Genomic DNA, 54833 nt, shown 5'->3' on the forward strand with positions numbered 1-54833 from the left:
ATCTTAAGCAGACTACGATAAACAAATAAGTATGACATCTCATATTACTCAGTCTAGTCTCACTTAATCAAGTGGCCTAAGATATTACTCCCATTATGTAGGAGGGACTTATTCTATATCGACCAACCATATCCCTCTACATTGATTATGGTATATCCAACATCAGCCTTTATATAACAACCAGTTACGGTGTACGTTTGACTGTATCAAGATATACTACTCACGATGTTGGGATTATGATGATCTCAAGTCTGAGGATCATATACATATTAATCACTATGAGTAATGTCGTGACAATTACATAATAATCCAAGAAACATACTCATAATGGGTTAGTCCAATATGTTGTTCTCTAACACACATATTCATGCATCGATTCTGACATTCCATATCAATGACAACTCTTTCTCATCAGTCAACTGCATGTTAGTCTTAATGCCTTATCGTTGTCCTATCCAAAAATAATACTTGACTAAGGATCTTTTAAGAATAATCATATTATTCTCAGGACATTATTATAAAACAGTTTATTTATACACACAGAAAAGAAACTGAAATAATAATGGTAACGCCTTATATTAATAAACATGATAAATCAAGTATGTTATTACAACCATCTCATGATTGATCTTTGGGCATACTCTAACATCGATACTCGGATAAAGACTCTACCTACAAAAAACAAATATAGGGTTTAGGGTTGGTAACATTAGTCAATATACTATGACTACAAATAATGACAAGTTATATTTTATCACCTGTTCACTAGTGGATAAACATACGGTTGGTGACTAACCGATGCCAAAAATGGCATCCGATAGAGCGCCTAGGACTGCAGCAATGTGAGGCATGCGCCCATGTTTACAACATCCGGGTTTGTCCCCCGACAAAGCTCCCGATATAACACTCTAGAATGGCGGAGCCCCAACTATACGAGCGGACATTGGACAAATCAGCTAATAGGGGCAAGTACATCATATGCACCTTGTTGTTGTTTGCATCGGGCATTGGTACTCCCCTTATGATATGCATGATGCTCGCTCGAGCAGCGTACATCAGCTCGCCTTCAGTGACATTCGCTGATAACTGTCCAAAATTGGCTTTTAGCCATGTAAATTTTAGCTCGTAAATTTGACTCTTCGTCCTTTGGCGAGTCTCCAAGTAGCTGATAACAAAGTGCAGCTGGATCGGTAAATGAAATACTCCCGTTACGGGAGTCCCGTGGATGAGAGCCCAAGCTGCATCGCAACATCCTCCAAGGTCACCTTGCACTCCCCACACGAAAAATGAAAAGTGTGGGTCTCTGGGCGCCACCGCTCCACTAGCTCAGATAATAAATCATAGCGCAAGTTGAAGGTCCGGATCGATGCTGCTGACCCAAATTCGGCTTGCTCCAAGTACGGCATCGGAGCTTTCTTTAAACCATTCACACGACCCCTTATTACTCGGTACGAGTCCTGATAGTAAGGGTGAGCAAAACTCGATTCGACTCGAAAAAATCGAAAAAAAATTTGAATTTCGAGTTAAACGAATCGAGTTATTCGAGTTAATCGAGTTATCGAATCAACTCGAATATTTTTTTCGAATTTCGAGTTCGAATCGAGTTGAGTTTTCGAATTCGAATAACTCGAATAATTCGAATATCAAACTATAATATTTTACATTTTTACCCCAAACTCCCAAACATTTTTACTTTTCCCTCAAAACTTACTCCTTCCCACTTTCCCCCAAAACTTTTACTCCCCTCCCCTCCCCTCCCAACCCCCAATCTACACAAAATCTATTTCCCACCAAAATTTTACTCTCCTATTTATTTTTTCTCAAAATTTTACTCCTAAAAACTCTCAAAACCTTTTATTTTCCCCCAAATTTTTACTCCCTCCCACTTTTCCCCTAAAACTTTTATTCCCTTCCCATCCCACCTCCCATTTATCCCAAACCCTCCCCCCTCCAATTTTTTTAAATATTTTCCCTCCAAAATTTTACTCCCCCTATTTTATTTCCCTCAAACTTTTATTCCCCAAAACTTTTTATTTTTCCCCTAAACTTTTACTTCTCACCCTTTACTCTCAAATAAAAAATCAAAATTATCCAAAAAAATCACTAAACATAAATAGTAATAATTTTATTTATATCTACTATTTATATTATTAAATTAAATTTCACATTTTATATTATTTATATTATTGAATTGTTTAGTCATTGAATATTTATATTAAAATTGAATTATTAATTATGCCATAAAATATTCGTGTTAAAATTTTATATTGTTATCAATTTCACATTTTATTTTTAAAATAACTTTTATTAAAAAAATCATATTTTTACATTTAATATATTTTTTAATTCTAAAATACATAGTGACAAGAATCTGAAGATAATTGAAACAACTAAGCAAGCAAAGAAGCTAACCAATATATAAAAATTAATAAATAAATTATGAAGTGATGAAAGTTAATAAAAATTTTGATTAAGGTGGACAAATTTTATTACGATGGGTGACAATGGTTATAAGGACCCAAAATTATTTTTTAAAATTTAACTCGAACAAATATATTCGATTCGATTCGATTCGAATTCCATCTCACTCGGCTCGATTCGAGAAACTTCAAATAAAGTTAGGATGATAAAATGAGATTCGAAAACTCGATTAACTCGAAAATTTTCGATTCGATTCGATCGAATGCTCACCCCTACCTGATAGTGTTAAATCATAGAAAAAAATATTATGATAACATGATTTATTTCTATATATTACGTATATCATTTTTAAATAGAACCCGTGATTAACAAATAATAAATCATACCGCGTTATTAGCCGCATCAGGTATGTGTCTACCCTTTTGAATCAATGGAGCCATTGCCATGCCTGTAAGTTAAAAAAAATAGTAAAAAACTCTCATTTCGGCCATTTATTCGTATTATTTTCTCGAATTTTATTATTTTAAATAAAAATATATTATTTTCGTATTTTATTATTTTACATTATTTTAGTAAATTATGTTTGCAGTGTATTAATTATTTCTTTTTTCTAAAAAAAGTTAGTAAAAAACCTTATTTCGGCCATTTGTTCGTATTTTTTTCCCTAATTTTATTACTTTCAATAAAAATATATTATTTCTGTATTTTTAAAAATTATTTCTGAATTTTATTACTTTCAATATAAATTTTTAAAAATTTAGTGTAAAAAAACCCTTATTTCTGTCTTTTGCTCGTATAATTTTCCCGAATTTTATTACTTTTAATAAAAATATATTATTTTCGTATTTTATTATTTTATATTATTTCAGTACATTTTTTTTGAAATATTTGTATTCATTATTTCTGAATTTTTAAAAAATTTAGTAAAAGACTCTTACTTCGGCCCTTTGTTCGTATTTTTTTCTCCGCATTTTATTACTTTAAAAATATCATAATTTCTAATTTTATAATTTTACATTATTTCAGTGCATTATGTTTGAAATTTATTAATTTAGTGTGTTTTTTAAATTAATTTAGTGTAAAAAACCTTTATTCCTGCCCTTTGCTCGTATTATTTTCTCAAATTTTATTACTTTCAATAAAAATATATTATTTTCGTATATTATTATTTTATATTATTTCAGTATATTTTGTTTGAAATATTTGTATTCATTATTTCTGAATTTTTAAAAAATTTAGTAAAATACTCTTACTTCGGCCCTTTGTTCATATTTTTTCTCCGCATTTTATTACTTTAAAAAATATCATAATTTCTAATTTTATAATTTTACATTATTTCAGTGCATTATGTTTAAAATTTATTAATTTAGTGTATTTTTTAAATTAATTTAGTGTAAAAAAATCTTTATTCCTGCCCTTTACTCGTATTATTTTCCCGAATTTTATTACTTTTAATAAAAATATATTATTTTCGTATTTTATTATTTTATATTATTTCAGTACATTTTGTTTGAAATATTTGTATTAATTATTTCTAAATTTTAAAAAAAATTAGTAAAACACTCTTACTTCGGCCATTTGTTCGTATTTTTTTCTCCGCATTTTATTACTTTAAAAATACCGTAATTTTTAATTTTATTATTTTACATTGTTTTAGTACATTATGTTTGAAATTTATTAATTTAGTGTGTTTTTTAAATATACCATTTTTTCGGATTTTATTACTTTCGGTGAATATACAATTTCCGTTTTTTTCTTTTTGTATTTTATGTTTTCTTAAACATATTTTTTTATCAATTTATTTTAATGCTACTTTTCTAAAAAACTAAATACAACATCCTAAATAAATTTTCATAAAAAAATTCCTAATCAACATACAATGTACATAATATGAATTTTTCATGCTAAATAAATTTCATAATATATATATGCTAAATAGAATAATATAACACATACAATGTAAATAACATAAATTTTTTACACAAATATTACAAAAAATTTAAATTAATAAAACAAAAATTACCTTTTTTTCTTTCTTTTCCTTCCCTCTTCTTCTTCTCCTTTCCTTTTCTTTCATTCTTTTTCTTTCTTTTTTCTTCTCCTTTCATTTTCTTTCCTTCTTTTTCTTTCCTCCCTCTCCTTTCCTTTTCTTTCCTTTTCTTTCTTTATTTCTTCTCCTTTCCCTCTCCTTCTCTTCCCCCCACCACTAGCCGAATGGGGACCATTATAGGGCCAGTGCCGCCTCTGCCAGAGGCACAACCGGTACCGCCTCTGGCACCTCCTCCTCCGGTGTCCCGTCACATCAGTCGCAGCCTTTTTTTTATATTTTTTTGTATTATTTTGGTAAATAATAAAAATATATAATATTTTGATAATTTTTTATTTTTTATTTATAATATTTTAGTAAAAAACCCTTAAAAATTCATAGTCATGTAAGATTGAAAGACACCTTCCTTATATTACAAAAGTAAAAAGAGGTTTTTTTTTCAATTTTAAAATTAAATAAATTAATCCTTTTTGAATTTTTTTTGAAAGTGAACTCTATTTTTATTATATTTATCAATTTAATTGTTTTTATCATATTTTATGACAAAAACCAAAATTCTCAGATTTCTCCTACACTCTTACACTCTCATAGACATTCATCTTCATCTCCAATTAGGTAAGTTTATTATTTTCAATTTCTACTTATGTCTTCGGTTTATTGCATTGAGAGTTTTTTTTTCTTCAATATCTTAGGCTTCATGTTTGTTGATTGTTGTAGATTTTTTCAATTTATGTTGTAAGCTTCGTGTTTGTTGAGCTTTTGTGTTTTTGATTGTTATGGATTTTCTCAATTGTTATGAATCATTATTTAATTAATCAATGAGAGTATATTGAGAGATAGGTAGAAAGAGGAGACATTGTACAATGGCCACTAACGTCATCTCTTCCTCTGCGTTGTATTGTTTGTAAGTTTAAATTAGCTTTCAATTTTTAAATCTCAAATTTCTTTTTGTTATGAGTTTACTTTATTTTATCAAGAACAATTGCTAACACTTATTTAATTAATTTAATATTATTGTTATAGATTGATGTTTGAAGCTTATTTGTGTGTTGTTTGTGATTTAAATTGCCGTTTCGATAAAAAATTTCACTAAGGTTGTAACTTTTAATCAAAATTTTTTTTACTTTTATAGGATTTTATGGTTTTTTTTCGGCTAGTAGCATTATAAAATGATTGTAAATTTGGTGGACTAACTTGCTCTTTAGCATCCTCTCAATAGCCAACTTAATTATTTGGTTAATAGGTCCATATTTTATAACAATATAGTAAAATTTACTTTTAGGTAATCTTATACAATGCTTAGAACTAGTTGTAACCTTTATTGAACCTTTAAATAGGAAGATTTGTACTTTAACACGCTTGAACTCACATTTTCTTACTCTACTAATAACACTAATATCAAACTAAACTAAAACTCAATCTTCTTTAATAAAATTTAAAGTTAGTCGGGATTCTTTGTTGAGATCTAGATCCTACATTTTATCCATTTGAATAGCCAACCATTCATAATTGAATGAGATTGTATAATCAAATTCGAAATTGCAAGGGAATTAACAATTTTTGATATCATTGTAAGCGTAGCTAGAGGGGTAAGCATGCCATTGGTTCTCCTTAAAGTTAAGCCCTTTTAAAGTAATCTTTTTACCTTTAGCTTTCAGTAACAAATTTTTAATTTCGCCCTTGATTGTTACAAAAGCCAACCCATTTTATAGCAGTTTTAATTTTACAAAAATGGGTGTTGTTATACACTTGAAAATATATTTGAGATTTAGCTATAAAATATGATTAATTGGTTTTATGTAAAGTTTAAATAATTTATAGAGAACTAGAGTTTTGTAAATAGTGTATTCTATAATTTATGTATGTTGGTTTTATAGATGAAAATATGCTAGAGAGGGTAAAAAAGCCAAAGCTTGAAAAATCGGTTCCATAAAAAATCATTTGTTATAATAAAATAATGTTATAAATTGCGGTTATTATAGAAAAGGCTAATTGTGTAATAATGATTTTTTTGTCACTTAACTACGAAAAGTTACAAAATGATTATCCAACTACTTAATAATTTTTTTTGTCACAAATTGGCTAATGTAAAAATGAAAATACTTAGAAATCCAAGATAATCGTGATAAAAAAGACAAAATTGAGTAGTTGAGTGATAATTTTGTAACTTTTCATAATTAGGTTATCAAAAAATAGTTACTAATAATTGAGCGATCATTTTATAACTTTTCATAGTTAGACGACAAAAAGAAATTTACTAGATTAAGGAATTTCGTAATGGACACTATATTAATGGGCAAAACCATAACGGGCTTAACATTAATAATGGGCTTTCATCAAGTCTATTTTCAACTTCAATGGTAGCCCGGTCTGTGTTTTGATAACTAGGTCAAATCCTTTGGTTGGTCCCTGTATTACGTTGAAATTTTAGGTTTAATACTTATCCTTTAAATTGATAGTTTGTATTTTATATAAAATATTTTATTCATCTCCCTTAAGGAAGTTGGTGATAGTAAAAACCATTATTACAGATAAAACGAACTATGAAATCCATTCCATTTGAACTTAGATAAAAAATTTAATGGTTAATACATAATTTGGTACATGATTTTAACACTTCCTTAATGGGGTATTTGTATTATTTTTTAGTCTAATTCGATATTTATATTTTAAAAAAAATTATATATTTTTTTACCCAAAGGTAATGGTGTTAACTTTTTAGTGTTTAATTTGGATTTTAGAGTTGATTTGATTAAAGTTAATTTCTAATATTATCATGTTTGAAATTTTTAAAGCCATACTAAAAGTGGAATTAAATACTAAAAAGTTAACATGGTTACTTTTGGTATCAAAATATATAACTTTTATCAAATACAGGTACTAGATTGAATAAAAAAATAACATAGGTACCATATTAGAAAAAGATATCAAAATCAAGTACCAAATGATATTTAAGCCAAAGTAAAAACAAAAAGGCTTACGTGGGAACATCTGGCGGTAAGAGAGTATAAAGTAAAATAAAATCTCCAAATCTCACAGCTCGCTCGCTCTGCGTTTCTGTTTCTCTTTTCACTACGCAAACCGCTGCTGTGATTCATTGAACTTCTAAAACCAAAACAAAAAACAAAAACAATGGAGATTGAAAAAACACACCGGAGATCGATCACGGCGTGATTTCTCGTCACCGGAAAATTAACAGAATCAAACCTTCGGGAGCCAATGGGAGACACTCGTGGCGGATGCTGTCCCCCGATGGATCTGTTCCGTTCCGAGACAATGCAATTGGTTCAACTAATCATTCCGATGGAGTCCGCTCGTCTCACTGTATATTATCTCGGCAAACTCGGCCTCCTCCAATTCAAAGATGTATGCACACTGTCTTTTTTTATTTACTTGTGTGATCACTTGTGTTAACAATGCTGCTATTTTTTATGCTTTGTTTCTATCGGAAATTTGTTATCTCACGTTGTTGTACAATGTAATTTTACTTGAGTTATGGTGATTGAGTCTTGATCGTAGTTTATGAGAATCCCGGGCTGGATTCTGGAATTAAGTGCACGCTAGTGTTAGTAGTGGGGATCGATATCTCCTTTTTTTTTTCCTGTTCATTTGTTTTTGGTTATTGCAAGGGTTTTGGTTTTATCTATTAATATATATTTTATAGTTTTGCTTTATAAAATTCATGAAAAACTATTTTGTTAAAAAATTCTGTGAGTTGATGGATCACTTGGTGAAGATTTGAGACTGATGTGTGTGTTTGATGTCTTACAGCTGAATTCAGATAAAAGTCCATTTCAACGAACTTATGCTGGTCAGGTATTTTCTTCTGTGTTTTTTATTGATATATTCACGTTTGACATATGCCGAGTTCCTGCTTGTTTCTTATAATGACTGGAAACATTAACGATTTTTATGATGTTAAGTTTTGTTGCTGTAATTTGCTTTGAAGTATTATTTTTCTGATTTTGATTTTCGTTCATAGTCTATTAACATCTCTTCCTCATGAAGATTAAAAAATGTGGAGAGATGGCACGCACTTTGCGGTTTTTCAAGGAGCAAATGCTAAAAGCAGGCGTTTCCCCTTCAGCGAAATCTGTGGAAGAAACTGAGATAGATGTGGATGACCTAGAGGTACATCATCTGTTGCCAAGAAATGTTTTATACTATTATTGAACTAAATTTTTTTTTCTTTGTGACATGCCAGGTGAAACTAGCAGAACTTGAGGCTGAGCTAACTGAAATGAATGCAAATGGTGAAAAATTGCAACGCAGTTATAATGAGCTGGTTGAGTATAAGATTGTTTTGAGGAAGGTATGGGTTTTTCTTCGCCGCCCTAATTAAGCTGGCTATGCTTGTCTTTCTAGTTCCTATGGATATTTTTGCATCATGAGAAACAGTAACACAAAAATATTTCCACTTAAATTGCTAATTCTTCCAATGAAAGGTTATGTATGTATATTTGGAAGAGTAAAATATCCAAAGTTGAACACTGAGCTGTGAACTGGATAGGAGTTGATAGACATTGTTCAATCAGATAAAGACTTAAGTTAGTATTAATATCATATTATATTCTTGTTTTTTATAAAATATATTCTTAGTGGATTTCAATTCAGATATTAACTTGCTCTTTGTTTGTACATCTTCTTCTTCTTCTTCTTCTTCTTTTTAAATTCTGTCACTCTATCTACTGTTAGGTGGTTATCTCTTTCATTTCCTTCCCGCTCAAAATGCTTTATAATAATTGCATAAAATGATACTTTATTTTCCTGTTTAGGCTGGTGACTTTTTTCCTTCAGCACAACACAGTGCTACAGCTCGGCAAAGGGAAATGGAATTAAATCAAATGGTTGAAGAATCCATAGAAACTCCATTGTTACAGGAGCAAGTATGGCAACATCTTTCTTTTAGTGTACTGTACTAATTAGATATAATGTATACTTCTGCTCATAGAATCCCTCACTATCTACGTAGGCAACCTCGACAGATTTATCAAAGCAAGTGAAGCTGGGGTTTGTTACTGGCCTTGTTTCTAGGGGGAAGTCTATGGCATTTGAGAGGATTTTATTTCGTGCAACTAGGGGAAATGTGTTCCTCAAACAGGTTCCTATAGAGGCACCTATCACTGACCCTGTTTCTGGAGAGAAGGTGATTGTTTTTACCAGTTTTGTTCCTATTCTTTTGATATTTTGAGAAAGAAGAGAGACACAAACTCAATTAACAATGGCAAAAATTGTACTTGCATCACAAAATGCAGATAGATATACATACACATGCACATGAAAGAACGTTTCTTATGTAACTTTATGTTAATGAGACATGCACTGGCTTTATCATATGTGTACATTCATGGACATGATCGTATGGAAATAGCGAACCCTTCATGGGAGTTAGAATGTTATAATTGAGCTAGATTTTAAGTTTTTGAGAGAAATGGGACTCTTGGTGTAGGGTTTATTATGGTATTGAACTATTGACCATGCTTATGTTTGTTGTTAGCTTGTATAGTTTTCTGAAGCTTGTGATTACAAGGAGAAGATACTTGTCTAATATTGTACCAAGTTTTGTTTGGCTTTGATTAGGAAATATTGATGTGCAGATGGAGAAAAATGTATTTATGGTTTTCTATTCTGGAGAAAGAGTAAAAAACAAAATTCTCAAGATCTGTGATGCTTTTGGAGCTAATCGTTATCCTTTTGCTGAGGACTGTGGCAAACAGGCTCTGATGATTTCTGAGGTATAGATCATTTCTTTTTCTTCTTTAAACTGTCATTTCTGTATGCTTTTCTTAAGGGTTTGGTAAACTGGTTCTTCATTGTTTCTCAACACCATATGTTTGTTTCTCTGACATTTCAGGCCTTCCAATTCTCTTTTAGTTAGATTGTCTGAGTATGCATGTATATATTTTCTTGTACAGATTACTCCCTCAATTTTACTTCTTGATGAGGAACACCCCTTGCCCTTGTTGCAATTATTTTCAGGCCTCCCTTATCAAAGCTTTAATCTTTCTGCTATTTGTTTGTGATTTTTGGGATTTTTTTACCTTACCGATTCTCTATGATCACTATAAATTTCAGGTATCAGGAAAAATTTCAGAGCTAAAAAGTACCATAGATGCTGGATTGCTTCACCGGGACCATTTGTTGCGGACTATTGGTGACCAGTTTGAGCAATGGAACCTTAAGGTCTGTTTTTTTGTTTGTCGAAACCTTAAGGACTGTTTGAACTTTAAATTATGTTACCTGTAGATCATCTTTCACATGTGGCATGTGCTTATATTTTCCTATTGCACATCAAATGATAATGCTTTGCTGCAGTCATAAACTAGTGGACTAAATCATTTGGATCAAGTTTAGCGATTAACTATATTTTCTTTAACTTCTGAAGGTCAAGAAGGAGAAATCAATCCATCACACTCTGAATATGCTTAGTCTTGATGTAACAAAGAAATGTCTTGTGGCTGAGGCATGGAGCCCTGTTTTTGCCACAAAACAGGTATTAATTTTCTGCCCTTTTTGCTTTTACATATTCTTTTGTCCTTGCTTGAAAATTTTGAATTCTTGACATCATGCTCTTCTTGAATTGTGGTTTGCTTGTACAACCTTATAGAGATTTCTTTTTGTAGATTATTTATGTATGAGTTTGAACATTTTTTATGCAGATTCAGGATGTACTGCAGCGGGCTTCAGTTGACTCCAACTCTCAAGTTGGAGCCATTTTCCAGGTCTTGCATACAAGAGAGTCACCACCAACCTACTTTCGCACAAACAAATTTACTTCTGCTTTTCAGGAAATTGTTGATGCATATGGGTAAGTTCACAAAAACACTTTGTATGATACTGCTTTGTTTATAAATAAAAAAGAGAAACAATATCTGCCAAAAGTGATACCCGTGAATGCTGATTGTGTGAGTATATCCTAATTGATATGTCTAATTTGTAACATGCACATGCATTTTAGGCATTTCCTGCATATTGACGTGGACTTATGATTACCTGCTTATATATAGCATATTATGTTCAAATTAATAAAGATATTGACCTCCTTTGGACTCGGGAATTAGGTGTATACATTCTGTCTCTTCCTTTCTGCCGTAATTTAATGCAATATTGGAAGGGATAAGAGCTATAATAAAACCTGTTCATATTAGAGAGATAACTCTAAAGGTACAAGTATCATGGAGTCCCTTGTTCTAAGAGTCGGATTGCATTTTTCCCCTCTACTAAAAAAAAAGCAAATTATTTTTTGTATGTTAAATTAAAGAGCAAATTGGTCTTTCTGTTAAATATTTCATTCATTTTTACTATTTAAAACTAGTTCCTATGCATTAGCATGAGGTACACATGGCAAGTCATGTGCTACTGTCCAGTTATTCTGTTAACCACGCCATATTTTAATTGTATAAATGGATGAAAATTTTAACAGAAAGAACCAATTTACTCTTTAATCTAATGTATAGGGACTACTTTGCCCATCTTTTGAGTAGAGCGGGCAAAATGCAATCTAACCCCTAGTACAGGGGCAACCATGATACTTTTACCTAATTCTAATTGGTAGCTTAATAAATTATCCAACTGCCAAACGGACTAGGATCAGAAAATGGTAAATTCTCCATTTCACCTTTTTACATTTAATTGCAGGGTGGCAAAGTATCAGGAAGCAAATCCAGGTGTATACACTATTGTTACCTTCCCTTTCCTTTTTGCCGTCATGTTTGGTGATTGGGGGCATGGAATATGCTTGTTACTTGCAACATTATTTTTTATTATCCGGGAAAAGAAATTGTCGAGTCAGGTAATCTCTTCTGATGATATAATCAACTTCTCAATATATATAACCCTACAGCTTTTACATTGGCATGCAGAACTCTCAGTGTGTGTTTTCTCTTCTTTGCTTGCTGTTTATTTGCTGCTTCTTTGTGGGTCTCATCAATGATTAAACTGCTGAAAAAATAAGATTCCCTGATGTTTTAATTGTGCCAGAAAAGTTATTAATACTTTCTCAACTTTTCATATTAATTTCGCTCACATGGTAAAATGGATGTGAGTGTGACATGAGATTATTCTACAAAGACATTTTTGTTTTATTTTTGTAAACAGCAAAGGTAGGGGCCACATTAATGCGTACTATGAACATGTCATGGATTTTACGGAAACATAACTTTGCCATGGCTTTAGTTTTGGTTTGACGGGTTCCTTTACAAAGTAGATATACCCGTTAGCTTTCTCCATTTGTGATATTTATCTTAGTTCCTTCTTAGTCTAGTCTCTATTGATGGAAGCTAACTTATATTTCTTGGAAACTGCAGAAGCTTGGAGATATAACAGAAATGACATTTGGTGGCCGTTATGTTATTATGATGATGTCACTCTTCTCAATTTATACCGGGTTTATTTATAATGAGTGTTTCTCTGTGGCTTTTGATTTATTTGCTCCCTCGGCTTATGCTTGTCGTGATCTCTCTTGCCGGTATTTCACTTGCACTTTTGTGATGATATCAAATGTTGTATAATCGTCGTTTTTATGTATAATCCTTTATGGCTTTTCGACTTCCCTTTTGTAGGGATGCAGATTCTATTGGTTTGATTAAGGTGCGTGACACTTACCCATTCGGGGTGGATCCTGCGTGGCATGGTACCCGTAGTGAGCTGCCATTCCTAAACTCTCTGAAAATGAAAATGTCAATCCTTCTTGGGGTGGCTCAGATGAACCTCGGAATTCTTATAAGTTATAGCAATGCAACATTCTTTGGTAAGAGTCTGAACATCTGGTAAGTTGATATGCCAATTGAGATCTTAGCTTTGCTTACATATTCCAGGTTTTTATCCAACTGCTAAATACGATTGCCTTTGCTCATGCATTACTCAGGTTTCAATTTATCCCCCAGATGATATTTTTGAACAGCCTATTTGGTTATCTATCACTCCTTATCATCGTGAAATGGTGCACGGGTTCGCAAGCTGATTTGTACCACATAATGATATATATGTTCCTGAGCCCTACTGATGAATTGGGTGACAATCAGCTTTTTCCGTATCAAAAGACAGTTCAGGTTATTTCTCTTTCTTTTTTCTTTTAATTATTCTAAAATTTATATGTACATCCAACTTAACTTTCATCCGCATTTCTTTCCAGCTCGTGCTATTATTACTTGCTTTGGTTTCCGTGCCATGGATGCTATTACCGAAGCCATTTCTTTTAAAGAAACAACATGAAAATGTATGTTATACTGTTCTTTCTTGATTTCTTACTGAACATGTTTTCAACATTACTTCCATCCTCTTTCCGTCACTTATTATATCCACCTTTGTTTTAGAGGCATCAAGGCCAATCATACACACAAGTTCAAAGCACGGATGACGCTCTCTCAGAGGCGAATCATGATTCCCATGGTCATGGTCACGAGGAATTTGAGTTCAGTGAAGTCTTTGTGCATCAACTCATACATACCATAGAGTTTGTGCTCGGTGCCGTTTCAAATACAGCCTCATACCTTCGATTATGGGCCCTAAGGTATGCCGTTGGTAATCAAAATTATGCTTAGGCTCAACTTTACTTTTACTGAAATAACTTGTTGAAAATATGCGAGCTAACAGGTGGATTGTTCTTTGATGCCCGATTTTCATAAAGAAATTGCTTTTTCTTTCCTACATGTGTTCCCCATAATTATTTACGCACTTAGACATGTGTTTGTTCTTTTGTACAAATGGTATCGGATTTTACGAAAGCCTAACAGCAAATTCATCATGTTTGTCCTTCTTGTCCCGCAGTCTTGCTCACTCACAATTGTCAATTGTGTTCTACGAGAAGGTTCTTCTCCTTGCTTGGGGGTACGTCTTTCACATTATCTTACGCTTATATGTTGCACTTTTTATCTCTTATGATATTGCTTTTATGACGTATTTTATAGACTTTTTCATATATTTGGTGGATTATACTTTATACCAATGTCCTAATCTATGTCGGACATGGATAATTCAAGAAATATTAGGAGTTCATCATACATCTAACGTACACACGGATATGCAAATGATAATGATGTGCGTTTTGCTCGCTACAGATACAACAATATGGTCATCCTCGTTGTTGGCATCATCATCTTCATTTTTGCAACTGTCGGTGTATTGCTTATTATGGAAACCTTAAGCGCTTTCCTACATGCATTGAGACTTCATTGGGTCGAATTCCAGAACAAATTCTACGAGGGAGACGGTTACAAGTTCTATCCATTTTCATTCATCTTGATCGATGATGAAGACCATTGAAGCAACAAAGAATCGAATAAAAACGATGTCGGCGGAGTTGAATTTTGATAGAGGTAACGAGTTTTTCTTGAAATTTTTTTAAATTCGAAAATCAGATTTTAATGCATTCCCTGTAAGGGGGAGTTGAAACTTTCAACAGCCCCAACACTGCTTTTTTCCCTTCCGATTGGTGATTTTTTTTTTTCTGTTAGCAGTTATTTAATAATGTTTTGATATATATATTTTTTTCTATCTAAATAAAAGAACTCAAAATTGTTTAGTTGTTGTGGTTGTCTTTGTATGGCAAGTCTAATTCATGAATATTTGTTGGGTGAAAGTATCACGGAAGTTTTTATTTTAAGAGTTGATTATATTTTGCCCTATAAAGGTTTCCATGATGTTTTTATCATATTCCTATAGTTTATATGATATAATATTTGTAAGATCATATTATATTTTTGTTGAGGGATTTTTTACTCCTTTAGAGAAATTTACATTAATGTTTTTTGTTTAGTGCCGTGAATTCTTTAACAAGTCCTGTATTATTCTCTACGGAAGATTTTGTAAAAAATCTGAGCGTCTAAAATGAGTTCATAGAGTAAGAGCATTGAACAAACGAATTTGAACGAGTTTTAATTTAATTTTTAATTCAATTTTAAAATAAAATTTAGACAAGGTAAAACTAAAATTCAAATGGGTAAATTGCACTAAATTTTTTTATCATCAATTATGAAAAATTACAAAATGATCACTAAACTATTAGTAAATTTCCTTTTTGATCACCTAACGCTATTTAATTTTGTCTTTTTTTGTCATTAGTTGGCTAACAATGTTATCTTTTAAAATTAACATAATAACCATTTTAACCATCAACATTTATAAATTATGTCAAATGATCTTAATTTAAAAAAAATTAACCCTCAACATTTACACATTGTGTAATTTAGTCTTTTTGTTGCGATTTTGCTTTTATTTATGACATTGATGGTAGATTTTAAAAGAATGAGAAAAATGAAAATTATTATCTTGGATTTTTGAGTATTTTCAATTTTTGTACTTTTTAAATCAAAATTAATTGATAAATTTTTTAGGTAAAAAAAGATTAAATTGACATAATGTATAAATATTGCGAGTTAAAGTTGTTATTATGTCAATTTTAAAAGTTGCCACCATCATCTTGATGACAAAAAAGATAAAATTAAATAGTTAAATGATTATTTTATAATTTTTTATAATTAAGTGACAAAAAATACTAATAGTTGAATCATATTATAACTTTTTATAATACCATTACGTATTGATTTTAATTCATTCAGGAACATTGGAAAGTTAAAGCCCTCGTGATTTGCGTACAAATTTTTTATTGACTATGTTTGATGGAGAATAACTTAGAGGGCAAATTACTAATAAAAGTCTTTTTTTTTTTAAATTATCGAAATGGGCCTATTTTTTTTTTATTTATCGGAATGGTCCTTTTCCGCGAAATCACGTCCACGTCAGCACGATGTCAGGGTATGCGCCAGGAAATCGCGTTCACGTCAGTGCGAGTTGCTGACATGGCAACAAATCACTCCCTCAAGGACGCGATTTGCTGCCACGTCAGCAACTCGCGCTGGCGTGGACGCGATTTCGCGAAAAATGGACTATTCTGGTAAAAATAATAAAATAATGAGCCCATTTCAATAATTTTTTAAAAAAAAGGGCGTTTATTGGTAAATTGTCCTAACTTAGATGCTGAAATTTCGTTATTAATCTCTATACTAGGCATACATTTTTTATTTAGTTGTATTTTAATTTGATTTATTTGAATTTATTAATTTTAGTTCTTATACTATGCCTTATCAATTTGGTTTTATTTTACTTTGATCAATTTTAATTTTTGTATTTATTAATTTTAATTTTTATATTTTTAATATTAAAATTTTATTTATGAATTAAATAATAACTATTAAATCTATTAAGTAAAATAATATAGATTTTCATAGAAGTTAACGTGGCATTACACAGTAATTTATTTACTGAATAAAATTTTAAAATAATAAAATTTAATTTAATAAATTTAATATTTTAAAAATTGAAAAGTATTAAGGATTAGAAATATACGTAGAGCTAATGTACATATAAAGTTAAAAAAAGGGAGCGAAGTGGGTAGTTTTTTAATGGGGGCGGGTAAAGGGCAAACTAGTAAAAAAGCTTAACTTCCTTGGTTTCTCTCAGTTTCATTTTGATTTTGGATTGATTTGATTTTCAGATCCAATTCCAAATTTCAAAGCATTAATTTCAGTTTTCCACGTCACAAAGCGCCAAAAAGGTCTTCGCTTATTGTGTTTTGATTTTTGAGTATATACGTATATACTCCTTATCCCCCAGCTTAAACCCGAAGGCAGAGAACGGTCTTTGATGAAGCGGCGTCAGCAAGTTTAATAGAATGGCGGAAGTTACGAGCATGAACAACTGCTCCAAAGACGGCGGAGCCACCGAAGCTGTGACTAATAACGGCTGTACTATCAACGGTACCGGTAAGGATATGATTAAAGTCACTGTAAAGAAAGCGAATGTGAAAGATCCGGAAATTTTCAGTTGCTTGGTTCAGCCGGCGAGTTCCGATTCAGATCTCGATTCAGTCGGTGTTCGGCGATTTCTACTCGCTCGCAAAGCTGAGTCCGGTGTTCATCGCCGACTTGTAAGCTTTTATTTGTAGGTTTTACCTGCGGATCTGAGTTTTGAATTGTTGACTAGTATGATTTTGAGCTAGTTTTAGGGGAATTATGGAGCCAATAATGCGGGTTCAGTATTCTACTTGTTTGTATTGGAACGGAAGGTTTTAGGTTCATTTCTTTGTTGAAACACAAAGCAAAACAAGTTGTTTTTTCTAATTTCATTTTGCATTCACCGATTTTCCATGTTTTCACTTCATTCTAGGGTTTATTAACCTTCCATTTCATTTACAAAGAAGCGGTAAGCAAGAGTTTGTAGCTTTTATTTATGTTTTGTTTAAATTTATCTTTATTCGTTGATTGATGTGAAGGATTGGAGATGTAATGGAAAAGGTTATGTGGCCTATCGAAATTACATTCGTAGGCCAAGAAACTGGGAAAATTCACAAATACCAAGCTATCCAAGCACTCCTGGAAACAGGTACCTTAATTATCCAGAACTTGCATTATTTTTAACATTTGTTTATGGAGTTATATTTGATGCACTAACTGCATGTAATATATGCAGATCATAAAAAAATTTAAAATTAAATTCACTTATTTTTATTTCTAATTATGTGGAATCTTCTGGTTTACTGATAGTATATAGAATTATACACAATCAGTTCATCAAATATTACCCCCATGATTATTTGCTTCACGAAATGAGGCTATGAAAGTACCAATCGCAGTTGCATTTGTTAGATTGGATGAATGGTTAGGGTTAAAGATGTTTTATGAACAATCAACTGCTAATTTTGTGAGTTCTATTTTAAAGTTTTATGTTTTTATACAATTCTGACATCAGGGTAATTTACTGGTTGATGCATCAGTGGGCGATGGATGTTAACTTCAAGTCCACTCTCGCGTTTGTCCGAGGTGGAAAGCTGGAGCTCAAGCAAGGTAGGTACAACATTTGTTACGCAATTGGTACTTTCAATCAATTAGGGTATGTGATTATATTCTTAGTTTGCATTGCGCATTGCTGTCTGAATTCATTGAATAGTTCCTGTTCATTTTCTAATTGTTTTGATCACTTTCCAAGACAACTTATTCATCATGTTCTTGATGATGAAATGAAAGAACAGAATATTTTCTTTCCCATTATAAAGGGATTTCCTGCAGGCCAAGAGCTTGAAACTTGTATGTTCTAATCTTGCAGTTAATATAAGACTTCAACCTTGATATATACAGGCTTTTAAAAGACATAGAAGAGTTTAATACTTTTCCTTGCAGGATTTACGGAGTGGTACTCTGGCTTCAAACCATAGAACAAGTTTCAGCTCTAGCATTAGTGATAGTGATCACCCACGTGGACAAGGAGTTGAACCTGCATATTCTTTTGTAGGAATGCACTGCATCTTTGATCAGTGCAAATCAGCTGGTACCTTTATTGTAAATCTTGAATGCAATCTACAGTAGTTTCTTCTCTGTCATGCTATTTTGAGCAGTGAATTTCATTCTTTTAAAACTGAAGCGATCACGGGTCTTATATGTAGTTACGGTTTTGAAGTTCGGGCACATGAGTTCTGATCTACTTGCATATGGGGCTTCAGATGGGACTTTAACAGTTTGCAATGTCTCTGACCCCCCTACAGTTATCAATCAATTAAAAGGGCATTCAAAAGATGTCACAGGTTGGATTTACTGGTACTGTATCTGTAGTCTTTCTTATAACTTAGACTAAAGTATATGTATCTGTGCTGCCTGCTAATGTCTTTCATTTACTGAGATCATGGTCAACTTCATGTGTGGGTTACTTGCTCCATTTGACTTCCTTTATTTTATTTTTGGAGTTTCTTTGGAAATTGAACTAGATCGGCATGATTTTAGGTATAGATATTCACTTGATAGAAAATGAATGCTAGTTTGCACTCATTAATACTTGTTTGATTACTCGTGTAATAACATAAGGAAAAAACTTTACATACATAACTTTTTTTATTTAAAATGGATGCTAATTTGCATACTACATTATTGTTATTCGTATTAAATTTCTAGATATCAGTAACTAGGATTGAATTTTATTTTGATAACGATGATTTGTATCTAGTTTTTATTAATTATGTTTCTGATTTGCAACCGCATTCTCAGATTTTGACTTCTCGTCAAACAATCAATATATTGCATCATCATCAGCAGATAAGACTGTGCGAGTATGGGAATTATCAAAAGGCTTTTGCATACGAGTAATATATGGAGTCTCTCCACAATTGTGTATTCGCTTTCATCCTGTGAGTACATATCATCAGCATTAATAAGTCGTCTCATTCAGGCCAAGGAAATTTTATATGGTTATTTATTCTGCATTTTCTTTTTATCTGCCATAATCTTGAAACAAATTCTATTCCAACCTAATTTTAATTGAGGCCGCAACGAAATCGTTCTGTCTAATGTAACTATAATGTGTATCTGTAAGTTTAGTTCGGGTTTAACTGTCTACTAAATTGTTTTTATATTTTCATTTCTTGGCCACAGGTAAATAACAACTTCCTTTCAGTTGGCAATGCAAATAAAGAGATTACTGTAAGTACTGCAAGTCTTTGCTTTCTCAATTTATAGCTCTTGACAACAAAGTGGAAAATAACCCGTTGATAATCTCAAGTCAACTTAATGAGCAATTACTGCAGTTGATTTAATATGTTAAATTGTGAAGATTATAATCATCACATTCAGAGTCTAGATATGTTAGCAAAATGCATTGCTTCTTTCTCACTGATTTGTTTTGTGAATTTTGATGTTTAGCTTGTGGTACGAGACAGGCCTCTGCCTGTTTAAAAATCCATGATGAAATAGCCAGTTGGCTGCTTCCATATATTTTAATCTTCATTCACTTCGTACTTAGGTGTACATCTGTATGTGTTTGAATTTTCTAAGCTCTCGTATTTACGCTTTCAAAAATTAGGAATCTAAACTTCTGTCAGTTGTCCACAGCAACTAAAACTGCATATACTTATCTACTTCAATCGGTTCCATCATTTAATTGATAGCTTCCTTTTTTTTCTGTACACCAGGTGTTCAATTTCAGCACGGGGAGAGTTATTGCCAAATCCATCTTCGATAGTGAGGTTACCTCAATGGACCATGATCATACGGGTCATCTCATTTTCTGTGGTGATGCACAGGTATCTTTCCATGTGTCCATATCGTAATCGGAGAATCAAAGAAATTTGTTAATAGTCTTTACAGGAAGTTTCTAACGAGATAACATTTGTAGGGATGTATATACTCTGTAACTATGGACTCCCACACAGGTGCGTTATCCCGTTCTCATCGTTATAGAAGTAGCAGTAAACAGAAATTTCCGATCACAACTGTGCAGTACCGAAGTTTCTCGTTACTGGCTGGTGGCCCAGTGTTGCTGACATGTACTAAAGATGGAAGTCTTTCTTTCTTTAGGTTCGTTAAGAACACCATGCCTTCTACTTCCAGTCTTTATGTCATGTAACTGAAATAGTATGCTCGCGTTGCAGTGTTGCTTTGGAAGTACAAGGTTATTTGACCCTGCGTTGCTCACTTAAATTAACTCCGAGAATACACAGTATTCGAGCATCCTTCTGCCCTTTGCTTTCCCTCAATAAGGGAGAATATATAGGTTTGTATCTCCCAACTTAATTGCCACTTACAAGTACGGATGTAAATGAAATACTGGTGCTCGCAAACTATTCGAGTTTGACTCGAAATTTTTTTTAACTCTATTCGGTACTTATCAAGTGAGCTCAAGCTATCAGTCGAGCCGAATTCGAGCTTAATAATACTTGACTTGAACGGCTCGCAAGCCTTATCGAGCTTGTTATATTACCCTTAATGCATATCATTAACTTTAAGCTTAGTTATCGAGCTGAGCTCAAGCTTGAGTACAAAAATTGGTAAACGTGCTTAATTGAGCTCGAGCTTAAAAGTAGATGTTCAATTGAGCTCGGCCCGAGTATCGAGCTTGAGCTGGACAATATTCGGGCTCGGCTCAATTACACCCCTACTTACAATACGACTTCATTCTCAAATCATGTATATCATTTCTGACATTATGTTGTTTCGTGCTGTGAAGTTGCTGGGAGCGAGGATTCAAATGTCTATTTCTATGATTTAACTCGACCGAAACATACATGTGTAAATAAGCTACAGGTTATACTCTCTCGAGTACTAGTGGATAACTTGTTCGAAACTTCTTTGCTAATGTACTGTTAACAATTTGAGTAATTGATGTCCGCAGGGTCATCGTTTTCCGGTTTTAGTAGTAGCTTGGAATCACGGGGAGAACTTTTTGGCTTCAGCAGACCTGTACGGCGTCGTTATAGTATGGAAGAGAGCAAAAACAAGTTATAAAGGCAATATATAAACATTATACAACGATATAAGGTAAAAAAAACTCTCAAACACATACATCATATAGATGCATTAAATTGAACAAGGAAAATTGGCTTTATTCGCTCAGTTTGATCATTCTTTGTTTATTTCATTTGAGTATTGAATTGTTCCTATGTTTCATTGTCTGCCATTGATGAGTAAGCCGTGTGATCATTGTTCGACTCAAATTTTTAGTTCATTATATTTTTCTTTTAATTACATGTTGAGGAAATTTAGGGGGGAGAAAGGCCCAATTGCTACAAACTTGGGGTAGACCAGATGGAGGGGGGGATGAAAAGCATGTAGATTAGTTTATGCTCTGCTTCTTTCTGTAATTTTAGCCACCGCGCCAAAAATTGTAGAATTACATTGTTATGAATTTGATTTCTTTTTATTATTTGTGATTGATTGTGGGTCCAAAAACAGTCATTAGTTATTCATTCGTTTATCGCGTACTATGTTTGTTGTGCTTAGGTGTATCTTAAGAGGTAATATGGTAGTTACTCTTATCGTCTTATATTAATCGTTGGGCTCAGGTGTTAATGAAACAAGTTTAGACTAATTCAACAAGTGATATAAAAATTTAGATAAATGTTGATGGGAGGTGTACTCCTTTCCGGTAAGTCTTCAACCTGTCATTCGTCGGGGATCCCCAGTGCCTATAATGGCAGATTTAGTAAAGTGGGAGTGCCTTGTCAAGATGGACCGTGTGATCACTTACCAAGGGAATGTGAACATTCACGCTAGGTAGCATTTAAATCCATGCTTTTAAACAACATCAATGGGCATCTATCCTACGGTTTGATTAACCTAATTTCTTGATGCATTTTGATTCTTTTTGGAGAAGTTTTCAAACTGATGAATCCCTTAACAAATCAGTATTATTCTTACTCTCAACTTTGTGAAAAGTTGAGTTATTGAGGTGACAAGTTCGATAAAATGAAAGCACCTCTTTGAAATATATCGTGCATGTACATATTTGAATTATTCATGGATCTAGTTTAGGGTTTAGTGTTCATATTTCAAGTCGAGTCGGACTTAGGCAAATATAAAATATGTTAATATTATACTTAGGTTTAGCTCGACTTGCCCATGAGCACCTTTAATTTGAATACATTACATCAATGGGCATCTATATCATCGCTTGATTAACTATATTAAAACCAACCCATTAAAATTCAAAAATTATAATATTATAAAATATAAAATTTTAGGTATTGCATTTAATTTTAATTTATTTAAAAAAATCACTTTGTATTTTTCTTCTCTCTCCTCAGATGTTAAATCCTTACCTCGGTATAGAATGCGAAATTTGAATTTCGACATATAATCACTGCACGTCTGCACCAAAGGTAGAAACGGTGAAGTTTTATGTTACATACAATACAACCTTAATTTACAAACCAGATACATACATATGGCATATAAAAAAAAAAAAAACCATTGAGGTTTTCAAACCGGCTAAGTCAGTCTCAAACTCAACCATCGTGGTAAAAATTAAAACTATCGTATCTCAACTAAAACACTAGGTTTATGTACTTTCTTTTTCACCTCCGTCGTCGTTTTTTTGCATCCACCTAAGTCACAATGTTGATGTTTAAAGGGTTAATAACAAATACGTAGTAACTAAATAATCTACTAATACTAAAATCATTTCATGTAGATCTGCAGGTATAATTAAGTTAAACCGAGCTCAAATATTGGTAAACTCAATCTCGAAATTTAGAGTTAGATACTTAAGCTTAATTGAACATCTATTTTTAAGCTCTAACTCAACTCAAGATATAATCAAGTTACTTGAGCTTGAGTTTTACTAGGCTCATTTTTCAATTTTCATATTTAACCTCAAAACTCAAGCTCAATTAAGTTTGTATATATTCAAGCTCGGGCTCAACTCGATAATAAGCTTAAGGTTAATAACATATATTAAGGCCAATAATGCAATTTGATAATATAAAATTATTAAAAATGAAAATAAGGCTCGTGAACCGTCAAAAGTAAGTATTATTGAACTTTAATCCAACTCAATGATGAGTTCAAAGAGGTATCTATTTAATAGAGTTTGATTTTTTTTTTTAAAGTCAAATTTAAATACCTTACCAGCATCAATATCTCATTTAAATCTCTAAATTACCTATCCATTAGGTCTAAAACTAGTCAATTCATGTTTCGAAACATTTTATTTTGGATTGATATCATTAGGGCTTGAGGAGATGTTTCTAGGATGAGTCATTATGAGTTGGGATAAATTCAATTCAAGTTCAACTCATTGGGTTATTCTAGCTAGAATTTTTTCAAGTTTGGGTTGAACCCATATTCAAGCCGTTGACTTTTATGTTCAAATAGAATCAGAATCGATTTGGGTTCAAATTGATAAAGTTTGGTCGAAATTGTTAACCCTACAATCCCTAACAATGTTCAACGACATGATACATTCTCTTTATACACTCTTTCCCTTTGGTCTAGGTTAAGTGTAAGTATCGAAAGATCATATTTTTCACACTTACTAGACACGGTGTTTGAATCTGATACTTAAAAAAAGGAAATGGTTAAAATATGTCATAAGTCCACATAATCTTCACAAATTTGAAATTTAGTCCTTGTGCTTTTATTTCTAGACATTTAATTCCTCTACTTTTCAAATTTCAAAACTCAAGTCCAACCGTTAATACTACTTTTGTAATTACATGGCTATCATCAAAATGCAACACAGACAAATTTAACCGTGTTAACAGTTGGATTTAAATTTTGAAATATGAAAAGTAGGACTTAAATTTTAAACTTAAGGATTTATGGCATATTTTAACCAAATTTCAAAATAAGGATTTTAAATTTGTGAAGAGTAAAAGGACTTATGGGATACTTTAACCAAAAAAAATTATAAGACTAGAAGGAATTAGGAAATTGCTACCTTTGTATCCAAGTCTACGGAAGAGGCAAGGGAATTCTGCAACTTCTTCGGATCTTCGGATAAACAAGTTTCACAAAAATAGTGATCGAGTAATTTCACCTCTTCTGCTGTCATTTCTATACAAGCAGGGTGAAACCTGAATCAAAAGTGCATTCCCACATACTACATAAATTTAAGTGTTAATAAAGGAGCCTTTCAATTATAGTGTAGAATAAATAGGTGGAAATGTTGAGTAAACACAATGAAGCAATGATACTACATCGACGTATCATGTCCCGTAATTAAAATTATATGAAAATGTAACTAAATCATTAATACGTCACACAAGTAATTAAATTAAGAAAAATTATTTCAGCTACTAAATTTGGTTATTAATGTAATAACATGAGAAAAATACTAACACAATCAAAATCAAAATCCATTATAGTCATCTTGGAGAAGGAGCCGTTCAAAGCAGTGATATTGCGTCAGCATATATTATTTCCACTTAAATCATGTAATTAAAATTATATGAAAAGTCAACTGAATCATTAATAAATCACATTCGTAATTAAAAAGTATTCAGCCAAAGCATTTATGATTCGGCTAACTTTTCATACAGTTTTGATTATTTAATGTGATTTGAGTGAAAATAATATACGTAATGTAATAGTTCTATACAATCATTTCTAATGATCTTATTATTGCATAGAAGATAAATATTAAGGTTCATTTGGTTATTAGTATAATAACATAAGGAAAACGCTTATTTAATACACATGTATTAAAGTAGATAGACTTAAATTAAAAAATAATTATAATAAATTTAAATTTGAAATTAGAAGGATGAGTAAAAAATTTTATAAAAAATAAGACCACTTTAAGCAAAAAGTTTGCTTCCTTTTTACCAAAAGTAAATCATGAGAGTAGCTAAATATTACTAATTTAAATTAATTTATTACTTAATGAAAAATAATAATACTCAGAAAAAACGTAGCACAAACGAAGCAAAGAAATGCTAAATTGGATGAAAATTTTGAATTGGATTTTAATATTATGGAACCCGATGTTTTTCACAGCAGCCCAAAAATATTGGAGGGTAATATATTCATACTCGCAAGCATATTTTCTTACTCAAGTTTAGATATATTCAAATATTAATAAGAGAAATAAAAGCCAAAACTCTCTATATATATTTCAAATATTATGGAAATATTCCCAAGCATCCAACTTACCAGTCACTGCAACCTTCACACTGAACCATAAGATCATCAGGATTGTAAGGCATCTCACATTTGCAATAACTGCCCACATTAAGTTCAATTTTAATTTACATTTGCAATAACTGTGACATTTAAGTAGAACTTTTATTTTAACAACCTAACATATTTGAATTTAAAGAAAATAAATGTATATATTGAATGAACGACAATTAGCAAATTAATATTTAACATTCTCCCCAAACATCAAACTCGTAAGATCGTATCTAAATATGCATGCTAATGATCAACATTTTTTAAATTTTTTCTTGCCTAAACCTAAAAAACTGAAAGAAATCAGAACAAACGGAGCTCAAAATATAACCTATAACTGTTCTAAACATAAATTAACCAAAAAACTAAGCATAGAAAACTTTAATCATTTCCTTTTAGTCAATGTATGAACCTAATCTTAGTCGAGAGATTAAGTAATCAAAACATCATTAGACAAAATTCACCAAAAAATTATCATTAAGTCACTAGTTATAATGTGTGAAGCAAATTAATAAGTATCCACTCAGAAATCAGGTCATGAATTAGAAGTAAAAATTAATGGAAGAAGAAGAGAGGAACGTACACGGCGACGCGATCGGGGTTGAAAGCACCGGTGGCGGAATTGTATTCGAAACGACAGAAGAAATCGTCGTTTCCAACGGCGTCAAGCTTTGTATAGCTTTTGAAGCTATGGACCGTACACTTCGCTTCGATCGTATCAGCGCTTTGCACATCGTAATGATCAGACAAGAAAACCTCCTTAGAACCATGGAACTGTCTCCTCCCTCCGATCGACTCCTCCGGCCGATAATACCACCTCACGTGCACCTTCACGTTTCCACCACGTGCGTCCGCCTCGATCCGTTCGATTCTCGCCACGTATTGCGGTTTCGATCGCTCCGCCGGTCGCATCAACACACAATCTCCCGCTATCAATCACCGCCACAACTTTTAAAACACACACACAAAAAGGGGGGGAGGGGAATAAAAGCTCATCTTCTTAGTTCTTTAGTCTTACCTTTAATTGTTTTGTTGATGTTCCTGAGTGTATAAGAATCGAGAGTTCTCCTTGGAGCTTTGCCTTTGGCCATGGCGAAGCAATTTTCTTCAGATAAACAGAGATTTTAAAGTGACACAAAAAGAAAATTTTCAAAATATCATACTAATTATTTAAAATTTTTATTTACTTTCTGTTTTGGTGGGGAGTTTAGATTCAGTGTTTCTCGGAGGTATGGTGATACAGTGATTTTGGGGGTTTAATCTGCGTTGGATGGGTTTTTAAAGGGACAAAATTGGAATTAAGTAAAAGTTTGAAGGTTTTAAGGAAAGTAAAAAATGAAGGATAAGTGAGGATCCACGTCATCGGGTGATTAGATTTGGGAAGGAGCGTGTGGATGCGGTGACGTTTCACGTCATGCGGATATGGGAGTTTGAGATTTGGTGCAACCAGATTTATTTTTACAAAGTGCTGTTCTTCACTCTGTTGTTATATAGAAAATTCATTACAAGATTTTTTTTATATTTAAAGTTTAATGAGTATGTAAAAGGGCAATAAAAAAGGAAATTGATTTGATAGTGGTGATGTCGGTGTATCGTGTGGATGGGGTGATATACAAGTGTTGACTTTTGCACCAGATAAATTTGTTTTGACTTATTATTTTATTAAATTGAACTTTATTGCATCAAATTGATTCGAATATAAAAATTAAATCAGTTTTTGAGTAAATTATTTAAAAACAATATAAAATAAGAAATTGAAAAAAAAATCAACAATTCAATCAATTAAATTAATTTTCATAATTTTTAAAATTATTATTATTTTTATAAATTTTTACCATTTATTTAATTATTACTAAACCAATGATTAAAATTATTGAATCAAAAATTAATAATTTAATTGATTCAACCCTATTTCAATATTAAAACATTGGTCCAAAATTGACAAAAGATGAATAAAAACAAGAAACGGATTAAAAGTATTTTTTATAAAATAACAAATATTGTTTTAATTTTTTTTAGTATTTTAGTATAAAAACTTTAAAAAATTAATAAATGTTGAGTGTAGTAATAAAATACATTACATTTTTTAAGAGAAACACGTGTTCAAACCTTAAAATTAACATTATTGAAATAAACAATTGAATCTTAAATTTAAATCATAAATGGACCTAAAGAATGCTAAGGAAAACTTAAAATAAATTATTGTATAAAAGTTGCTAGCTTTTATAAAGTAAAACTATACTTTTTAAATCTAAAATTAATTTTTATGTATTTTTTACCTATTTATTTTGTAAATTTTATGTGAAGGATACCAAAAAAAATTAAAAACTTAAAATAAATTATTGTGCAAAAAACTGCTCCTTTGTAAAAAAGATTTTTTTTTGTTTTAAATCTACAATTCATTTATACATATATTCCTTTTACCAAATTCTTTTATAAATATAAATTTATAATTCACATATTGAATCACATAATTTAATATGAATAAAATCGAATAATATATAAGTGGTTAAAATATATCTATCAATTTTTACGCTTAAAATTGTGAGTCACATCCTATGGACTTGGGACTAATGTTGGTTTTTGTTGTTTAAGCAAGAGTTGATTTCTTAGTCGGTTTAATCGTGTTTTTTTTTAACATTAATTTCATTATAAATCTTTACAATATTTTTTTTCTTTTTGATACCATGTTTAAAATTTTTCATAACTCTTCTCTAACCCTTAAATAAGAGAATAATACATTTCAACACACTCGAACTCAAGTCCTTCTATACTGACAACAATATTAATACCAATCGAGTAATCTCATTATTTAAAATTAATACATTGATTTAAGGGTAGGTTTGGATAAGCAGTGCGTTTACCTACAGTTAGTATAAAAACAACGTTGGTAATGAGATTAGATACTATCGCGTGAGACAAAAAATAAGCTAAACGCACCTCACCGCTTATCGAAACCCACCTTAAAACAAATACGATTATTGTTAGCTTTGATTTATATTTTAAACTTCTGTTGTTGTATCACTCTTTCCTTATTTGACCTAAATAAAAATTACACTTAAAAAGCCTGAGATTTTATTCAATAAAAAAAAACTTAAGTTCATTAAAAATTTATTTTATTGTGATTTAATCCAATTTGAATTAAATAACGCTATTCATCCTATACCCGAATTTATAAGTTATGAAATAATTTAGTAAGCACATAAGTTAATACGAAATATTACTAATCGAATCAGCAATTCTTAAATTGCAATGAAAAACAAACCCTTAAAATCAGCACGTATATAACTAATGTACATAATCTGATAATAGTGTATATATATATACTTTTTATGTTATCCATGCTCGTGTTTAATATATATATTCCAGTATGAGTGTGTAAAAAATTAGATTATATTTAACCATAGTTCGAGAAACATAAATTAAATGCCGATGTAAGGTGAATTACAATGCGCTCTACTGGATACTCTTTGACATGGGTAAGGCATATAGTGATGGTGATGATGATGCATTTCCTTTGTTTTTGGATATTTCTTTCTTTTCTTAGCGTTGGGATGTTCTTGTTTTTTCAGATCCTCGACGTTACGAACATCTAAAATGCACGTAAATGATTGAGATTTTCCGGAATAATACATTGATAATCCTGGCCTGTTTAGAGTAGGGTTGAATCAAAATTACCGAATAAAAATATTCATAAAAAATAATAATTAGTTATAAAAAGAAAAAAGAAAAAAAAATTACTTTTGTGGAAGATTGTTCCTCAAAGATCCCATGTCAAAGTGCCTCTTTTCACTTTGATTCTCCATTATTTGAATGTATGAAAACCTCTATATGTTTCTGGGGATTTTATATGAAATTTTGTGTTTAGGAAATAGGTAACCTAAAAGGTTTTTTTATTAATGATTTATTTTTCTACAAATATGGATTGCTTTGAATTTTTCTTTTTGATTTTAGGGGGAAAAAGGAAAAAGATAAAAATTGACATCCCCATGATCGTCTAAACTCCCTCTTGTCCATTCAAGAGGTTAAATGAATTTCTCAAAGAAAAAAAAAACTTCCTAATTGATATAGCCTGTTTTTTTCAATTTATTAATAGGTCTAATTTGAATAGAAATTTATCGATTTGGTTCAAACAAACAATTGAATCAAATGAAAATAAGTTTATATTCATTTCAAATTAAGCTTAAATTTTAAAAAAATTTAAACTCAGATATTGCTAATTGATTTTTGACTCGAAATTGATGAGTTTCTCTAAACAAAGAGTTGGGGAGTTATAATGTGAAGTATTTCAAAATATTGAATTTATTACAATATTGTTATGTTTTTAATAAATTATTGAATTATATATATATTTTTCAACATTAATTTTATTATAAGTTCTAACATATATACTTTTTTTATATAATATCTAGAATTACCCGTAGTCTCTCAACAACTCTTAAATAAGAGGATAATGCGTTTCAACGCACTCAACTCACGACCTTCTACATTAACAACAATACTAATACCAATTAAATTAAAACGTAATTAACCTGAATTCCTTACCCTTTAAATTGCTAAATTTCTTACCGATAGCTCATGAAATGCTTATTTTAGAAAGCTATTTTATATAAATTTTTAATTGAGTTTCTAAAAAGGAAAATGCAGTATTATCAATTGGTCATCAGTTTGTTTGGGCTTTTGTGCAAATTTTGAAACTTTCAATCTATAAGAAGATTAAAATAGTATTTCTTCCGTTTGCTAACTACTTAGGTCACCAGAGTTAGCATGATTGTTTTTACTCGTGCGATGCATTAGTTGATTGTGTATATGTTAATTAAATATAGGGTAAACTATAAAAATAGTCAATTTTGTTTCTCTTAGGTTACATTTTAGTCATTTATGTTTGAAATGTTACGTTTTAGTCACTTACGTTAACGCGTTGTAACATTTTAGTCATTAAGCCGTAAATTTCCATTAACGATGTAACGGTAAACTGATGTGGCACTTTAAATCATCATTTCAAACAAAAATTTCAGGTTAAATTATACAATTGATCCCCAAATTTTTTCATTTTGAGTAAATTTTTTTTTCTTTTATGTTCTTTCAACTTTCCTTTTTTTTTTCTTCTCTGTTTTCTAGCCTTTTATGCTTCTCCCTCTATTTTCCTTCCTTTTCCATCTCTTTTAACATAAAAGAAAAAAAAATTGCTCAAAACGAAAAAAAATGGAGACCAATTGTATAATTTAACCTAAAATTTTTGTTTGAAATGATGATTTAACATGCCACACCAGCTTACCATTACATTATTAACAACAATTAATGGCTCAGTGACTAAAATGTTACAACACGTTAACATAAGTGATTAAAACGTAACATTTCAAACATAAGTGACTAAAATGTAACCTAAGGGAAACAAATGTGACTATTTTGGTAGTTTACTCTTAAATATATTATATTTATTAATTAAAATATAGTGAAATAGTGAAAAGCTTTATTTTTTATAATTACATTTTATTAAATTAGTTCATATATAGTTTTTAATTTTTTTTAGATTTCACAAATAATATATTTATGGAATTAAAATATAGTAATTAATAAAATAAAATTTTAAAAATAGTAATTGATATTACAACCATTTTAAAAATAACATTTGATAAATAATAGTATTGTTAATCTCACAAATTAAAGCATATTAATCTCATTATAGGGTTATATCATATCTGCTCTGTTTTCGATACTATGCCTAGAACTACTCATAGTCCCTTCCTTACCTTTAAATAGGCGAATAATGTACTTCAGCGCACTTGAACTCACGTCCTCCTACACTGGCAACAATATTAATGCCAATTGAACTTAAAACTCAATCAAACGTATAAATATTTTAAAATATTAATATTAGTTTATGCATTAAAAATAATACAAACTAATTATTAACGTGTGTAATAACTTAATTTCGAATGCAGTGACATTTGGTCGGAATTTGAAATTTATCAATATCGAAATTATATATTTCAACATAGTTTTATATTTGGAAAATGCATTAATGCAAAAAATGTGATTAAGTTTACATAATCTAAATTAGATTAAAATTTTATTGAAAGTATAAATTTAAATATTGATACGTTTTTTTTTAAATTTTATTTAAGTAAAAATTGAGTTCCATCTTTATAACACAATCATAAACTTTGCTTATCAATGAACTCTTTGTTTCAATAATTAAGATTTTAAATAATTTAAGATTATTTGAAAATTATTATTATTTATTAAATAATTTCATTATAGGTTCTGATCATGTTTGTTGCTTTTTACACAATATTCAGAACTACTCATAATCCTCAACCCATAAATAGGATGATAATACACTTTAGCGTATTCGAACCCACGTTTTCTTACACTGATAACAATATCTATATCAATCGAGCTAAGACTCGATCAATTTATTAAAGTTAAATTATATTTTAATAAAATATAATTCAATTTCTTATATACCCTTGATTTAAAATATATATCAAGAAGTCATAACTAAGTATGAAATGATTAACTAATATAAATAACAACGGGGATGAAATTGAACGGATTCAATTACAATTGGAGGCTAAATAGCATAATTTGCAAACTATGAAAGATAATATCTAAAAAGGCTTAATTGAGCAGGAGGTACCTAATTTATTGGGTTTATTTGAGTTATATACCTAAACTATTTTTTATCGATTCGAATACGTAAACTTTGATTGCGGTTAGTACCGTTAAAAAAAAGTAAACCAATCAAATTTTACCAGATAGTCACTCATTAAAATATAATTATAAAGTTGAGGGACTAAAGATTAATTAACCCAAATTGAAAAGATGGAATCACTTTTCCCTTCCCGACGCCTCGATGGTTCCAACTATAATCTTTTTCCGCATCTCAATTTATCATAATGTCTTTTTCACAATACTTTTGGAAATATTGAAACTCTAGCTTAATTAAATTAGGCATCATGGGTGGGTCGGGGTAAACTAGGGACCAAATCCACACGTTTTAACTTTATATATATAGGATTAGTATTTAATATTATAGAAAATTATAAATTTATAAGCACCATACGTTCTTTTTAAAACATTTTAAATTATCTAATAACATGTTAAAAAGGTATTTGTCACCAGTTTAACCTTTTTTGCAAAGTTTTTAAATAGTTAATGGAATAATTTTCGATACACAATAAACATAAAGATTGGATGTTTTTCCTTGTTTGATAGGGTTGGGTGCGTAAGATGCTTCAACATTGTCAAAGTAGTGAAAGCTACATTTGTTGGTAGTGATGGCATACCAAACATATCAAAACACTAAATCAATTTTTTTTGAATTTTGTGTATTGATTTGATAGTTAGTGTGTTCACTGTCTCAAGTATGATATAAGTTCGAATTATGCTAGTCGCATTACTGTTAGTATTTTGTCCTCCTCTTATAATTCATCAAAAAAATTACTTCACTTTTTTTCATTGAAATTATTTTTAAAATGATATAAAAATAAACAAAGTTTTGACTGAAATAGTGGAATTAATATATTAAGTGTATTTTTTTAATTTTTTACATAAAAAATATAGAAAATAAAATGTCGTCAAAGTAATATAATTTTATATGTAAATAATATTTTAGTCATTACTCAATTGAGTTAATGTCTTATTGGCTCATGACACCAACTCTATAAATGACTTAAAAATATATAGTATAGTTTAATGTGTCATAATCTAATTACATAAAAAAATTCTCAAAAAATTAGATTCAATGATTTTCTATATGATTTGAAATAGAAAAATTAAACTTATCAAAATTTATATAAGATAACATGCTAAAATTTAAATAATTATGACGCAAAAAATAATATAAAAGATCACTGATTAATACATTTATTGTTGTCAAGTTTAAAAAGGTTGGATATTGATAAATTTGACAAATGCTGGAAAAATAAATTTAAGGAAAAAAAATGTAATAAATGTACAATGAAATTGTTTTAGAGTTACAAACTTAATTTAGCTTTTTTTTTATAATAACACGTTTAATCTTCAATGTTTATATTTTTTATTAAATTGATCTTTATTCTTTTTTAGTTAAAGTTAGTCATTAACCTTTTAAAAAGAGTTAAATAGTTTTTTAAAACAGAAATATTGACTAAAATATTAAAATTTTAATGATGTTGATGTGGTAATCACGTGACAATCCACTCGTATTTCATGTTGATTTTGCATTTTATCTTATATGTTACGTCAAAAAATAATTTAAAAATTATAAAAAGTTCATAAAGGCTTAAAAAAATAGCATGAAATACATCTAAATTGTCATGTGCATTGTAATTTTTAAAATTTAACGATTTAGTCAGTAATTTCTTTAAAAAATAAATTGACTTTTTTTAAAATATTGAGAGTTAAATTTAACTAAAAATAAATAAGATTCAAATCAAGAAAATATGTAAAATTAAAAATTAAAAATTAAACATTATACTTTTATTTTTATTTTTATTTTTAAAATTTTAAATATATTTCAAAAATCAGTTTAGTAATTGATTTTGAATGTAATTTATTCACAGCCAGTTATCTGTAGAATAAAAAATCATTTTGGAGATGAGAGTCATGAGCGGCTGAGATTTCATTTCCAAAGCAAGCTACTGACTGACGACCGTATCTATAATCAAGCGATCAACGCCAGGTGGATGGTAAGGATTCGACAAACATCCAATGGAAGGACGACTGTGGCACACAATAATTGGCTGGTTCTTGATTTTCCCGCCTTCCAGCGTAGCACACAGGTTTGCTTTTCCTTGTACTCCTTTCTCAATAGCCGTTTCGTACAATTTTTGGTTTTAGAGTTAATTATTTTAAAAACTCAAATTACCTATTTACCACCAAGATAAAAAAATATTTTTTTTATTGTGATTTAGGCAATATTTAATTCAATAAATTTTAAATCTTATAAAAAAATTAAAAAAATTCCTTACTCCAATACATTAAACATATTCAAAATTAATGAATATATTTATATATATTAAAATTACAAAATAAACTTCAAAATTTATTTATCGACCTAAAAGATTTCATTAGACAATAATTTTTATTGGACATTAAGAGCGTAATGCTTACAACCTTTTTGTTTAGTAGCAAGAGTATTATATTGTAGATATGAGAGTTTAAGTTCGATTTCAGACAATTCTATTCTCCTCCTTTAGTTAAAAAAAAACATTCTTAGTAAAAAAATATACACATATTAAAATAATCTTTAAAAATATAATTAATGAAAAAATTAATTCAAGAAAAATATTACATTAGTTAAGTTAATGTCTATAAACCTTTATTTTTTAATAAACTACACTTAAAGTGATTATAATATTAGTATGCTTACTTTTTGGTTACTTAACTTCAAAAAGTTACAAAACGATTATTAAATTATTCAAAAGTTTTCATTTAAGTAAACTATTTGGAAATTTTCATTTAATTCACTAGGTTGTTAAGCTTTTGTTTTTGTTTTTTAAAGTTCGATTAGCAAGCTCCAAATGAAGATTCAACGATCGGTGCATTTCAACAAGTAGAATAACATACCTTAAATCCAAGCTGATCTAATGATTAGTGTCTAATACTAAAAAAGAAATCTGTTTGGATTTTGGTTCATAAATTATTGACGTTCAAAATTATTTCATGCAAAAAAAAAGAACTGTATAGGGAAAGGGAATGAGACTTTTCAATTGGCATAACCGATGCAAATAAAGAATGCCATACAACAACGATTTTAATAATTTAGTAACTTAAATGAAAATTTTGAATAAATTAACAATCATTTTATAACATTTTGAAGTTAAATGATCAAAACGTAAATCTACAAATAGTTTAATCACGCTTACATTTATTTATTTTTAGGTGTGATTGAAAAAGAAAAAAAAGGTTTTAATATTATCTAAAATTATCTTAAAATTGCAATGAACACATTAAAGTAAAATCAATACAATAGATTAGGTGTAAAATTATAAATGGAACATTAAAACGAATAAACATATTTGTATACAATCAAAAAGTAAATATAAATACATTTGTAATTAAACAAATAAATACATTAATGGCGAAAAGTAACAAAATATGAATTCATTATAAAAGTGGGGGTTTTTGTATTTGAAGAATAGTAAAAAATAATATTTTTTAAAGAGTTGGCATCTTTAATTTTAAACCTTATTTTAATTATATTTCTAAATCATTGATATTAAATCAATCAAGTCATTTCGTTATTAGAACAATTAATTTAATTGTTAAATGATGCTTCAAATCTTGAACAATTTTTTTTAAAAGATTTGAAAACCTCAAACTAAATTTTTTAAAACATTTATTTTTACGATATTCATTTTTCTTAAATTTTTTCATTTAAATTATGTGACATAAGATTTGACGTTTCATTTAATAGATAAACTAATGATTTTAGTAACAAAAAAAACTTGATTGATATAACATTGATAATTTAGAGATGTAATTAGAATGACATGAAGTTTGGGGATAAATTTAGAATAGGAGTCATAATTTAAGAATGTTTGGTGCAATTAACATTTTTTTAAAATATGGGTATTTTACAAGCTATTTGTGAAAATTAAACGTCGACAATGACAATGAATCACAAAGAAAGAGAGAAAATAGAATACACAAAATTTTACATAAAAATCCTTTTGGAAAAAATGTAGGAGAAAGAAGAAGAAAATTTACAATGTCGAATTCGAATGATACAGGATGAATAAAGACTATATATTTATATGTTTGTTACTTTATTTTTACTTATTTTTACATTCGAATTCACAAATCCCATCACAGTCCTGCACCCTCGATTGCAACCCCAAGTCTAATATTTTGTTTATTGGGGACCTGTGATGGCCCTCAACTTTTGCCCTTACATGTCCTCCTATATTTCCTCTTGTATTTCATTTTAATAGGAATTTAGGTCAAATAATTCTAAAATAAATTTTTTTTAAAGATTTTGATAAAAAAGACCCTGGCACTCGTGAGTGTGAAAGTCGATGTAAAATTTTGGCTACTCAGCCTCATGAGTAATTTATGAGAGCTGAGCTCTACTTATAAATGAAAGTATAAGCATAAAAAAAAAATCATAAAATGCTATATGTAATTGTTAAAAAATTTCAAAATTTCATTAATAAAGAAAAAAAAAAGATGAAAATTTAATTTTTCTTTAAATGAAAATATTTATTATCAAATAAAATTTTACAAAAAAGTAATATTATGATGGTATATTTATCTTTTCAAGAATGAATTTGTAATTTTTGTATTATTTTATTTAAAGATAATATAAAAGTGTAAAAAGATAAAAAAAATTATTATAATAATATTAATGGTAAATTGCAGTTTAGGTCACTAAACAATTACTAAATTTAGGTTTGAGTTACTTAGCTTTAAAAAGTTACAAAACGATCATTAAAACTATTCAAAAGTTTTCATTTAAGTAATTAAGCTATTAAAATTATTGTTATATAACCTTCTCTTTCACACCGTCATCAATGGAAAACTCTCATTCTCCTTTTCTTTCACACTTCATTTTTTTCATAAAATAATTTTAAATGTCATGAATATACGAACCAAAATTCAAATAGCTTTATTATTCGATGCACTATACCGATCATCAAATCGTCATTTGAAACTCTCTAGCCAAATTAAAAAAAACTAACTACCAAATGATTTAAATAAAAAACTTTAGAATAGTTCAATGATTTAAATGATTTTTTTTCTGAATAGTTTAGTAATTATTTTGTAATTATTTGAAGTTGAGTGATCAAAATGTAAACTCAATAATAGTTCAACAACTTAACTATCCTAACATTAATTATAATTTAAAAGAAAAATATTTTTATAAATTTATAACTGAATCCAATTAAAATTAATACCAACTCAATAAAATATTAAATATAAAATTAGGTGAGATAAAAAAAACACTAATTCATTTTTTTCTCAACCGATTTAGGGTGAGTTTAAATGGGCGGTGCGTTTACCTGCAGTTAGTGTAAAAGCAGCGGTGACGGTGATATTAAATACTGTAGTGATACTGTAACGTGAGATAAAAAGTAAACTAAACGCATCACACCGCACCCAATCACTCATCCAAACTCACTCTTAGTAATTTTATTAGTAATGATAGAAACTAAAATAAAAATAGGCGGCAACGACACTCCGCGTCAACTGTGCTTTTTGGATATTTGCCGTCTCTTTTTCTCTTTTACTTCCTCCCTTTTTTATATTTTTCGCTCTTCTTTTCAAACTCTCTCTCATCGATCCACTAAAATACTGATTCTCCACTCACATTTTATTTTCATTTCTCTATACTCAAAAAAACAAAATCCCTAATTTCTCTCCTTTTTTGAAAAAATTATTCTAATAATTTTATTCTTAGTTGTAGAAGAAGTAGCCACTAGCCAGAGCTTTTCACCGTTGCTGTTCGAACATTTTTGTGTTTCCTTCTCCGATCGGTCGGTACCTTATTCGCATTTCTCTCATTTTTTGTCTTGCTTTTTGAATTTTGTTTTAAACTTGGTTTTAGAGAGCTGGTTTGATTGTCTGGTTCCATAAAATTTTGGTACAAATAATTTTTTTAATATTTAAGAGAGTTGAATGTTTGGTAGAAGCGTGATTATTGATCAGTTATGTATGTTCGTTTTAATTTAATTTAATTTTACTTTTCCTTCGAATTTTTTCTGGAAAATCTCGTTTATTGTTTGTCATTTTTTTGTTAGGAATGTATAACAATTTCTTCTCTTATTTTTTATTGGGAAAAAAATCTCTGTTTTTTAAGATTTTCTTTTGACTTTCTCTCGCATGCATCGATAGTTCGATACCTTTTTAAGTTCTGAGATTAATTAAAAAATGGGTATTAAATTTTTGGCTTTTGAGAGGTTGAAATCTGAATTTTCGCGCTGATTTTAGTGACTGTTAAACGGGGTTGACCTTGATTAAAGTGTTGTTTTCATTTAGAAGGACTCTTTTTTTCCCATTAATTTCACTCATTTTTCTATTGGAATTCGGTTACTTTGAGTAAATGCTTGGTAGATTCCAATGCTAGGAAGGTTTAACTTACATGTTCTTTATGTTCAAAAAAAAAAAAAGAAGAAAACTTACATGTTCTTTATATTGAATTATGACTTCAGTCTGGTTTCTGTCGGACTCTATCGCACTTCCACAAAAAAAATTGGCTGATCGGTTTACGTTGCAAGCTTTGATCCTTGAGCTTCAGTTCGGCTTTTAGTTGAATTATGTCTGCTGATACCATGATGAATGTTCCTAATGGCAATGGTAATGGCAATGCACAGCCTGATCCGCAGCGAACTTATCAAGTTGTTGTGGCTGCGACCAAAGATATGGGTATCGGTAAGGATGGGAAGTTACCTTGGAACTTGCCTTCTGATCTCAAATTCTTCAAAGATATCACTCTGACTACATCAGATTCTGGGAAAAAGAATGCAGTCATAATGGGTAGGAAAACATGGGAAAGTATTCCCCTTAAGAATCGACCTCTTCCGGGTCGTCTTAATGTTGTTCTGACTCGGTCTGGAAGTTTCGATATTGCAACTGCTGAGAATGTTGTTATATGTGGAAGCATGACCTCTGCTTTGGAATTATTGGCTGCATCTCCTTATTGTCTTTCGATCGAGAAGGTCTTTGTTATAGGTGGAGGCCAGATACTTAGGTGCAGAAGCTATTTTTTAATTGTTTTGTTCTCCTTTTTTCTCTCCATCTCTTCTTACATGCAATATATTTCGATGCAGGGAATCCCTTAATGCAGCTGGTTGTGATGCTATTCACATAACTGAAATAGAGACAAACATTGAATGCGACACTTTTATGCCTGCCATTGATACCGCTGTATTTCAGCCTTGGTACTCATCATTTCCTATGGTGGAAAATGACATTCGGTATTGCTTCACAACTTATGTTCGTGTGAGAACCTCGACAATTGAGCACCTCTGCCAGAACTGTGATCTGGTCGTTGATAACAAACCAGATACTGGTAAGTTTGAGGTAAAGAAGTTCTCTTTCCTGCCCAAGATGATTTTCCGTAAACATGAGGAGTACTTGTACCTGAATATGATTCAAGACATCATCTCTGGGGGTAACCTTAAGGATGACAGAACTGGGACTGGTACTTTATCGATGTTTGGTTGCCAGGTAATGTCTAGCTCTTAGTTAAGTTCCTGCTGTTTTTTGTTTGAACTGTTAGGTTTCCATTGATCTTTATTGGTTTCAGCCTGCTGATTTGAATATATATTTTTTTGTCCATAGATGCGTTTCAATTTGCGAAAAACGTTTCCGCTTTTGACAACTAAGGCATGTATATTATCCTTGTGATGTAGTTATTTCTTCTGTATATTATTTTTAAGTATACAGAGAGTGATTTGCATTTGTGTTGCTTTGTCCGCAGAAAGTATTTTGGCGAGGTGTTGTCGAAGAGTTGCTTTGGTTCATCAGTGGTTCAACTAATGCCAAGGTGATAATTTATTGAGCAGCATACTCCTTTGCATTGCTAGACATTTTTATGCCCTGATGAGATGGAGTTGCTGGCTTCAGACTTCTTTTGTCTTCCAAATGAACTGTGATTTATGGGACGGTTGAATTAGCAACTGCAGATTTTGTTTTGATATATGAGAGCTGAGGGTTATGATTCGTTCTAAAATATTTGCATCACTGACAGGTCCTTCAAGAAAAGGGCATTCACATATGGGATGGTAATGCATCCAGGGACTTTCTTGATAGGTATTAGACTCTTTTGTTGTCGATTTCTTGTTGAACTAATTACTGTTTTCGTGTTGTTATTATAACTTGCGTTTGAGTTGCAATTTCAGCATTGGGTTGACTAGTAGGGAGGAGGGTGACTTGGGACCCGTATATGGGTTCCAATGGAGGCATTTTGGTGCTAGGTTGGTTTTTTTTTTCCCTTTTCTACTTTTACTACACTCCTGGTGATCGGTTCCGTATTTCTACTTGATGTTTTATTTAAGATGCCTCATATCTGATACTTTCCAGGTATACTGACATGCATGCTGACTACACTGGACAAGGATTTGATCAGTTGTTAGATGTTATCGACAAAATTAAGAACAATCTTAATGATGGAAGGATTATACTCTCCGCTTGGAATCCATCTGATCTCAAACTTATGGCACTTCCACCTTGCCACATGTTTGCTCAAGTTGGTATTAAATAGTGAACTTATGTCTCTCTTTATTTTGTACTTAAAAAAAATTAATACTTTTCAATATGAATGTTGCAGTTCTATGTTGCCAATGAGGAGTTATCTTGCCAAATGTATCAGCGTTCTGCTGATATGGGCTTGGGTGTGCCATTTAACATTGCATCTTATGCTCTCCTGACATGCATGATTGCTCATGTTTGTGGTATGTTGTCGTTGAGACCGATAACCTGTTTATGTTTAATTGATTGCTAGAATGATGAGTAACATTTGTGTAGGGTTGCAAACGAGACAACAATGAATAGAAAACAAAACTTGATGCTATAACTGCAGGATAGCTTCCTGCTCGACTCTAAAGATTAGATTAAATCGTTAATGGTTTCAATTTCTCCTAGACTGCAATCCTCTTGTAAGGATCTCTCTTAATTTCTTCTACTGTGTATAGATCTCATTCCTGGTGATTTCATCCATGTGCTCGGTGATACACATGTTTATAGCACTCATGTTAGGCCATTGCAGGAGCAGCTTCAGAAACTGCCGAAGCCTTTTCCAGTGAGTATAGTGAATTAATCTTTAAAAACCAGGGAAAGGTATTTTTGGTTCCCATCACCCTTCAACCTTATTTCTTCTGAAGCATTTTTCTTACCATATCGGAATGCAGATTTTGAAGATCAATCCTGAGAAAAAGAACATAGATTCCTTTGTGGCATCTGATTTCAAACTCATAGGTTACGATCCTCATGAGAAAATAGAGATGAAAATGGCTGTATAGAGCTTTGTTTCAGGTTCAGCAAACTCAGAGGCTCCGGTCTGATTCTAGGCAGCATCCACTCAGTTTTGAGGTAAAATTTCACTCGACTGGTATCTCTTGTGTCATGGTTAAGTGGTTTCTGGTTTGAGAGCTTGATGCTAGGAGTTGTATATAGTTGGTATAGATGCTCTTCTATGTTGCTCCAACATTTTCATTTTGCTTAAAGTACCCATGTCTGGTATCCATACCTGACGCATATTAAGAGATAGGTATTGGGAATATGACCAGCGACTCTCAAATACATGGAAATACCTGTGTTAGACACATTTTTATGACACTCACACCCGAGTGCTAGTAAAACATTAGTTTAATCTGCATTTTGACTTTGTTAGACTGAATGTTTTAGTGTAACATTTCAGGGCCATTTACCGGAGGCTTATGCTGATGCCGAGACATACTGATTACCGAGTTCAAAAATAAAAGGTTTGTTTTTTAGTTGGATACAGTTAGAAGGATGATATCATATGTAGTAAGTGAGAATCCTTTAGTTCCACATTATTATTCTTCAATGGTGGTTCTAAGGAGATTTAGGATTTTACTGTAATTTTCTTGAGCAATTTTACTTTCTGAATTGCCAAACATATTCTTGAAAAGAAAACTGGTTATTTGGAAGACCAAAAGTTCTTTCAGCTTTTATTTGGAGGGGTTATTATTTATTAAGGACTTAAAAAGAAATGATATAGTATTAATTATCAAATATCAGTCCATAAATCTGTTTCCTATAGCTATATTTTGTTTGTTGAATGGTGTAATAATGATGTTTGTTTTTCAATTTTTAAATTTATTATTTTCCTCTTAATAATACTCATAATGGATTCATAAGCTCACAATTTAATTTAATTTAATTTAATTTATTTTCGTAAATATTTTATATGTTATTAATTAGTAATTTTTTTTATAATTGGGGAGGTAAATCGAATTGCTTGGAATTAAATTTAAATTTTTATACCTCCAACATAATACTTTTTCATGGGTCAAGAGATTGTTGACATTATTAAGTAGTTTTAAATCATATATTATGTTATACTTTTAAACCATATATTATGTTATTTTGAAGCAGTATCTGTGTGATAAAGTTTTTAATATAAACATAATATCTAAATTATATTTATAAATTTTTTTAAGAATGCATTTATAAAAAATAATTAATAATTGAGATATGGGGTAAGGGTGAGTATTGCAATCTTAAAAAAAATTAACATGTGATTTTTTTTAAATATTTTATTATGTTTTTATAAAATATTTGTTAACTTTTAATTTTAATTTTATTTGTGGAGTCTAAAAATTTTATTAACAATATATTAAATAATTTTATATTTTATAAATAAATTTTAAGGGTAACATATGTCATTTAGAATATAGTAAAAAGTAAAAATATAAAATTAAAAAAATTATGAAATTAAAACATTTCATTCACAAGATATCACATGCTAACTTATAATTATACATGACATCATGAACCTAAATATTTTTTCAATAGTCTTGCGATATAAAGACCTGCTCCGCTTTTATTGCTCTCTGAAAAAATAGAGTTTAATTTGAATTTTTATAATATAATCTGATTATTCGGTTGAGTTTTTTAAAAAAAAAATTATTTTATAAATTTTGAATATTATTTGATAAAATTTTAAATTTTTTTATAAATATTTAAAAAAAATTAAATTTTAAGTATATAAAAAATTATAAATCTTATAAAATATATATTTTAAAAATATATAATATCTTAATGTTATTTTCAATATAAAATATTTATTTTCTCATCATTTAAAAAAAATTATTTTCTAATCATAAAAATTAAAACTAATTCGATTCACATGGATTTTAGATTTTTTTTTCTCGGCCCAACGAAAAAAGTCATTAGGCTTCTAAAATGGGTAAACATCCTATTGGGTCGGATTTCAACCAACCCAAAAACCCTAGTGTTACAGAAAAAAAAGCCATCCCATTCCCATTATCACCTTCTTTATATATCCCACCGCACCCTAAGCAAAAACCCATCCCAACAAAAGCTGCGCTTCATCTCTTACCCTTTCTTCTTCACTTTCAGCAGATCCCAATGGTTTGTTCATCTCCCTTCTCTTCATTCTTCAATACAATTCGATTTGCCATTTTCCTACTTCAAAAGAAAAGGTGAATCCAGCTTTGTTTTAGATTCGTAAATTATATTGTTTTGTTGTTTTTTTGCAGGCACCAAAGAAAGACAAAGCTCCTCCTCCATCATCAAAGCCTGCAAAGTCTGGAGGTGGCAAGCAAAAGAAGAAGGTCGATTTTTTTTTCTGATATGTATTTATAGGGGTGTTGATTTTCTGCACTTTTAGAGTTAAATATGAACTGGGTTTTTTTTTTGTTTTGGGTATTAATAGAAGTGGAGCAAAGGAAAGCAAAAGGAGAAGGTGAACAATATGGTGCTATTCGACCAAGCTACTTATGATAAGCTTCTCTCTGAAGCTCCTAAATACAAGCTCATCACTCCCTCGATTCTCTCTGATCGTATGAGGGTACGTTGAATTTTCTTTTACCTCTTTTATGTTAATTTCATTTTTAGAATGTGGAATTATTTTGTTGTGTGATGTTTTTTTTTCTCGCTCTTCAATTTGTGATACTATTAGATTTTTTTTATCTGGATGCGGAGATCTGAGTTGTTTATTTGGTTACATTAATTGTTGTTGTTCAATGATTATGTTATGGCTGTTTTGTGCCGAATCGGGGCTATCTAGACTATTGTTATTGATGCTACATGGATCTGGATAATGGGAATTTTTCAGGATGTTGATTATAACTTGAAATGTAGCCTATAAAATGGTATCATAACATGTTGGATTATAGCTTGAAATGTGGCTTACAAAAGTTGAATGGTATTGTAATGGTTAGGGTGTATTAGTGTTGAATCTGGGCTATTTAAACTTTAGCTATTGATGCTGCATGGATCTGGATAATGGATGATTATAGCTTGTAATCTAGCTTACAGAAGTTCGAATTGTTTTAGTGTTGAATTCGGGCTATTTAGACTTTAGCTATTGATGATGAAAGTGGATAATGAGATTTTTCAGGAATTTTCCAGGTTCTTGATTATAACTTGAAATGTAGCCTACAAAAGTTGAAAGGCATTTGAAGGGCTAGGGTGTTTTAGTGTTGAATCCGGGCTATTTGGACTTTAATTATTGATGCTAGTAATGGGAATTTTCAGGGATTTATCCGGGTTCTTGATTATAGCTTGTAATGTGGCTTACTAAAGTTGAATGGTATCGTGATGGTTTGGGTGTGGTAGTATTGAATCCGGGCTATTTAGATTTTAGTTATTGGTGCTAGATGGGTATAGATAATGGGGTTTTTTAGTGATGGCAGGCTAAAACCATGAGTGTTGATCTTAATTACCTTTGGCATGAGCTCCTGTTGTTTGATTAATGTTACCCTAAATCATTTCTACATTCAAATTGTCTGTTTCTATAAGTGCTGTCGGGACTTGGGTTACCATTCTTTTATACTTGTCGTCTGCTTCTAGATGCATGTGCGAATTCTATTACATGAATTTGCATTTGGCTATTTGAGTCTGAGTCGTTGTGCCATAGAGTTAGATGTAGGTCGTTACTTAGTTGTCTGCTTCTTAATGGCTGTGTGAATTCTATTACATGAATCTGCTTGTGCTATAGAGTTAGATGTCCGGCATTACTCGGGTTACAGTTCTTTTATGTCTGCGTCTAGATGCATGTTGTGAATTTTATTACTTGAACATGCATTTGGCTATTTAAGTCTTAACATTGTTTTGTTTGCACCTTTCAGATCAATGGATCGCTTGCGAGAAAGGCTATAAGGGAACTGATGGCAAGAGGGTCGATTAGGTTGGTTTCCGCCCATTCGAGCCAGCAGATTTACACTAGGGCAACAAACACCTAGGTCTCATATTGTTACGTTTTTTGCTTAATTAGTTATATATAGTAATGCTTTTTGCTGAGATTCAACTTGTTCAAATGGTTTCTTTTTGTTTTATTTTAAGACGTTTCTTCAGCTCAAGAATGTTTTTGTTATGGTTTAAAGGGATAGTTTTGAGATTTTGTTGACATGCTCTTTAGCTTCTCGGTTTTCCGAGATGAGATCAGTATGATGCTTCTAATTTTACATTACATTCTGATTTTGTGTTGGGTTAAATTATAGAGTAAAAAAATTATAGCATCGCTTGTTTTTATTTACCTGGAATTTATCTAATGTGAGTTTTTTTGGTTGTCAAATTTACTGGTGTAATGTGTAAAAGTTAAAAAGAAAAAACCCAATAATATGACATTATAATGGAATTTAATTTCACAGAGTGTTAGTAATCTTGGCAATTTTTATTAGTTAATATATCATTTTATATTTATGTCGAATTTGATATTTAAATTAGAAGGCATCATATGTTTTAATAAATATGTGATATTTTAGGTATTAAATTGAACATTAAAATAATTTAAGTATCAAATTAAAAATTAAAATGTGAAATCAAGTATTAAATATTAAAATATAAAAAAATTCAGAATTAGACTCATAAATAGCATAAAAATAAAAAATGAAATTTAATCATCATGAGATGTGTCACGTTTAGGATTGTGTATCTGTGAGTTATTATATGGGTAAATTAGAACAAATCTCAGTCAACTATCGGTAAATGGTAAATTTATGTTTTTATCATTAAATTTTAAAAACTTATAAAATAATTATTAAATTATTTATAGATTTTTATTTAAATCATTAAACTATTTGAAAATTTTTATTTAAGTTATTGAGTTTAGTTTTTTTTTTATAATTTGATTGATGAGTTCCAAACAATAATTCGACGATCGACATGGTGATCCAAAAGAACATATCTTAAATCTAAGTCGATCTGATGGTCAATGTCGAATATCAAAAAAGAAAGTTGTATAGATTTTAATTAATAGATTTGTGACATTTAAAATTGTTCCATAAACAAATAAACTGAAGTTGAAAAGAGAAAGAAGAACTTTTGATTGGTGCAGACATTGTGAAAGATAAGCCGCACAACAACTATAATTATAATAATCTAGTTACTTAAATGAAAATTTTTAAATAATTTTTAAATAATTTAATAATTTTTTTAAAATTAAATAAATAAAACGTAAACATACGTTTTTAAGTGTAGTTTACCACAAATATATTTAAGAATAGATATAATACTCCCTCTGTTTAATGATTTTTGCAGGTACTCCATGACAAAAGCTTTCTGCATAGCATTTGTAATGACCTTCTTTTCCGTATTCGATGTTCCCGTCTTTTGGCCTATATTGCTTTGTTATTGGATTGTTCTCTTTGTCCTTACTATGCGGCGCCAGATTACGCACATGATCAAATACAAGTACAATAATTAAATTTCAAATTTGTGAAAAGTTCTGAAGGTATGACATATTTCAACTTAAAAATTCAAGCACTCAAAATAATAAACATTGAAAATCGCTTTGATTAATCTCATTACAGGCTAAGCTGCACTGGATACCTATGAATGCAACCTTCCCAGGGACTATTACATGATGGCTTAACATTCTTGAGTGCCAACCAAACTGCACTGTTACATTTGAAACCGCTCCCGAAAGCGATCTGCCAAACCCGATCCCCCTTCTGCATTCGACCCTTCGCTTCCATATAGGCTAGCTCGTACCAGATCGAACTCGATGAGGTGTTACCGAACCGGTGAAGCGTCATACGAGAAGCTTCAACATGTACCGGGAGAAGGTGCAAATTCTTCTCGAGCTCATCGATCACGGCTCTCCCACCGGCGTGTATACAAAAATGTTCAAATGCGAGCTTGAAATCCGGGATATAAGGCTTGATTTTAGCATTGATCAACTTGTTGGCAACTAATGTGACAAAGAACAAGATTTGTTCACTTATAGGAAGAACAAGGGGACCTAACGTAGTAATGTTGGACTTAAGTGCATTACCAGCAATCGTCATCAAATCTTTAGACAATGAAACACCTGTTTTCCCAATATCATCTTGTTCTTGTCGGACACAGTTAAACGCCTTATTATTAGCACCGCAATGTGTACGTACCACATGAATAAGTTTATACTTGCTTCTTCGTCGGTCCACTGATTTATTCGATAATAAAACCGCAGCACCACCGATTCGAAACAAGCAATTTGGTAACAACATTGCTTTATTGTTACCAAAATACCAATTTTGTGTAATATTTTCAGTACTAACAACAATGGCATAATTGTTCCGATGAACTTGTAACATGTCTTTAGCTAAATCAACAGATATAACACTAGCACTACATCCCATACCACCAAGATTAAAGCTTTTAATATTACCCCTCATCTTATACTTGTTGATAATCATTGAAGATAATGAAGGTGTTGGATTAAATAAACTACAATTAACGACAAGAATCCCAACATCTTTTGGCTTAACATTAGTGTTAGCAAAAAGGGTATCTAAAGCACCAAACATCACCTGTTCTGTCTCTTGTCTTGCAGCCTCCATTGATGGTTTTGGTGGAAGACAATGCATTGCTTCTGGTGCACATGTTTCTTCTCCAAGCCCTGATCTTCCCAAAATCTTGTCTAAAAACACCAAAGAGGTCTCATCAAAACAACCCATTAGCTTACAATGTTTCATGAACCGGTCGTGTTCCACTTTTAGCTTCGAAGGAGGGAGATAACAGGCATAATCCACCAAATAAACGGATCTTTTTCGGGTCATAAAGTAAACGGTCGACCCGACCAAAACGAAAGCCGACAACACGACGACATAGACAAGGTTATGTTCAAGGTGAAGCCATGTTTGGTGGATGTCATTAAGGCTTAACCTCGATGCTTGGACGATAATAACAGCCATTAAAGGGACTAAACAAAGCTTTAAAAGGTGAGTTATGAGATAATGGTAACCAAGTTTAACGTACTTTAATTTAAGTACCCTATTGTTTGAACTGTTTTTTTCACCATTCATGGTGATGGGTGATTCAGAAAAAAGAAAAAAAAACTGGGTTTTAATTTTTTTTCTTGAAAAAGCTAAAAGATTTGATGGAAACTAGTTGGATTTTTCGCTTGTTGTGAACAAAAGGGGGTATATAACTATATATAATGGACAAAATTAAGAGTTTGTAATGAAAATTTTGTGGCTGTTTAAAGAGGGTTGATGAAGCAATTACTGCAAAGACCGGCCGCCATTAAAGAACACGTGGAGTGTTTTATCACTAATATTATTACCAGTTAAAATATACCATAAGTCCCTATACTCTTCCACAATTTAAAAATTAGTCTCTTTATTTTTATTATAAGAAATTTAATCTTTTTACTTTTCAAATTTAAAAATATAAGTCAAACTGTTAATACAATTAAAATTATTATGTTAAATTCTTGCTCATTGTAACATTGTTTTTCTTGTTGTTTGGCTATTAAAGTGAGTATTTAAATTAAAAAAATAATAAAGAAACTAAAATTTTCAAAATAAAAGTGAAAGAACTAAAATAAAAATTTATAAAGAATACATGTACTTATAACGTATTTTAACGTATATGTTTTAAAGAGCAATGATGAGAGGTTGGAGTTGGGGCGTTGGGCGTTGTGCGAATCTTCTTTGGGCTTTGGGTTTTCGCTTTTATGCATTTATGGAGTTCCATTGACAATTATGGACATTTACGGTCCAAGTAAAATTAGGTTCGAAGTGTGGAATGAGTGAAAATGTATTATAACTATTAAGTGGGTGAGAGTTTAATTATTAGGATAGTGATTAGACCTTCTAGTAATTTTAAGGAACTCTAATTTTCGTGTTTAACTAATTACGTCACTAGCTCGACTCGAACTAAGGTCACACTTGAAACAATGAACAGCTTTAGTCATTAGGTCATCACAATGGTTTAAGGCAATCATAAATTTTAAGCATAATGACGAATTTAACTATCAATACTTACCTCTTTTCTCAATTTAATCTTTACTATTTTTTGAGCTATATTTAGTAATTAATCTTTCAAAAATAGTCAAATAGTTTTTAATAGAAATACTGACTAAAATTATAAAATATTAATTTTATATTAATAAAATAATTAACTCAAAAAAAATACCAAATTAAAAAATAAAATAAAAATTAGAGTCAACTAATGGTAGGGTTTCTACCATGGTGACCACACTCAATTTCAAAGGTCAAAGTCGACGGCAAATATATCACTATTAGTATTTACTTATTTACATTAAATTTTTGGGGTGTGAACTTTTCCAACCAAAATTTAATGATTTCTTATTGGTTGTAGACATAAGTCAGATTCAATAACTTGTATTCAATTAAATTCACGTATTATTTCACTATTTCAAAATCATTTTATTTTCACTTCTCATTTTTCAACAATAGCTATTTCAATTTGCTTTTCTTCACTTGGGTTTTTACATCATCTCATACTACCAAAACCATTTCATGAACTATATCATTATCTATTTCTTGAACCCATGGTTCATACATTTCATTTCCATATCTCAATTTAATATCTCATTTCAATTCATATTCAAGATCATTCAATAAAATTTATATTATCAAAATCATTCATTTACTCCTATTAACTTGACTCGGACTTTGGCGGATACACAGATCCAACCAAACACACCAGTACGGCACATTGTGCCCAAAGCGGTACATAGTACCTGATCAGTATACGACACATAAGTGCCTGAAACGACACATGAGGTGCCTGAAATACGACAAATAAAGTGCTTGATATACGACAAATAAAGTGCCTGATCGCAAAGCCGATAGATCCCGTACTCTTCTAAATCCTATGGCATGCCAACTATATCCGACTTAGCCCGACTAGTTAATAGGGTATTCCAATTCTTAATTAAATCTCAATTCAGTCACAGTTTCTCACATTTTCAATTGAATCATTTTCCACTTTTAAATCAATTTTCAATTCACATATTCCTAATTTAATACACTTTCTCAATTCAATATGCATTTCAATTACTCACATATAATCACAATTCAATTTAATTTCATACAATTCAATACTAATACTTACCGTGCATATTAACTTAAAATTCAAAAATTAATAATAATTAAATTCGAATTATAGTAATACTAACCGTAATTCCTCGATTTATTCTTCATCCACTATCTCTTTCCCTTCTTGGCCGATGTTTCCGGCACGACATTAGCTACGTAATTAAAACAATTAAAATTTATCAATAATTACAACTTCACATTCAACTTTTACCCAAATTCCCAAATTAGTCCATAATTTAAGCTAGTTTTATTTTTATTTTTTTTACCAAAATTATCTCCATATTTTCGTTTAATTTCTTCTACAAACTTATTTCAACTCTTCAATTTCACTCAAATCCCTGATTTTTTTTAAATGTAGTAAAATTTTACTCTAAAAAAAATAACACAAATTCAACATCAAACACCCAAACAAAACTCTTTCAAATAAAAGACTTCAAAATATCTCAATGACATATATATATATATATATAACTATTAGGTTCCAAGTGTGAAATGACAAGTAAAATTAGGTTCCAAGTGTGAAATGAGTGAAAATGTATTATAACTATTAACTGGATGAGAGTTTAATTATTAGAATAGTGATTAGACCTTCTAGTAATTTTTAGTAACTCTAATTTTCGAGATGTGTTTGACTAACAACGTGACTAGCGCGACTCGAACTCAGATCATACTTGAAGCAGAGAACACCTTTAGTAATGGTTTGAGGCAATCATAAATTTTAAGGATAATGATGAATTTAACTATCAATGCTTACCACTTTTCTCAATTTAATCTTTACTATTTTTTGAGCTATATTTAGGAATTAACCTTTCAAAAATAGTCAAATAATTTTTAATAGAAATGCTGACTAAAATTCTAAAATATTAATTTTATATTAATAAAATGATTCAATTTTAATAAAATAATTAACTCAAAAAATTAATGTTTTAATCAATAAATGAGAGCTCAATTTAACTTAAAAAAGGAATAAGTATAAATTAAAAAATAAAATAAAAATTAAAGTCAATTAATGGTAGGGTTTCTATTATGGTGACCACACTCAATTTCAAAGGTCAGAGTCGACGGCAAATATATCACTATTATTTACTTGTTTTGGCAGTTCAAACATTAAATTTTTGGGGTGTGAACTTTTCCAACCAAAATTTAATGTTTTCTTATTGGTGTTATGGTTGTAGACATTAGTATGACATGAACAACTCAGATTCAACTAATTCGATTTAGATTTTTTAAAAATAATTTTATTATAAGTTTTGGTTATATTTGTTCTTTTTTAAAAACTAATTCGAATTAAATTCATATTTAATAATTATTAATTAAAAATAGTAAAAAATTAATAAGTTATAAAATTATTTTAATTAATATTAAATTAAATTATAAATTACATTATATTCTAATCTAATTCTACGTTAAGCATCAGTTATATTTTTCAATTAATCTATGTAAGTTTTTTGTTTTGAAAATTACAAGAATTACAATTATAAAAAATACACTCGAACAAGATTTGGACATGATATTTTAAACTTCTTAAGCTTTAACCTTATTATTACTCAATGCCTCATCAGTTTTCAGTTTTTTTTTTAAATGACTAATGATAATTACATATTGTTTTTGTATTCTATTTAAAATTTTTTATTTTTAAATATTTTTATGTAAATACATGTTAAATATTTAAACTTAACTATATATTAATTTTTATATTTCATTCAATTTTTTCATTAAAATCTTTTAAATAATTTACATAAAAAATAATTTAATGAAAACATATCAAAGAAAATATATAACTAAATTAAATATAGATTTTAAATACTCAATATGAATTGAAGTCAATATAATTTATTTATGAATCAAATATATTTAATTTTATATTACTTCAATATGTATTTTTTATTATTTTGTAATTAAAAATAGAGAAATAAATAAAATATATAGATAAATAGTAACAAGGGTATAATTATTTTTACATTTTAATTTTACTTAGAATTTTTCATTAAGCTTTTCATAAGTTTTAAAAATTTTAATTAATTCTTCACTTCTTTTCGAAGTTCTCATTAAATCTCTTAATATTTTTTTGAAACTTTTAATTAAACCCTAAATTTTTAAAATTTTTTAATTAAGCATCCAAAACTTTTAGTAGATCTTACCTAACTCGATCCAACTTACATCTCTACACAACTTCCCTTGTTTCCCAAACAAAGCCTTAACGGTCATTTCACCTTAGGTCAAACCATGCAATTGAGACTTGATGTCCCTTCTCTTTGACTCAAGGGAAGCGCTAGATTGGACCTTAAATGGGAAAATTATGCTTCAGTCCTTATAAAATTTAAAAATTATAAATTAATACATAATAAAATTATATCTTGACCTTTCATAAAATGATAAAATTTTTAATTTAGCCATTTTAAAAATTGTAAACTTGCAAACTTACTAAAAACATTATATTTGACCTCTTATAAAAAATTATAATTTAATTTCAACTCCGACCACTCAAAAGCACATCACAATAAAAACATGCTTGGTCCTAACTTTCAAAACCCATAATATTCCCATTTCCTATCCCTTTCTCAGTAGTCGTATGAATTTTCATTAATGCATAAACAATACCATAAGTACACAAAGGCTAAAACAACCACAAAAAAAAGGAAACACCCAACGCTCAACACCCCACCCTCTCCATTATAACATACGACAATACTTGTAATTAAAACATTCTACGGGTTCTTCAATGGCTGCTATACTTACTGTATGTCATGCACATGAAAATATAATAGCACGTAGAAATTGACCATCACTTTATACGGGAGAAGATCATCACTGGAGCTCTACAAGTTAATTTTGTTCCTTCATCAAATCAAATTGCAGATGTGCTTACCAAGCCAATTACACCCAAGCAGTTTGAATCATTTCGCAAAGCCCTTGGAGTTTTCAAACACAATGAGGTTCAAAATGTTCAAACAACAAAGAAACTGGGAGAATGTTAGAGTATGACTGAGCTAGGAATTAACTTCAGCTAGAATTCTGTTAAAGCTAAGAGTTAAGAGTTACTTACTGTTACGTATAGTTGTTAGTTGTTATAAGCAGTTATCAGCTTTACTGTTACGTATAGTTGGTAGCTGTTATGATAAATAGTGTAGTACTGATACGACTCAAGCATGATATGAATTGAAGTCTTTCATTCAGTTGTTTTCAATACAAGAGTTATTTTGATTTAGAATTTAACAATGCCAAACTTAACATCCATAATTTACATTATTGGGGCATGAAATATGATGGTTGAATTGTTAAAATATTAAACATAAAAAAAACTAAAAAATGTAAAATTGTAAAACCACTTAAATTCTACATCAGTGTAAGTGAATCTTTCCCCTTAAACTAATGTATTAATTTTAATATTAATGCTATTATTTAAGTACTTTACTGAGTTGGTCTTTAACCTACAACATTTGTACATTCTATTAACATCTATACAAAATATAGAAACTTTGAGGCTAAGTTTATTATTATACCAATCAAAATTATATACAAATTGGCAAAAAATATTAACACCGTGAAGAATTGTCACTATAGTTACTCCATTTATTTGAATTACATTTTTTTCAGTATTTAAAAAAATAAAAGGGGAGAATATATTGAGTGTTTTGGTCGATTCTTAAGCTTTGGAGGTCTTATAAAGGGTGCCATTGACACCTTCTCGAGGCTACATGTGTCTTTTTATTATTGATTATATATTTCTTGGATTTAATCGATCTATTGATGTTCCGGCTGCCCTATTAGGATAATTCATAGGCAAGCCGCCTTTGCCAGAGCGTGATTTCTCGACATGAGCTTGCCTTACTGTTGGCCCGTGAGGTAAATGTCCCAAAATCTTTATTGACAGTATATAATTTTGATATTAATTTTAACTCGAAGAAAGTTTACTAGTGACGCAAAGTTGCTAAATAAACTCGTTAAGTGTTATTGATAAATTTA

The 54833-nt window shown here is 30.2% G+C and overlaps 6 protein-coding genes, 1 long non-coding RNA gene and 1 pseudogene across 10 annotated transcripts; 4 read left to right on the top strand and 4 right to left on the bottom strand.

Annotated features, from left to right (window-relative positions):
- Positions 1 to 7468: 7468 nt before the first annotated feature.
- LOC107928784 (V-type proton ATPase subunit a3) lies at positions 7469 to 14990 on the top strand. Its single transcript, XM_016860049.2, has 18 exons — positions 7469 to 7834; positions 8240 to 8284; positions 8477 to 8599; positions 8673 to 8780; positions 9244 to 9354; positions 9441 to 9614; positions 10066 to 10203; positions 10544 to 10651; positions 10854 to 10961; positions 11128 to 11276; positions 12107 to 12260; positions 12775 to 12935; positions 13030 to 13236; positions 13335 to 13518; positions 13602 to 13685; positions 13783 to 13979; positions 14237 to 14296; positions 14527 to 14990. Exons 1-18 carry the CDS (start codon positions 7688 to 7690, stop codon positions 14729 to 14731), a joined length of 2463 nt encoding a protein of 820 aa, XP_016715538.2. The 5' UTR covers positions 7469 to 7687; the 3' UTR covers positions 14732 to 14990.
- A 1888-nt stretch (positions 14991 to 16878) lies between these two features.
- Positions 16879 to 22147, top strand: LOC107928930 (WD repeat-containing protein 13). Of its 2 annotated transcripts, XM_016860238.2 has the most exons (13): positions 16879 to 17393; positions 17739 to 17848; positions 18240 to 18309; positions 18643 to 18790; positions 18906 to 19043; positions 19501 to 19640; positions 19885 to 19932; positions 20421 to 20531; positions 20624 to 20805; positions 20880 to 21001; positions 21455 to 21531; positions 21620 to 21765; positions 21991 to 22147. In XM_016860238.2, exons 1-12 carry the CDS (start codon positions 17139 to 17141, stop codon positions 21743 to 21745), a joined length of 1527 nt encoding a protein of 508 aa, XP_016715727.1. In that variant the 5' UTR covers positions 16879 to 17138; the 3' UTR covers positions 21746 to 21765; positions 21991 to 22147. The 2 variants fall into 2 exon arrangements, with proteins under 2 accessions (XP_016715727.1, XP_016715726.1); XM_016860237.2 differs by having other exon boundaries at positions 21620 to 22147.
- Positions 22148 to 23073: 926 nt separating this feature from the next.
- LOC107928932 (chromatin remodeling protein SHL) lies at positions 23074 to 27141 on the bottom strand. Of its 3 annotated transcripts, XM_041086605.1 has the most exons (6): positions 26915 to 27122; positions 26480 to 26825; positions 25879 to 25947; positions 24665 to 24800; positions 23297 to 23330; positions 23074 to 23094 (listed from the first exon to the last, which is right to left on the bottom strand). In XM_041086605.1, the coding sequence occupies exons 1-5, from the start codon at positions 26985 to 26987 to the stop codon at positions 23301 to 23303; spliced, it is 654 nt and encodes a 217-aa protein (XP_040942539.1). In that variant the 5' UTR covers positions 26988 to 27122; the 3' UTR covers positions 23074 to 23094; positions 23297 to 23300. The 3 variants fall into 3 exon arrangements, 2 of the variants coding, with proteins under 2 accessions (XP_040942539.1, XP_016715728.2); XM_016860239.2 differs by lacking the exon at positions 23074 to 23094 and having other exon boundaries at positions 23109 to 23330; positions 26915 to 27141; XR_005909138.1 differs by lacking the exon at positions 23074 to 23094 and having other exon boundaries at positions 23304 to 23330; positions 24665 to 24826; positions 26915 to 27141.
- A 2132-nt stretch (positions 27142 to 29273) lies between these two features.
- LOC121213684 (uncharacterized) lies at positions 29274 to 29777 on the bottom strand. Its single transcript, XR_005909139.1, has 2 exons — positions 29638 to 29777; positions 29274 to 29544 (listed from the first exon to the last, which is right to left on the bottom strand). It is a non-coding gene; the product is annotated as an uncharacterized lncRNA (long non-coding RNA).
- Positions 29778 to 38085: 8308 nt separating this feature from the next.
- Positions 38086 to 42521, top strand: LOC107928896 (bifunctional dihydrofolate reductase-thymidylate synthase 1). The gene is made up of 12 exons (XM_016860180.2): positions 38086 to 38360; positions 39036 to 39574; positions 39654 to 40053; positions 40168 to 40212; positions 40307 to 40372; positions 40577 to 40638; positions 40728 to 40802; positions 40909 to 41074; positions 41156 to 41279; positions 41520 to 41626; positions 41736 to 41916; positions 42245 to 42521. The coding sequence occupies exons 2-11, from the start codon at positions 39141 to 39143 to the stop codon at positions 41844 to 41846; spliced, it is 1590 nt and encodes a 529-aa protein (XP_016715669.2). The 5' UTR covers positions 38086 to 38360; positions 39036 to 39140; the 3' UTR covers positions 41847 to 41916; positions 42245 to 42521.
- Positions 42522 to 43740: 1219 nt separating this feature from the next.
- LOC107928897 (40S ribosomal protein S25-4) lies at positions 43741 to 46006 on the top strand. The gene is made up of 4 exons (XM_016860182.2): positions 43741 to 43944; positions 44073 to 44147; positions 44249 to 44383; positions 45666 to 46006. The coding sequence occupies exons 1-4, from the start codon at positions 43756 to 43758 to the stop codon at positions 45777 to 45779; spliced, it is 513 nt and encodes a 170-aa protein (XP_016715671.1). The 5' UTR covers positions 43741 to 43755; the 3' UTR covers positions 45780 to 46006.
- A 1280-nt stretch (positions 46007 to 47286) lies between these two features.
- On the bottom strand, positions 47287 to 48940 carry LOC107928898 (3-ketoacyl-CoA synthase 9). The gene has a single exon (XM_016860184.2). The coding sequence runs from the start codon at positions 48822 to 48824 to the stop codon at positions 47343 to 47345; it is 1482 nt and encodes a 493-aa protein (XP_016715673.1). The 5' UTR covers positions 48825 to 48940; the 3' UTR covers positions 47287 to 47342.
- A 5859-nt stretch (positions 48941 to 54799) lies between these two features.
- LOC121213685 (3-ketoacyl-CoA synthase 4-like) overlaps positions 54800 to 54833 on the bottom strand; it is a 1815-nt pseudogene continuing 1781 nt past the window's right edge.

The sequence above is a fragment of the Gossypium hirsutum genome, chromosome D01, assembly GCF_007990345.1.
Source record: "Gossypium hirsutum isolate 1008001.06 chromosome D01, Gossypium_hirsutum_v2.1, whole genome shotgun sequence".
In the NCBI taxonomy this organism is placed as follows: Eukaryota; Viridiplantae; Streptophyta; class Magnoliopsida; order Malvales; family Malvaceae; genus Gossypium; species Gossypium hirsutum.

Bases quoted from the DNA above. Each gene is read 5' to 3' on its own strand.
- LOC107928784 (XM_016860049.2), top strand. From the start codon at position 7,688: ATGGGAGACACTCGTGGCGGATGCTGTCCCCCGATGGATCTGTTCCGT. The intron at 10,962-11,127 runs GTATTAATTTTC...TTTTTTATGCAG, and splicing joins CTGTTTTTGCCACAAAACAG to ATTCAGGATGTACTGCAGCG. The intron at 11,277-12,106 runs GTAAGTTCACAA...ATTTAATTGCAG, and splicing joins GAAATTGTTGATGCATATGG to GGTGGCAAAGTATCAGGAAG.
- LOC107928930 (XM_016860237.2), top strand. From the start codon at position 17,139: ATGGCGGAAGTTACGAGCATGAACAACTGCTCCAAAGACGGCGGAGCC. The intron at 18,791-18,905 runs GTACCTTTATTG...TCTTATATGTAG, and splicing joins TGATCAGTGCAAATCAGCTG to TTACGGTTTTGAAGTTCGGG. The intron at 19,641-19,884 runs GTGAGTACATAT...TCTTGGCCACAG, and splicing joins TGTGTATTCGCTTTCATCCT to GTAAATAACAACTTCCTTTC.
- LOC107928932 (XM_041086605.1), bottom strand. From the start codon at position 26,987: ATGGCCAAAGGCAAAGCTCCAAGGAGAACTCTCGATTCTTATACACTC. The intron at 26,826-26,914 runs GTAAGACTAAAG...GGTGATTGATAG, and splicing joins CATCAACAAAACAATTAAAG to CGGGAGATTGTGTGTTGATG. The intron at 23,331-24,664 runs GTAGCAATTTCC...ATTGTGACTTAG, and splicing joins CCGTAGACTTGGATACAAAG to GTGGATGCAAAAAAACGACG.
- LOC107928896 (XM_016860180.2), top strand. From the start codon at position 39,141: ATGTCTGCTGATACCATGATGAATGTTCCTAATGGCAATGGTAATGGC. The intron at 40,213-40,306 runs GCATGTATATTA...CTTTGTCCGCAG, and splicing joins TTCCGCTTTTGACAACTAAG to AAAGTATTTTGGCGAGGTGT. The intron at 41,075-41,155 runs GTTGGTATTAAA...TGAATGTTGCAG, and splicing joins CTTGCCACATGTTTGCTCAA to TTCTATGTTGCCAATGAGGA.
- LOC107928897 (XM_016860182.2), top strand. From the start codon at position 43,756: ATGGGTAAACATCCTATTGGGTCGGATTTCAACCAACCCAAAAACCCT. The intron at 43,945-44,072 runs GTTTGTTCATCT...GTTTTTTTGCAG, and splicing joins ACTTTCAGCAGATCCCAATG to GCACCAAAGAAAGACAAAGC. The intron at 44,384-45,665 runs GTACGTTGAATT...TGCACCTTTCAG, and splicing joins TTCTCTCTGATCGTATGAGG to ATCAATGGATCGCTTGCGAG.
- LOC107928898 (XM_016860184.2), bottom strand. From the start codon at position 48,824: ATGAATGGTGAAAAAAACAGTTCAAACAATAGGGTACTTAAATTAAAG.